Raw genomic sequence first — 64821 nt, forward strand, 5'->3', positions numbered from 1 at the left:
GAACTTTGCAAAGCTGCAGAGGAAAATGGCAGGGGTTCACATTTTTTTAAACGCATGCTGGAAGCCTCCTTCTCTGCCCACGTCATGGTCCTCCATGACATCAAGAATATTATGAACTGCCTTCTCTCTCCAGCAGAATACATGTTGTGGGAGAGGCAGTGGAAGAAACATTTAAAGCAGTTATCAGATGTTTATGCAAGAGATGCTAACAGACCTAATTTTACTTTAGAGCAATTAGCAGGAGAAGGAGATTTCCAAAAGCCCCGAGATCAGGCCCGAGACCTGCCTGAAGCAGCTTTACAGGATATAGCTAATGCTGCTAAGATATCTCTTTTTACCACCCCTGATGATAAAGTGCCAACACATTGCTTCACCAATATTAAGCAAGGGGCAACTGAGTCTTTTATTAAGTATATTGATAAGTTAAAAGTGGCCATTGAAAAGCAGATAGAGACCCCACAGGCACAAAAGGAATTATTAGTAAAAATAGCAATGGCCAATGCTAATCAGGAGTGCAGAGCAGTTTTGCAAGCCCTCCCTCTGGACCCCGAACCAACCATAGATCAGATGGTTGAAGCTTGCACCAAACACTCCTCTGCCTCAAGTGAGAATACAGTGGCACTTGCAGTGGCTAAAGGAGTGGCAGAGGGGATATCTGGAGCTTTTGCTGCAGACCCCAATAGAAATTGTTGTTTTAATTGTGGTGAGCCTGGACATTTTTTCAAAGACTGTCCAGAGAGACATTCTATACAACCTCCAGCCCACCAACGGTTCCCCAGACAGAACTGGCATTCGGGAAACTTCAAGCAGAGCGCGGAACGGCCCCGCGCTTCGACATCAAATCAAATGCTGCACCGCTCCACCCCTCCTGCCAAACCCACCATCCTGCCTCCACAGGGACCCCAATATTAAGCCCAGCAGGTGGAGTGCTTCAGATGGGAACCCAGTGTCAACTGGTAACTAGACTCTCTTTACATATGAAGGGTGACTGTATTTACAAAGTCCCCACAGGGAAACGTGGACCACCAGGTGGTCCCTCTAACATCTTAATACTTGGGGATCCTACCAACTGTCCAGAACAAATTCATACTGTTCCTGAGGTCCAGACTATATACCCTGGAGATGAAATTTCCAATCTCTCTGACCTGCATAGACCCTCCTTATTATTTAAAGGAACAGACTCCTGTGGTACAGGCCTTCTTACTTCCTAGTGACTGCCCAGATCATGTTCCCCTCAACCCCACTGCTATGTGGACACAGGTTGTGGGCTCCTGCAAACCCATCGTGGACTGTAGCCTGTTTTGTTATGGGGAAAGGATTCAGCGCCCAGGAATGATAGACACTGGAGCAGATGTTACCATCATCGCCTGCTCCGAGTGGCCAGACAATTGGGAATTACAACCTGTAACAGGCATGATTTCAGGAATTGGAGGGATGACAGCTTCCATGAGGAGCAAACGGAATATTGTCATCGAAGGACCTGAGGGACAAATGGCAACCATCAGGCCATTTTTGGTGAGAGCACCAATCACCCTCTAGGGACGGGATCTCCTGTCCCAACGGGGGGCTTCTCTGCGGATTCCCAGCAGGGATTTTTAGTCGGGGTCACTGAGAAGCGCGCCACACCTACCATCCCCCAACTCACCTGGAAACAGCACCATCCAGTGTGGGTTGATCGGTGGCCCCTATCTGAGACCAAACTGCGCGCACTGGAAGCCCTTGTGGAAGAGCAGCTTGCCAAGGGCCACATCACTGAGTCCAATAGCCCTTGGAACTCCCCTGTCTTTGTCCTGTGCAAACCAGGCAAAGACAGGTGGAGACTCCTTCAGGATCTCCGGAAGATCAACGATGTCATTGAGGAAATGGGACCCCTTCAGCCTGGCATGCCCTCCCCTTCAATGCTCCCCCGGGATTGGAAGCTGGCTGTCATTGACATAAAGGACTGTTTTTTCAACATACCACTCCATCCTCGGGATGCTCCCAGATTTGCATTCTTGGTTCCCTCTCCAAACAGACAAGCACCTTTAAAAAGATACCATTGGCTGGTCCTTCCTCAGGGGATGAAAAATTCTCCTACCATCTGCCAATGGTACGTGGCCCACATCCTGTCACCTGTGAGGACCTTGTTCCCAGATGCCGTCATCCTCCACTACATGGATGACATCCTGGTTTGTGCTGCTGACGATGACTATCTGCACTGGACTTTACAAAAAACTATCCAGATAATTGAGGACACTGGATTTGAGATCTGTGAGGACAAGATCCAGCACACCTGCCCTTGGACCTACCTGGGACTCCAGATCCGCGAGCGGACCATTGTGCCCCAACAGCTGACCATCAAAGACGACCCCAAGACCCTGCGGGACCTACATCAGCTCTGCGGGTCCATCAACTGGATACGCCCTCTGCTTGGGGTAACAACAGAAGTCCTTGCACCCCTCTTCAACCTGCTCCGTGGCAGTGAGGCCCTCGACTCACCACGCTCCCTCACGCTGGAGGCCCAGGAATCCATCACCAAGGTCCAGGAGGCCCTGTCTTCATGACAAGCCCACCGGTATGAGCCCAGCCTGCCCTTCCAGCTGGTTATCCTGGGTAAGGCCCCGCGCTTACACACGCTCATTTTTCAATGGGACACTGCATTGAAGGATCCTCTCCTTATCATCGAGTGGATCTTTACACATAACCAGCCCACTAAGACTATTACCACCCCACAGGAAATCATGGCTGAACTCATTAAAAGAGCTAGAGTCCGTCTCCACACTCTTGCAGCCTGTGAGTTCACCTGCATCTTCCTCCCATTGGCAACTGGAAGTTTGGAGCCTTTGCTCCAAACCAATGAGAGCCTTCAGTTTGCTCTCGATAGCTATTCAGGCCAAATTTCTATACACCCACCTGGTCACAGACTTTTCAAAACCACATTTAATTTGGTCCCCAAATCATTACAGAGCAAAACACTGCTCCAGGCCCTGACGGTTTTCACAGATGGCTCAGGGAAATCCCACAAGTCAGTCATGACTTGGAAGGACCCCAGGACACAGAAATGGGAGTCCGATGTCCAAGTGGTCAAGGGATCACCACAGATTGCTGAGTTAGCAGCCGTTGTCAGAGCTTTTGAGAAATTCCAAGAACCTTTCAATCTGGTGACTGATTCGGCTTATGTGGCTGGAATAGATATGAGAGCAGAACATGCATTTCTAAAGGAGGTCTCTAACCCAAATTCATACCAATTGCTTTCTGAATTAGTATATCTTATCTCTCACAGAAAGCAACCTTACTATGTCATGCATGTGAGGGCGCACACAGACCTCCCAGGTGCCATTGCTGAAGGAAACACGAGGGCAGATGCCTTAGCCATGCCTGCTGGGGCAGCCAATGTCCCTGACATTTTCGCACAAGCGAAATTGTCCCACCAGTTCTTCCACCAAAACGTGCCTGCACTGATGAGAATGTTCAGACTACCCAGAGACCAAGCTAGAGCAATAGTTGCCACCTGTCCTAATTGCCAATCGTTCCAAATACCAGTCGTTAACTCTGGGGTTAACCCCCGAGGACTGAACAGCTGCCAGATATGGCAAACCGATGTCACTCACGTCCCGTCTTTCGGGAGAGTCAAATATGTACATGTCTCCGTAGACACCTTCTCTGGTGCAGTGTTTGCCTCAGCCCATGCAGGAGAAAATGCCAAGCACACCATCCGACATTTTCTCCTTGTTTTTGCTACCCTGGGAGTCCCAGAACAAATTAAAACAGACAATGGACCTGCTTACACCTCTCACAAATTAAGAGACTTTTTCAATGAGTGGGGGGTGAAACACACCACGGGCATTCCTCATTCCCCCACAGGGCAATCAATAGTAGAGAGAACCCACCAAAACCTGAAAAGAGTCCTTGATCACCAGCGGGGAGGAACAGAAATCATTCCCCCCATTGAGAGGCTCTGTAAGGCTCTATATGTCATGAACTTTCTAAATTGCTCGCCTACAGAGCCTGACCCCCCTGTAATACAGCACTTCTGTAACTCAACTCATGCCAAACTCACAGAGAAGCCGCCAGTGCTGATCAAGGATCCTGAATCACAACTGACATCGGGACCTTTCCCACCGATTACCTGGGGGAGAGGATACGCGTGTGTATCCACACCATCAGGACCTAAGTGGCTCCCAGGGAAAAATGTGAAACCTTATTTAGGCCCTACAAACCCTGCACCAGATTCAGAACTTTCAAAGTCTCCTGAGACCCACACAGGTCCAAAAAAACAGCAATCCACTGCAGCCTGGAAACGGAGACGTTGTCGGAGTCCACCGAACCGACCTGCCACCAGACCAACAACCAGACAGAGTTTGGCAACCGTCCTGCTACCAGGGCCACAACGAGACGACTGCCAACGTCACGCCTGACACCATGACAGTACACGAGTCTTCTTAACTCACTCCCCCTTCCCCTTCTTGCCCTCGTTGCCTAGCCCAAATTGTTAGTTTGCACCAAAGTGCACCTCTGTGCTGCTGCTGGTGTCGGGTCATGTGTCCCCAACACACAGAATAACCTTGCTTATAATTGTTTGGGGTTTTTTTTGTTTTTGTTTTTTTTAAAGAGGGGGGAGACAGGAGAGGAAAGGGAGAAAGAAAATAGCTCCCCCCCCTCCAAAAATCAGAGCTAATCTTTTATGTCCTGTTGTAGAAAATGGAGAGCAAAACCATCCTTGAGTTCCTGATGTTCCTGATTATCTGGATGCTCCTGAAAACATCAGCTGTGAATGCCTGGCTAGTAGCACAGCCCCAGGAGAACGTGTGGATCACCCTCGCAAAGACACTCCAACAAGACCACATGTGCTTGTCCATGGGCAGCGCCACCAACCCTCTGTCATCCTGCCTGGTAGGGATTCCTTTAAAGCCCCATGAATATCCTTTCACAGGGAAAGAATCCAACCCAGTAGACACTTGGGATGAGTGGACAAAGATCTTGCCCCATGCACCAGAGGAACCCCAGGAATTAGAGCTTTTGGGATCCTCCAAAGCTACCTATTGCATAAATTTTAATTATCACCCAGTAGCCAATGCATGGCCTGCCTCGAAATACCAAAAGGCAATTAAATCAAGGAAAAATGTGACTCCCAACAGTAAAATTTACAGTCAGTCCAACTGGTGCAATTACACCGGCAGCACACGATCCACCTCCTCTCACTATCCCAGAGTGCTGCCCCGGGTAGTGTTCTTGATCTGTGGGGATAGAGTGTGGGCAGGAATCCCTTCCCGACTCCGGGGAGGTCCTTGTATGCTTGGACAGCTTACCATCCTCACTCCAAATTCAACTCTAATACATGATTGGCTGAAAAAGAATGAATTAGCCCGCCAAAAGAAAGATCTCGCCCAATTAGATGAAAATTGCAATAGCCAAATTAAAGATCGGTCCTACACAAAGAGTGTGGGGATGTCAGCATTTTTGCCGTGGGCGGCTGCTGCTAAAGCCCTTGGTGAGCCTTCTCACCTGGAGTGTTGGCTTGGTAAGCAGGCCAACCGGACCTCGTCTGTCCTGAGTGACCTCCTGACAGATGAAGAGACTGTTAGGCATGCCACACTACAAAACCGAGCTGCCATAGACTTTCTACTCCTGGCCCATGGACACGGCTGCGAGGAATCAGATGGTCTGTGCTGCTTTAACCTCTCCAGCCCCAGTGAAGGCATCCACGCCTGCATCCAGAGACTCCAACATGCAGTCCAAAAACTCCAGACTGAAAAAGAGCCCCAGTGGCTTGAAGACCTTTTTGTGAGCCGGGGACTCGAGAGATGGGTTGCCTCCGTCCTCAAGAACATTTTTTGGGTTTTCTTGATTGTTATTATCTTCCTAAGTATGTTTTCATGTTTTAAGAAGCTATCAGCTAACTCTCTAGGGGATGCCTTTTTAATAAGAAGGGGGAGTTGTGGGTACGGAGGAGCCCGCTGGGCCCGAGATCCTGGCTCTCCCCTGGAGAGGAGATACTTCGCTGTGAGAGAGACACAATGTGTCGCTCCCAGGGGTCTTTGAGTTAGATATGTTAAACTGTTGTGTTTCATTGGTGTTCTCCCCTGCTGTCCCACCCCGATACAGGTATCTCGGGCTTCCCCCCGCCCCTCTCCTTCCCCATAAATATCCCGGGTTTTCCCCTGTTTGGGAGATTCACTGTTACTGGCACCCTTCACTGAAGCTCTGCCTAAATAAAGGTTGTGCCTCAGTGGAACGCTGGACCAGCTATCTCGTCCCTGCTTCTTGTGTCGCCTGCCTGCCGCCGCCGCTGAGCTGAGCCGAGCTGAGCTGAAATCACTCTACTATTACTGAGTTGAGCTGGAATCACTTCACTGCTCGAAGCTGCTCACACACGCTTTGGCCCAGCCTTTCTTAAGGCTGCCTCTGGAGAAGTCACGGTGCTCCGGGCTTTCTGCCGCCGCGGCACCCTTCTTGAGTTAAACTGCAGGGATGAACATGTGTGGAAAACACCCAAGTCCTCTCTACCTGGGAGCAAAATGTGGCAAAGCCATGTTTGTCAGTCTTAGCAGCAGCTGGTATGCAAACCAGCTTTGTCTACATGTTTCCCCTATAGATGTCTCACTGTGTTTCATGACCCTTCTTCATCCTCTTCCAAACCCTGACAGTATCTCTGAAGCAACATGCTTCATGTCATTTTAAGGACTGGATATTGGAAGCCGGACCTAAGTAGTTCGGCTAATTTCCTTCTCTTTCCTGGTTGTGAAATCTAGGAACAGTGGAGTCCTTTTGTAAAATTATCAAAAAGCATTCAAATGCCACCTGCATGTGCCACACACAGTTCAAATTCCAAATTAGAAAAGAAAACGGAAGCCTTGTGCTGTGGCCTCTTCCTCCACACCGTGGTCTCCCTCCTGCCTGACAATTCCACAGTCACAGCCAAGGCAATGGCTGTGAGACACAACCTGAAGCAGCAAAGACAGCTGTATCTGGCCTCATCTCAATGTGCAGGCTGCCCAGGTTCAGAGCCATCAGAAGAGCATGAAGGGGCCATATTTTTCCTGGGAGAGGAATCAGCCCACTGAATCAGCCCACTTTGTACCTAATAAGTGAGGCTGGAGAATCAGTTTTCCGGCTGCTCTAATTGGAAAAGACAGAGGAGCTTTTGGACACTTAAAGCTCTTCTCAGGTCTGAGACACAAGGAGATAATATCAGATGAAGAATGGGATGGAGTGTTGATGTTTCACTTCTTTACATTCATCAGACAGACAGTCTGAGAGGAGAAGGTAATAAGGTTATTAGTCTGCTTCACACAGCCACAGCCACAGCCTCAGCTGTGCCCAGAAGGAAAACATCATGGCAAAGGGAATTCCCTTTTCACACCAGCATCCTGTAGTGTCACCTTTGAAACAAGGCAGGAACACGTCAAACTGTTCCTGAACCACCTCCCAGCTGAGCTAAAAAGTCTCTTGGACTAGATCTACATTGCTCTGCTAGAGCAGCATCCATAACCAGCAACAAAAAAGATGCGCCTCCATTCCTCCAGCACAGCCTGTAGATAGGACCCCATCCAAACTTCAAACTGTGTTTAACCTGTATGCACAGGTTCACCTGGTCTCCTAGGAGTTCCAATAATTGAACACACTTTGACTGGGCTAAAAAATATACTGCCAACCTGAAACAAATGCTGAGAGGCTGGCTGGAATGGGCTCTCAGCAAGGGAGCTGTAAGTGTCTCATCCAAGTGTGGGTTCAATTCCTGTTCCCATTGTCAGAACTGTTCAGGCCCAAGGGAGAGCAACATTGCCCAGCACAGCCCACAGTTGGTGGCCTGAGCCCAGCTCCCCACAAGGGACAGGAAGACAATTGAAGCTTTGTGTTTTGGAAACAGTCTTTGGGGTTCACCCAGGACTGGTTTATCTCAGCAGGGAAAGGGAAAACACTCAGTTCTCAGCACTGATTTCAGGAAGATGCCTATCTAGGATGCCCCAGCCTGCAGTCTTGCTTGTTGAAGGGAGAAGGCTGGGGACATTCCTCCATGGGTTGCTTTGATGCTTCCACTTCAGGAGCCTCCAAAAACAGAAGGGGTTGCAAAGCATCTCTAAAATAGGGACAGTATTGCATTGGCAGGAAAAGGAAATAAGTGGGAGCCTGAGCCTCAGGGAAACACAGCCATCTCTTGCTAGCAATTTCACAAGTGTCTTCATGCTGTGTAGAAACCATCCCTGCAGCAATTGACAGGGAAGAACTTCAATCAGAAATACATCTCCTGTAAGGACTGCTTTGGGAGCAAAACAGAGAAAGCAACCTGCAATCTACTTTGTATTGCTGAGCAATAATGGGACCAGGTGAGACGGAAAGCAGATAGAAAGAAAGTGAATAAGGCTCCAATCACTAGGGAGAGTGGAAGCAATCAGAACAGTGACTGCCACAATACAGGATGATGCTGTTTCAACCAACTCTGCAGTAATCAGAGCCCCAACTCTCTCTTGCTTCCAAATCTGCCTCAAGACATTCAAACAGTAGGCAAACTCCTGACCACAGACTAGATTTAAAACCATGCGGTCTGTAGCTTATCTCAACAACTAAAAGACCAGGAGCTGGTCTGAGTGCATGACTCCACTCAGTTCTTCCTTCAGGTGGCTTGTTCAGAGCTGTTTTCACTCTCCCTGCAGTACACCCAGTATACTCACAACCTGATGGATAAGGTGATGTCTGACCATTGCTATGTGTAGTGCCTAAACCAGAGACACAGCAAGCTGGTCAGGCTGTTGCTGCCAGCTGATGAGGGAGAAATGAAGGGAACATCTGCAGGGAAGAAGAGAAACAATTGGGTCACCATGCACATACCACCTCCTCACCAGGTGGAAACAGCAAACCCTCATATCCCCAGGCTGGCTCTTTCTGGGCTGGCCTTGACTCCTGCCTTCCTGACAGGATTTGGCTGGCTCTGCCTTGTCACCTCCACCAGCTGTTTACACTACAGGGAAGCCTGGAGCTGCCTTTCAGCAGGTCAGCCAGGGGCAGCATCACCCAGGCAGCTCCACCCAGGCACGTTCCAAAGCTGCCTGGCAGACAGACTCTTGCCCTGGAATGAAGCCCAAAGGACACAGCAGCCAATACAGGGCAGCAAAGCCTGATATTCTCAGGCTGTCAAAGTAGAGGAAGCACTTTTTTGATAATCTCTGCACTATATGGAAATCTTCTGAAACTGATTTTATTCCCCAGATCCCTGGACCAGTAGGTTTAAGGTTCAAAGGGACAACCTGGAGGGAATACAAACCATGGCTAGGTTGAAGAAAGGCTGGAACATATCAACTGAAGTAACACAGGAATGGTTTCTTAGTGCCCAGAAGGATTTCTGACCAAAACAGAAGAAACACAGGGCAACTGATGAGCCTGGAGTATCCCATGAAGAGAGGAACAGCAACCTGATCTCCTCACTATGTGCTTCTCATTATTCTTCCCCATCAGGCACAGCACTTGCCATGGGGTCCTCCTGAAGCCAGGGCACTGGCCAGACTGGACTTCCCATCTGCCGCAGAACCTCTGTTCTTCCTAAAGAACTTTGGGAGGCCACAGACACCTCTGTGAAGGGAGCAAAAGGCACAGCAATATTTCAGAAAGTTTTACATAGCTGTGAAACCATTTCCCAGGAAGCTGTATTTGTGCCACCTTTTTATATTTCAAGCCTGCTCCTGTTCTCTTTTTTTTTTTTTTTTTCCCTCAGTAGCAGCAGCAGCGTACTTAGCCTGGTAAATAATGCATACTTCTCTCGCTGTTATGCAGACAGACAAAGGCAGGTAGTGTATCAAAGAATAAAACTGTACAGTGAATTGCAGTGTAATAGCTGTAATTTAGTGCCCTGTGGGCGATCTGGAGATTCAGAAAGTATCAGAGACCCATGCTCAGTGCTGACTGACAAGGTGACTGGAGATACAGCACAGTTTGACCTTTGGATTATTTCCAACCTAAGCAGAGCCATAAAAAATTCAGGAGACCATACTGTCTCCCAGCAAAATGGTTTCTGGGGTAGATAAATAGATGGATTTTGTGTAAACACACGCACAGTATATTTATGTGGGTGCATAGAGACAATTAAAGAAACACCGATCAAGACCCAGATTTACATAACAGAAATAACTTACATAACAGAAATGGCTGGGGAAGCTGGGGGTGTAACAGGGTTGGTTTTTATTGTCTGCTTGCAAGAACAAGAAGTCTTCATTAGGGTGCCAGCTGGATCCCAGCTCAGGAAATCTCAATTGATTTCACACGCAGGCTAGCAGCTAATGATGTGTGTGTGTGTGTGTGTGTCTGTCTGTCTGACTTCATTCCTTCAGTCATCTCAGATTTGGGGGCATTCAGATTTCTTGCAAGTTTCCCATTTCTGGAGCATTTGTCTCCACCAATCACCCAGTAAGTCATTTGAGAAAGCAGAAATGATAGCATGAGAAATAATGCTATTTTCAGACTCCCTACTAGCCTTTTGATCAGAGGCAGTAAGCCACACGTTCCCTTGGATCTCAGCAAAGACCTGGAAGGATCTAATCACTCTCATCCTACCTAAACAAGACAAGAGCATGCAGGGATGCACAGGGCTGTCACCTCCCATTTGTAGACATCTTCATGTAGGAGCAAACTCCTTTCCTTCCTCAGGGAGCCCAAAGAACCCCTTGCCCCTACAAGCCTCTCTCCCATTACCTCAGGGAAAAAGAAAAGCAAAGGGTCAACCCATGTTCTCCTAGGAGAACAGGGGCCTGATGACCACCAGGACAAACAAGAGGGGCTTTGAAGCAGGAGGGTGCCTAGGAAGGACAGTGCTTATCATAAATAATAGGCACTTTCTTTTCAAAAAACATCTCACTGTTCAGAAAATCACAGGACACATTAGAGGACAAGTCCCTCACTGTCCCTGCAGATGAGAATGGACTCAGACTGCACAGCAAGGTACATGAACCAGGGAATACATTTACATGGCTGTCCTCTCTCATAACAACTGACAGCTCTGTTAGGATTGGCCACGGCACTCAGCAGCCTCTGCCACATGACAGGCCTGCAGAAGAGATGATGTGGAAAGAGGTACAGATCTGGTTTCTCCTGCCTCTGTCAGCAAGACTACAGAATCCTTGAACACTTCACTAACAGCACCTGGAATCTTGTAGGGCAAGCTCCCCAGGGAATCTATATAGAGAATATGGTGCTTTTGACCAACAGCAGTTGTGATTTAGCTTCCTCATGCCTTTTAAAGCACTGTCATCTGAAACTGGAGCTCTTAATGCCCCTGGGACAAGGAGATGGGGGAATGGCATACATAAATTGAGTAAAAAAGTCAAGATGGGAACAGAAGATAATTTGCCACCCACCCATTATCTCCTAACAGACAGGGAAGGAAGTAGAGCAGGTGAGAATGGGATGACAAGGGCAGGAATGGAGACACTGTGCACCAGATGACTGAGCTAGAAACCAGACACCTAGCACAGGACCACAAATGCAGTGTATGAGCTCTGCACCACCAGGCTAATCTTGCCACCCTACAGCCTACTTACCAAGTAAGGACTTTCTAGTTCCCTGGAGCCTATTCAAGGGTATAAAACTCCAAGGAAGGGCTCAGGTTCTGAACATAGCTGGGGGACTCCACGTTAAAAACATTGCTATAAAGGCAAATCACCCAATTTTGAACTGGCAGGGGAGCCCAGGGGGTTCTCCTCAAGAGACTCTTCAAGATCCGTTAAGCACATCAGAAGCAAACTTGTCTGGGGACACTGCGATGGCCATGTTTTCCCTCCCTCAATACTTGGCAAATGTTAAAAGCAGGGCAAGCTGTTCTAGTCAGCCATGCCCTGATTCAGAAATACACAGCTCCCCATGACTTTCCAAGCAATCAGTAGGACACTGTACTGCCTCTGCATCATGCTCCCTGTCTCTGTGATGAATGCACTTCTGCTGGCTGCAGAATGAACTCAGGCACAGGGTTGTGACCCCAATAACACAGCACTTCACAAAGCTGCTTAGGTCTCTCTCTCTCTTTCTTCTCAGATATTTATAAGGGACCGATCCCCACAATATATCTGGCCACTTCACACGCAAACAGATATTTTTTTCTTGTAACTGCACTCTTATCCTTGCTCAATAGATAGAAACTATGCCCACACAATTTCTTAGATCCTCAAGATGATGCAGTGTGGTTTAGGGAGGACAGCAGTACTTTCATAAAGCACAGAACAAAAATAACTAGGACAGGCCCAAAACAATGCCTCCAAACTGGTACCTAGCATAAGAACACTTGGGCTGACATGTACTGGGGGAATGGGCAGAGACTAGAGCAGAAGGGAATCTCCAATTTCAGTAATCCATTTGGTCAAATCTGTACCTCTGTTTCCAAGTCTGCAGGGTGGGACACATCCACTGGACCTGTGGAACTGTCTTATATTACATCTCTAAAAGCCATTGCTCCAGTTCTCCTGTTTCCTTCACATTAGCACAGCACGATTTGGAGTTCAGCTTAATTCAGCATGAAAGCAAGCTCTGTGAAAAGCAGGAATACATCTGTTCCCACCACAATAACTGCACTGCATGGACAGATGTGATCTTGCATGAGGCACACAACTCCTCAGAGCCCCTTATATTTTACTGAGGTGTAGAAGACACAGGCTTTCATCCAAACAGAATCTATTGATGAGGACAGGCATTAGCCTGAACTACAGAATCCCTTCTTGGTCCAATTCTACATTTCACCGATGCCAGTTTTGTCTCCGGTAGGTTGTTTTGATTAATTTCATTTAATTAAATCTATCATTTCAAGCTGTTCCCAGAATCTGTGTAAAGCCCATCAAGGTGGAAGCAGAGAACATGATACACACAAACTGAAGATGCAGTCCATTGGATTCTCAGTATTTATCTTCCCAGAGGAAAAAAAACAGCCCACACTACAGGAACATCTTTCAGACATCTGAAATCTGACAGTGCTTTTTATTCCTCTTCTGCTCCCTGGTGGCATTTAATTCTACTGTCTTTGCTGGTAGGGGCAGGCATGTCTGCACTGGAATTTTTGTCCCCCGGTCATCATTGCAAAAAGACAATTTCATGCCTGTTTACAGAGCTTGGGGAAAAGGTAGGGAATTTATATGTTGATCCTACAAGAAGGAAGGGGGGAATAATTAAGCTCCATAGCCCAGTTCTAGCTCATGTCACCTCACAGCTTGTTGTCTGCCTCATCTGCACTTAGTTTTTTTTTCCCCCAGGAGGTCAACAGACAACTTCTGCCCCAGAGAAATATTCTACTTATTCCAATGTGTTAGGAGTCATCATGTCCCAGGGATTCCCCATTCCTGGCTGCCTTCAGCATCAAGACGGTTCCCTCCATCTCTTCACTGGTGCAAGTATATGGCTAGAGGCCAGCTCATTCTGCCTGCTCTTACCTCTGCTTTTCCCTGCAGAGAGGTTTCTCCATTGATACAACACAGTGATTTCCTTCCTTCTGTGCTCCCAGCTGTGGCCAGCTGCATGTGGTACAGCAGGGCTGGCAGGGGAGAGGAGACATAACATTGGGCTAGAGCTGGACACTCAACTATGTTGGGGGACACCTGTTCTCAGAAGGTTCCTGGAAGGTCCTCTCCTGCCTCATGGTCCATTGAGACATTGCCTAACAAGCTGGGGAAGGATGGGCTTGGGACACAAAGGGCTGCTCCCCATGGTATAGCCAAGCATAAGAAGTCAGGCCCCTGATTCAGTCCTAGCTCAACTACTTCATTGCTGTGAAGACTGGGTCAGATACTGCCTCACATCAATAAAGTGAGATATCTGGCCTCAGCTTTCTCTCAGACTTGTCAGAGGACTGATTAATTTGTCCTTACAAAGCGCAGTGAATCTTGCAGATGGAGAATGCAAAAAGAGGTAGGAAGGTAATAAATCAGGAGGGCCCAGGAACATTGTCCTAGATACATCCTGTAAACTAGCAGCAATGGCTCACATCTATATTATAAAACTCTCTTCACCTTTGAAACTGTGACATCATTGACCAGCCTATTGGGAATGGTCCTTTGCCTATAACTCCCAAATCATTCCTAGAAATTGTCTGGGACAGTTCTAGTGGGACCAAATAAAATCATGCCAGGGGTGTGCTGACACTTAAATCTGATTATTAAGTTTGTATTCTTGGAACATTTCCTGATGTTGCTTAATTTACTAGTGAAGACTTAATTAGTAGTGAAGACTTAATGTCTGTTCTATTAAATTACCCTCAAAGTCAGCACTGCCCTGATAAAAATCAGTAAGTGTCCCTAAACCTTCCTGAAAACTTTGATTCCTCAGTCATTACCTTCCCATCTCCTCAATAAATGCAGAGAAAATTATTAAATAATCAATTTGTTATCACTTAAAGATAATCTGGTAATACAAAAAAGCCAGTAGAGAAAAAGCCAAGAACAAATCACGTCAACTACTTAGTTTTCTTTGTCACAGTAACTGAAATAGTAGAGAGAACAAGCCCAGCAGTGCAGGCTATCCTGATAGTAAGGCTTTTTGAAACAATATTTGTCACAGGTATGCACTCTGAAACTAGTTATCAGTAGGTTGTCATCAGATCAAGAGGACTTACAAAGAATAGATCTCTCAACTGGTTTCCCCAGTGACTTGGATCATCAAATAAAGTATGTTTATAAAATGCATAGTTGGCCTCAAGTCTGGAAGATCATGTATGACAGAAGGCACAAGAGGGAAAAAAGGATTTTGGAAAATTGGAGAAATAGCTCACATTCAGCCAGCTAAAATTTCATAAAACTAGTGCAAAATACTGAACTGAGAAGGGGAAGAAATTAAAGGCACCAATAAAGAAATGGGTAACACCTACCTAGACTTCAGCACTAATGAAACATGGAGGAGTTACAGGGCTGTGAACCAAATATGAACTGCCATTGTGAAAGTATTGCATTAAAAGACAATTTTCATTCTTGGCTGCATTGGTAGGGCACACTGCCTATATGACAAAGGGGTTAATTTTTTGCTTTCTCAATACACCCAAATTAGATAGGATTAGTCTGGTTTGGACTGGAGAAAGGTAACAAACAGTGTAAGAGCTGCAAAATGCATAGGATTGAAAGAAGAGGACTGAGTCTAACAGGAAGAAAACAGAAGAGGGCATATGATAATGAACCTTAAATACATAAGGCTGTTAGAAGATGCTGTCCCCCGGTCATCGTTGCAAAATGGGGGACATTTTGATATGGGGGACAGCTCCCCATATGTGCTGCTAAGAGGTCAGCATGGAACAAGCTTAATTAGGTTACAAAGAGGCAAACCTTCCCTGCTACCAGTCAATGAGCAGTGTAACAGGAGCTGAGGAGGTGGCAGCATTCCTGCTGTGTTAAGCACAGGTACTGAAAACACCTGCTTGGGTGGCATCAGTATATGTGATCCTGCCTCTGGGCACGTAGGTGCAGTGTCTCCTGAATGTTCCTTTAAGGCTAACAGTTGTGTATTTTTAGTTTCTAACACCACTTTGTGACTCATTTTGGATGCAAGGATGCAGTAGAGACAGCATAATGAGAGACACTGAGCAGGGTCTCACCAGGACCATATCCGATCTCATTACTGGATATGTTATCCTGCACCTTTCTCTTACAGGCTGTCTGTTAGACATTCCAGAGCCTACTAAAAACTATTTCAATTCTTTTCCTCCTACCTTTCTGGCAGGAGGTGTGTTCCATAATGTGATTGCTCTCAAAGCTAAAAACTTTTGATTTCCAGCTTAGAAAATGTTGCATTGTTAGAATGCATGTTGACAGTAGCAGCTACTTGATATGGAGTAGTTCAAATTCATACTCATGAGTACAAAAAATTCATACTCATGTCCATGAATATTCTAAAACATGTAAGCTGATGTCATCGCATGTGGAAAACTTCCAGATCTGTTCTTCAGGTTTCAAGAATACCACGAATTAGCAGAGGAAAAAGAAGTTTTTCTTTCTTGCTTTAGCATGTAGATGACATGAATGATGTTACATAGGAAATGAAGACATAACAGGGATGGATGAAGAAAAGATGTCAGCTGAGGGCAGAACCGGAGACACAAGATCAGGTAACAGGAATGATGAGGTTATCAGCTTGATGGATTCAGGAGTGCCAGGAGGAGTAATACACGAATTGAAAACTGCCTCTTGCAATGGTGGGAATGGTGGCTTGCTTGTGAGGGAGGAATCAGTTCCCCTTTTCTATCTTCCCAAAAGATGTGACAACAAAGGTAAAAGTTATCTGCCCATAAAATGGTGTATGTTTGTCTCTCTGTGGAGAAGTGTACGTGAGAATTGACAGTCCTCCCCAAGTCAATACTCATCTTTGTGAAGGAGAAAATGCTTTCTGTTGAACTAAAGGCTATTTCAGCCCATTGTAAACCATAACAGATGGGTTTCTTCAAACCTCTATGCATTTTTAGATTGTATTTACACTCACTAATCAAGTCTTCTGTCTAAGAGGGGAAAAAAGAACATTCTCCCACTTTATCATTTTTTCCCTCCCCCTGATGCTGTGCTTCCCCAGGGCTGCTGGCTGGGTCCTATTCAGCTTCTTAACTGCCTTCTGTCTAGCTGCTTATGCTTGGAAAGCAGTTATCTCAGTGTCTCAGCTTGGAGGTGGGAGTTCTGGCTCCTTTGGGTTCAGAAGTATAGACTCTGTTGCACAGAGTCAAGTACCACATTGGGAAGCAGAAAACAGTACAGCTGTCCCTAATTTTTCTCCAGATATAAAAGGAGAGTGATGCTGTTACCAACACATGCCATCTCACACAGTAAAAATGAAGGAAGCGGGGGGGTGTGTTTGAAAGAAAAATGGAACACACTAATGAGGTATCAGTATTATCATGGCTTATGTGACATGCATCTGCACACCCACCATTCTAGCCAAATTTCAGTCAGCAGAGAGTATTTAGTCAAAATGAAAATTCAGTCTGTATGTCTAATAAATGTTGCTGCTGCACAGCCTTTTTTGCCAGCAAATAGCGCTGCTGCTCTCCATCATGTAGGAGCCATGTCCTACCCTGAAGATAGATGCATTTCAGTGGTGGTGCTTTTTTTTTCTTTTTTTTTTCTTTTTTCTTTTTTTGCTTTTTTTTTTTAATACAATATAGCAGTGTTTAATAAAATGTTTTCTTAGTCAGAACAGGTGTTGTCATGCATATATAACATCATGATTAGCATCTTGCACTGAACTGGCTGGCATGCACAAACTGCTATCTCCAGGAAGATCACAGAGCCCGCTTTTCCTCAGCTGCTTTAGCACAACACTAGCGTTTGAGTAGGAAGCCCCAAGGACAATCTGAATAAGACAATCACAGAATCTATCATGTTGGAAAAGACCTCTGAGTCCAACCTGTGATGAAATACCACCACGTCAACTAGACCATGACACTGCGTTCCACATCATCTTTTCCTAAACACCTCCAGAGATGGTGACTTCACTACCTCCCTGGGCAGCTTGTTCCAATGTTTGACAACACATTCAGTGAAAAAATTCCTGCTGATGTCCAAAAAAATTAACATTTATCACAAAGCAGCCGTTCTGGGTTTGTCTTGTGTTTCCGAGGTTGGCTTCTTCCCGAGTGATCCCCGACCCCCAGCGCAACAAGACCTGGTCTGGAGTGGCCAGGAATGCGCTGGCTCCACTTGCGGGAAGACCGACTGATCATTTCGGATCTGCCCAGACAGCACCCGACGGAGCCGGGGTCTCTGAGCGGCGGAGAGGCAGGACCAGGCATGACCAAGAAGTTCCACCTCAGCTTTCCAGCCTGCTGATCCTCCCCCAGCGATGCCTCATCCGCTACCACTAGAGAGGGCAGAACAGGATGCAGGCAGCACTGGAACAACGCGAGAGGCACCGCTCTAACTGCCGCTCGCCCTCGGCTGTGTCGGAACCACACCGAGAGGGCCCATAGAGCCCGATCTAAGGCCAGACCCAAGGCGGCCCTCAGCGGCCCCATGGGCGCGGGCACACAGCGCCGCCCGCCCCTCCCCCGCCCAACATGGCCCCCGCCCAACATGGCCCCCGCCCAGCCCAGCGCGGCCCCGCACCGAGGCGGTGGCGCACGGTGCGTCCCTGCGCATGCGCGGCCGGGCGGGGCCGGACCATGGGCAGGCAGCGAGCGGGGCCGAGCGTGGCCCGGGAGGTGAGGGGGGCGCGGTGGTTGCTGTGGCCGGGGTGGCGGGCGGGCGGCTTGGAGCCATGTCCTTACTCCCTGCCTTGAGCGACGGCGTGTGGTGTCCTTGCTCCTGCCGAGCGCTTGAGCCAATGCCGTGAGGGGCGGTGGGTGTGTGTGTGCGTGCCCGTGGGGGTGCTGTGGCGGGCCGTGACCACCAGCCCTATTGTGTGCGTGCGACGCCGGAAATCAGCAGTGTGCTTCTGCTTCTTGGGAGGAGCCCAGTGGTAAACCGGCATGTGAGGGGCCTGTAAATCACTAGAGGAGAAAGGGGAAAGCCTGGGGTTTAAGAATACCTCACTTCCAAAGCTGCCTTTTTATTGTGGCTGGGTGTTTTATATCTCTCCCCCTCACTGGAGATTCCACCTGCGCCATGTGCTTGAGGATGACTGTTCTTGAGGCTGGAGCAGATGACCGACCCACTATGGTCCCTTCAAACCTTACCCATTGTGTGATTCTGTGATCTCGTGGGTGGCAGGAGGGCTGCTGGTGAGCTCTGTTGAAGCTTTGTATTTCTGTTAAAGAACCGAGTTAAGGTCTCTCTGAAGCATGTCTTTCTGGCATCTGCACTGAACAGTGCTATGTGGACTCAAGTCTTTTCAAGTCTGTGGGTTTGGATACTGTGGGGACAGCAAATCCTGAACGTTCCTCACTGAATGGCTGAAATGGGGCAGAATTCATTCAGTAAATCTCACTGGTCACTTCTCTGCCCTGAAGTCCTTTCAGGTGAGAACATGCACAACAGACCAAGGTAACGAGAATGGAAAGGCCTGGGAGATGGCAGGGCATGTCATATGTGTGTCATCAGCTAGTAACATAAAATTGAGAGTCACAGAATCCTTAGGGCTGGAAGGGACCTCTGGATATCATCTTGCTATAAAGGAAATTAGAATTCTGACAACTAGGTCCTTTGAGTTAATAACAGTTTAATTAAAATGAATACAATTTAGTAAATTAAATAGTAATTTGGTATAAAAGTATACAGTATAGTAAAAATAATACAATTTAGAAAAAAATTACAATTTATATATATAATTTGCCGCTAATTAAGTATGATTAAAGTATAAGCAACACCGACCAGGGTACGGGGAGGGCTTGTTACCCTACCTCATGTACAAAACCGACCGGGGTACAGAGGCTTCCCACCCTACCTCATGTACAAAACAAAGCACTTCAAGCTAAACTTATATACTGTATGCTTATACATATTCATAAATGTTTCCCATAAGTTTCCTCCTATTTAAAATTTTTCTGACTTTACGTCACTTTTCTTCATGGCACATGCCTCACTTGTTAGAGGGTCTTCAGTCTTCTTTTGGTGGTCTTTTGGCAAAGGCTTCTCCTCTTCCCCGTTGTCCTTTGGATAACCTTACAGGTTTGCTTGTGTGTACTAAGCATTGTGTTATGTAAGTGTACTAATTAGTCTTATATTTACTGCTCTTTAGGCCCAATGCCTAAAGTTGTTCTAATTTTGTCCATCTCAAGGCCGTTTTTGTCTTGTCACCTATCTTCCAAACTACATCCTGTACCTCAATTTTAACATGTAACATCTGTAAAGGGGTGCATCTGCCTTGTAACACTGATTCTTTTGATTGCTTCTAATAATGACTTTAATAACAGTTACAATTTAGTTAGCACAAATCAATTCCATTTATTACGATCTCATTCAACCCCCTTGCCAGGGCAGGGTCACCTAGAGCAGATCACACAGGAACATGACCAGGTAGATTTTGAATATTTCCGGAGAGGGAAACCCCACAACCCGCCTGTTCCAGTGTTCTGCCACCTCCAGTATAAAAAAGTTTTTCCTCACATTGAGGTGGAACTTCTGTGTTTGGCACTGCTCCTCATCCTGTTACTGGGCACCACTTAAAAGAGTTTTGCACCAACCTCTTCACACCCAGCTCTAGATATTTATATGTATTGATGAGATTCCCTCTCAACCTGCTGTGTGGAATGGGAGTTTGATTTATGGTTTTCTGGTGTGTTTCATTGGTTAGGTTTTCATTAGAGAAACACAGTTCTGGGCAGTCTAAACCACGTGTAACCACCAGAGGGAGTCCAGAGGGGTATGCTGACTGTCCACGCTTCCTATGATGAACCTACCAGAGAGAACTGAACAGTGATGGGGTTTTTTTTTTGGTTGTTTTGTTTTGTTGTTGTTTTGTTGGTTGTAGTTTGTGGTTGTAGTTTGAGAGGTGGCAGACAGTAAGAGTTGAGATGGTAGGGCCTACTTTACAAAAAGAGAGGTGGCAAAATGGCTCAGCCTGTTAGGGACCTGCTGCTTACAGAATGAGAAGGGACTGATTTTACCTGCCACAGAAAATTCTTGCAAAGTGTTTGAGGACTTGTAGTAGCTTTAGATTAGGTTTTGGGGTTTTTTTAGAAGTTTTCTTGATAGAACATACTAGTTTTTGAAAGGATTGTAGAATTACTAGTTTTTGTGCGTTACAGGTGAAAATCTCTGTGCAAAGACACTACTACAAGATTAAATTCTTTCCATTTGCAGTGATGAGAACACTCCTGAAGAGAGGTTAGGGAGGAAGAAAAAAACATCCCTTTATGCCAGAGGAAGAGAGGGCTGTGTTTCAGTTTGCATGACAACTAAGATACTTGATTCATAATTTAAAATTATTCTGTTCCGTATTACCTTCTGAGCTGTTATGATTGTAGAGAAAACTTTTCAAATGAGTCTTAATATGACATGATGCATGACTGGCTTTGAAAGGCCTCATCTAGGCAGTCATGCTTGTTTAACTGAAGTCATGATGCTAAATGAATGCAATTTTTGATATGGACACTTATCAGATTTGCTTGCACTTTCAAATTGCAGATGTAATTGATATGATCTGTTTTAAATAGATATAAATGGGTCTCCATAATGTTGTGCTGGTTTAAATTCATGCCACTTTTTTCATATACCTCTAGTCTTTTGACAGGCAGCCCTGTTGACAATGCTGAGCTGCATAGGACTTGCTTGAGGAAACTCATCAGGAAAATGAAACTGGCAAGACCAGTCCATTTGGTAACAAAATACTGAAAATAGAATTAACTGAAGAGAGTGACATGGATGACCAAAGATGTGTAGAACTTCTATGCAAGAACCTACCAAGCATTCCAGGTCCTTTTAAGCTGGCAAACATGACTGCAAGGGACCCAATATAGTTCTATATCCTCTGCATGCTATTTGTAGCTTTAAACAAAGAATAACCATACACTGTCAATAGAAAGTTAGGGCTATCGAAAGCAGCAGCTGACCAGCTCAGAACAAACAGGAGGTTCTTCCGGTAACCTGCAGTGAAACTTCTTGCAAAGGATATTGTAACCATTAAGAATATACTTGCGGCTCAGACAACAACTGAAAAACCCAAATCAGATAAGCAGAAAAGTGCTTAAATTAAAGGCAGTGCATGGGCAGCAAAATGTCAGGTGTGTTTCTAGAAAGCATTGTTACATGTGTTGCTGTTTCTGACAGGGCAATGGCTGAGCAGTGTGTATAGAAGAGCATAAAGAATAGGGAAAAGACAGACACAGTTTATACTTAGTTAAGCTGTTCTTGCAGAAGTTTTCGAAAATCTGGCTCACATATTCTGTGGTCACATCTGTGTATGGGCCTGCAAAGCCACTGGTCTGGACTGAGGCAGGATGTGCTGACTAGTGAAGTGGTCCCTGCAAGGCTGAAGGAGGAGGTGTAGGTAGGATTCAGCCTTTCCTCCTTTAGCAACACGCAGGGTTGTTCTTTAGGAGTCATCTTAGACTTTGCTGGTGGATCATCCTCTGCTGTGAATAGCTTGTCTGGTAAATATTTCCAAGCATGCTGTGGGTGGAATGTCTGTGAAATGATTTTCTAGTGTGCAAAATGATTCCAAGAACATGGAGAAAATGGAAGTGTGTCCATGAACAGCAAGCTAGCACTTGAATTTAAACAAAATTTGTCTCTGCTGGACTGATTTTAATAATCCAGCCAAATTTGTGGATGCAGGAGCCATTAATTCTTCTCTGAAAGAACGGCTCAAAAGTGCTGGCAGGTGACAAGGCACGTAAAGACTGCTCGGGGGGGGTTTTCGGCTTTGCCCCCACCTCTTCAGTTGGCTTTGATCTGTTTTATGAGGGTCAGAAGATGAAAACCTCATTACCTAATGCTGTTGGATGTCAGCGTATGTGTGATATGGCTCTTTGCCAGTATCTTAATTAGGGAATTCATAAAAGCAGAGGGTGGTTGCTGGTTCTTGAAGAGCACTTTTAGTGTTTCTGCAGAAAAGAAAGATTTCATTAATTCACTGCAAAATGTATTAAATGGGATCCAGCTCAATTCTATAAGCAAAGCTGCTTCTTTTTCACTTTTCTGTTAGCCTTTATGTGAGCCATTTCAGGCTCCCTGCCCAAGATGGTCCCAACAAATGGAATTTGTAATAAGGATGTACGTCAGTTTGGATTGAAGTCCATTCCAGGTCTCTCTGGTTTAAAAGGGTTTCCAGATCATGAGCAAGTCTTGCCAGAATTCAGCAAAAATAGCTGAATGCCTTGTCATATCTGTGGAGCAAAGGAAGCACGTGATCTTACATCCCTGTATGCATCCAAAGCTACTGGGACTTGACTTTCTGGAGTGTCTTCTGAGGAGCTTCAGAAGGGCAGCTGTGTGTGCCCAGATCTGTGGCCTGGATGTGAAGCACATGTTTCACTCCCCCTTTTTAACTGGAACTACTTAAAGATGTTGCTGTGAATAAAGTCCTGTGACTCTGCTACCATCTGTGTGAACCTGAGGGGCTGTCATGTGAGCTTTCTGCTTCCTGCATTTCAACTCTGTCCCACAAGGGTGCTCTTCAAGGAAAGGAGAGCTAAAAGGAGGAAGGGTTCATCTATGCAACTTAGGAGGTACTGTGCTGAGATTTCCACTGAAGAGATAAGGCAGTGTGAAGTTCAGGGGTTGTTCAGCAAAGCAGGCTTGGCTCTTTGTTTTCCTGTGGGCTTCCAGCGTGCCCAGGTATGTACCCCAACTAACATCATATATTATTTAGTAGGAGGGAAAGCTTTCCATCCACAGCAACCTCAGGTGGGCACCTGCTTCTAGGATTGGTCTCCTGGAGAACTAGCTGCAGCAGGGAATTTTGGCAAAGCCCTGGAGATTTTCTTGTGCTACAATTTTATAGACTATGGCCCCCCCTAGGAGTTTTTTCAGCAACCCAGAGAGTAATCAGTAGTTCCCAGGCATTACTCTTGTTTTCCCCTGTGTTTATTTCCTGTTTCTGTCTTTGTTTTGTCCTGCAGTGAAGAGTCACCTGGATGGCTGAGTTGCTGAGAGATTCCTGGCTTGCAGGAGCAGATCCTAAATGCCAAGCAAGGCAATGGCATTGACATATCAAGATAGTGCTCTGCCCATAGTTTGGGTTGGTGTCTGAGGCTTCTTAATCTAATGAGCTGCCTTCAGGAGGCAATTATATTGTCTTAATTTATAAGTGGGGAAGCTGAGGCACAGTGAATGTGTAACATCTGTGAATCCTCACTCTTGTCCTTCCTTATAACCCCACAAAATCCAGGCTAGCCAGAAGAAAAGAAGTAGTGAGATTCTGAAAAGAAAAGTATTTTTCATTCAGCAATGAATTCAGCATGTTCTTCCTGTTCCTCCTTTCCTCCTTCCTTGCTTTTTTTTTTTTTCCTGGTTATTTTTTATCCCTTGTGCCCCCAGGTCAGCACAGCTGATGGTGCAGTTCTGGGGCATGTGGTTTATTAGCAAATTATTGCTCTCCAGCAGGGGACCCTAACTTGGGTTTTGATTTAAGAGCAGTAAAACCAGTTGAAACTTTAAAGTATTATGTGGAATCTGGAGATTTTTAGTCAGCAGAAAGTAAAAGCACTGACAAAGCTGGGCAGAATATACTCTCTTGAAATCTCTTGAAATGAGGGAAGTATGGGTAGAGAACATACTAGTGAGAGCAACTGCCAGCTGAGAAGGAGGAGCAGGCATGGAGGAGAGAATTGGAGTGCAGTAGCACGGATAATTTAGTGGTGGGGTTGGCAGCTGACTAACTAAAGCTCTCATTAATTCATTAAGGTATTATTTAACATTATTTTTAAATGTATTTCCAGAGAAGCCATGGTTCACTGTAATAATTTAACAGGCTAAAGAGGAGCCAGGTAACACATGCTGAAGCATCTTGTGTGTGCACCTAAGGGTTTCCAACAGCTAAGGGAGCAGAAACAGCCATTTGCAAATGGTAGGAACTGGTGAGGGAGATGGTAATTCTTAAATTTGACTGGACCAACACCCCACCTCTGCTATACCACAGCCTGCTATTAACTTGCTGATAAGTGTGGTCAGAGCTGGCCTGAGTGAAGTCCTTTCTTGACCCTGAAGCAGACTGGGGCAATGCATCATGCTGACTGAGTTGTAGTGGATGACATAGTGATGAACAGCTGGTTAACAGCTGGAGGAGGACAGTTTTCCTCATCCAGGCAAACCCAAGCATTGACAAACACAGAAGTACTATTCCCTGAGCTTTGGGATCAGGTGATATGCCTTGGTGCTTCCCTTGGGCTCAGGAAGCTGTGCACGTCCCTCTGGGGAGTTTGGCATCTTGAGCACTGGCAGAATTGCCTAATAACCCACGACTTTGAAATTGCTAGCTGATAAATCAAAGATTTATTTGAGCCTTGTTATATGTGTCCCTCTCCTCAGCTCTGCTGTGCTCGTTCCAGACTATTTAACTGACTGGTTAAACTTCTTTTCATGGTCTGGTTTATGTCAAGCTTCTTCTCTCCCATCCCTCTTAGTTATAATGCCTGCCTGCCTTTCCTGAGCAGAAGGTGTGAGTTTGTTAATGAACTCATTAACAGAAGCTGATCAGAACAGAGCTGATCCCAAAGCAGCAATAATTAATCACTACCTTTGATTTTGTTTCCCTTATTATGCTTTATGAGTGTGTTTGTGCTCTGGGCTTCCTCTGAGGCTGGTGTCCAGGCAGCTCATTCCACCTTTACCCGGGACTGTGCTGCCTCTTAGCATGAGGTGTGTGAAGGCTCCCACAGGGAGGCCATGCTGCCAGCCTTAGCCTTTCCTGGAGAGCTAGGCACAGCAGAAGTGTTGCAATAAGTAACTCAAAAGAGGTGTCATTGCCACCTTAGTGCACCGAGGCTGTTTTCTTTTAGGCTAGGTTGTTGTGTTCATATTGTCTGATTAATCTCAGTGTTTCCCTGCTGGAAGCAAGCTTGAAAGACAAAAGTTTTTCTTGAGATGTCTACACTGTGGTTGCCAGGCAGAAGAGAGGAATGATTCCCAGAACCGTTGTCCATGGTAGGATTCCCTCCTGGGCAGTCTGCAAACAAGGAAATCAACCCTCCTGTGCTTAGCTGTGGCACTCCCCTCCACAGGAAGACATAGGAGTGGCTGTCAGGATACTTGAGGAAGACACAAGGAGACCACCAGTGTTTTTGTGCAGGGAAACATGTTGCTGCCAACACTTGCTATGGGTTGAAGGAGGCAGTGGCGAATGCTGACTTGAGCATACTGTGCAGTCTCCTGTTGCTGTTGTAGATACAGTTGGGTAAAATAGACTGGAGGTATGCCTTTTTTCCCTCTTCATCCAATCAGACAGCTGAGGGTGCTTTGTAGATTTCTGCATCTATTCACAGTGCTAAATCAAGACCCTGTCCCTCAGGCTTGGTTTAGGCCAGTGTCTCTCTTTTTATCCTCTAATTGCATAAAGATACCTTAGATCAGACCTTTGCTTGTGGACCCACATGCAAAGAAACTAGAACAGGGTGGAACAGGATCAGATCCTAGCAAAGGTTGCTGGCCAGCCACACAATAGGCAGTATCAATTGGCTGTATCTAGGATGATGATGTTAGTTGTCTGGGCTAGAGTACTGGCTGAGCTGCCACCATCTGAATGGGAATGAGTCCTTGTAAGCTGGGAGAAGAAATTATGGTGACTGGTGTGGTGTTTTTCAGATTGATGGATTGGAGGAGAAGCTAGCACGCTGCAGACAGAGCATGGAAGAGGTGGCTCTTAAACTGCGCAGGGAGAAGCTCAGCCCCGAAGGAAGGTATTGCTGACCATCTCCTTACACAGCTGTGTATATGCACTTCAGCTTAGCTGTCATCCTGCTGTTGGACCAAGCAAGGGCTCTTGAAGGGCTGGAAATGTGTGATTTCCCCATGACAAGACTTTCTTCCCATAGCTTGGAGCTTTCTTGGGGAACTTGTATCTGTGAGAAGTGCAGTGATTATATATATCTGGAGAGCTGTATCTTATTAACAGCCTGACTCTAATCTATGCCACAACCAGACAAGTAGCGCCTGAAACTTGCCAGTTTATTTGCAGACCTTGCTCCTGGCCTGTTATGAACCTGCTCTGAGTCTGGCAAAGGTTTTCTGCACACTGCTGCTAAAGCCCTGCTGAAGCCACCTTCAGCTGAAGGTTCAATCAGGGAGTTGTGCAGTGACTGCTATTGGGGGCCAAACCAGGCTGGGATCCAGCTGCAAAAGGCACTGAAGGAAAATACCTGTGTCTGTGTTGCTAATGTGTCTGGATGTAGTTGCATTGACACTCTAGCTTTTCTTGGGAAAGCTAAGAGGGACAATTCCCCTGAAATCTGTGGCTGTTGTAGAGGCAGCAACTGTTGGCTTCTAGAGCTGGGACTCAAGCAAGGACTTTGGCCTGGATTTTGTAGCAGACACAGGCAGAACCTGCTATTTCTTATGAGCATGAAGCAAGAGATCTTAGATCTCCCAGCTGATTCTCAAATCTCTCTGCTTGAGGACATTTTTTCAGTCACTAGTATCCTACTGTTTTGCTCCTAACAAAAAAAGGCTGGAAAGCTCAATCATAGGCCCAGGGAGTGTTCCTGATGGTCCTGATGTTTGTTCTACAATACTGTCTGGTAGAACCCCATTAGAAATCATCATAGCAACAGCAATGTCTCCCTCCCCTGATACTTATCAGGCTCAGTTTAACTTCTTTGTTAAACTCTCCTTTGCACTCCCCCTTCTTCCTTTAATATCCCCATCCATATTTAGGCAGGGTCCTGTCTCTTCCTGTCCCTTATTTCTTTAGCTCCTCATCTCACCAATCCTTTTCTGACCCAAATTCTCCTTGAATACTGTCTGTATTCTTTATCTGGTACTTAGGTGGCCAACAACCAAACCTACAGTTGTGTTAACTTGAGAGGATGGGTTATATGATGGTTTCTGTCTGAAATATAGGACCTAGAGCAAAGAATTATGAATTAGGGTCCTTGGGGCCTTCTATGAATTTTACAGCTTTTATGGAAATAGAAACAGAACTTCCATTGTCCTATTCCAGACCCTTTGAACAACCCTGGAGGGAAGGTGCCGTGATCAAAATTATTGATTCAGTGCATAGCACACAAAGAGGAGCTCTGCTTTTCTACTTTGAAGTTCATTTGTCATGGTTTCTTCATGTCTCATTCTCAAAAATTCTTCCCTTGACTCTTTTCACAATTCTGCAAATTCCTAAGTAGCAGCTCAGTCATGTTGGTAAATCTGTTTTCTCACTTCCTCCTCCACCTTGCCTTTCCCCAGTTTTCTTTAAGAGCCCTTTCTTCTCCTGCTGCTCCTGACATAACCTGCTTTCTTGCACTCCCTTACACTTAATTATCTGTACACATACATTTGGATCTTTTTCCTCCTACAGGCTGTAGGAGTTCTTGCTGTGCACCAAGGGGAACAACAAACTCTGTTACACTTGCTGCCTTCTCTGAACCAGGACATAATTTGTTAGTGCATGTTTATTTATGTGCATAGTCTGAAAGGACTGACCGTGTCCTTACTGCCATACTGGGAACACTGCTGCTTTCAGGAATTTTATTTTGGGTTTATATTTTAAGCTGTATATTAATTAATCATGTTATGCAGTTTAAGACAAGGGCTGGGTTGGCCTGACTTAGTCTTTACTGTTATTAGTCTTTATATTATGATCTATAACTATTACTGTTATAGATCTTCAGTCTAATGACAGGTAGTTTAAGTTGTTAGTACTGGGCTTGGATTCAGCTTGTTTTCTTGAGTTCACCAATTTCTGTAAATTGGATACCTCTGACAAAGGGATCCCAGCTTCAAATGGTGAGAAGAATTACTTTCTAGCACTAAGCTTGATGTGGTGGAGGGGCAGGATCCTCCAGAGAGCATGTAAGGACCCTTCCCCATCCCATACCAGTGTCAGAACTTCCTGCCTTACCTAGGGAGAACTAGAGTAGGGGACTGACCCAAGAGCCCTTTCTAGGTGTTTGCCTACACTACACTGAAAGGAGAGATAAGAAGTCATTTGGGGGAAGGAAAAAATAACCTAAAATGCTGCATCTCTTTCCTTGCACAACTGGGTGTTTCTGAACTGTCGCGCTTCCAACAGGAAGGAGGGGCTTATCCTCTTGGCAGATATCCCCAGCAGTGGGGACAGTCTCTCTTCCATCATGTAAGCAAAGAAATAGGCTGTGTTGTGCCTCGCAGGTAATGAACTCCTCTTCTCATTACAGAAAGTCCCTGGAGAGAGAGCAAAACTTACTAATGACCAAAGCTGACGACTATGGTAAGAGCTTCATTAAAAATGGTCCCTCTGGGCAGGATGGGATCAGTGCTGCAGCTTGGCTTTTTCTTCAAGCTCCTGCCACCTCTGACTTCTGCCTTTGAATTTAGCTTCATCCAAAGGGAGATAGACTAATGGAAATGTAGTCAGCATATTATAATAAGAGTCTGCATCCTCTTGCTTGAGCTGTACTTCCATAGGGAAAAACATAAGGATCAGCTAACAAAGGAGAGAAAATGTCCCCTCCACATACCCCAAATTACCAGTCTTCAGATAATCTTAGCTAACAGATTGGCTTGAGTAGCTTTTAACATCCCACCCCCCAATCATTTTTTTGTTTTCCTAGAAGCAGCAAGAAGGCAAGTGCTATCAGAGGTGAAGCAAATTATACCTTCCTTGGGGAAGGTTCTTACTGCATCAATTTATGAGGCCACTCAGCACAAGAGCATAGCAAATCACACTGATGTGCTTCTTGCCCTTCTAGAGACAGGGTCTTTCCTTGGTGCAAGTCCTGCTGGAGACAGTGAGGATGAAAGTCTCTCTGAGATACCACACCTGACAGCTCTTCCATTCCACTAGAGGTGCTGCTTTGCACATCTTCAGGCTCCTGGTATTGATCAGTGTGTTACCTGCTTGGCAGTACTCTGCAGCTGTGCAAGCAGCAGAGCTCATGGAAGGGAAAGAGGCACAAGTATTGTTTTAGGTCTAGAGTGTTGAAAGCTGGGGTGTGGCCAGCAAATGTTAGATGACTGTTTCCAGAAGACTAACAGTTACTTTAAACAGACTGAAAGCTGTTCCCTAAGGGCCTACCACTAGAGACAGCAGAAGACTGAAAATTGCTGCCACCCTTTTACCAGCCAGCAGTCAGCCATCCCTGCTGGCATCAGCAGAGGAGTCTGACAGCAGCTCAAACAGCAGCAACAGCCTCACCTAACAGTGATATCACTGCTATGGCCTCTGATTAAATCTTTCCTTATTCCAGTTGATGCACTTGAGGCCATGGACTGCAACTGCTGACAATGGCATTGTCAGCATCAGTTTAAGCTGGCAGTGCTGTGCATGAGATCATGTGACCCTGTCACCTCTTCTGTGGCCTTGCAGATTCAAGCAGATTGCTCTGTGGTTTGCATGTGAATGCTTGTATTAGGTGAAGAATGGTGCAGAAAGAACAGCTAAAAGTCTCTTTTGATTACCAACACCACTTGGGGAACTGCTGGAGGCTGCTTGTTCAAACTGTAGAGGCAGTAACCTGTGAAGTCTCTGCAGATGAACTCAGCAACAAAAGCAGTGTCTCTGGAGACAGTCCACACCCAACCTTGCCTGCCAAACAGTGCTGTTTGGCCATGCAGTGTCCAAGGCTGGAGGCCTCACTTCTTGCCTGTACCAGCCAGCAAAGTTTTGTGGAACAGAACTAGCAGGAGTGGGGTTCTCATCTTTGGTAAAGAGAACCAAACAGAAACGGAGATCAGCAAGACTCCATACTTGAAGTAGGCAGTGTCTTCCTTTCCCTGCATCTGTGGTTCTTTGGTTGCTTTCCTTCACCCTGGTTTACCTATCTCCAAAGAGCTTCAGACTCCAACAGAATAAGAGTGTCCAGGCTCAGACCTTTTCCACACTGATCCTTCTGAGCTGTAAGGAAACACAGATTCTGCAACTCAAAGGTGGCCACAGTTGTATTTAAGTTTTAGCACTAGAAAGAAGCTACCAGGGCTGTTACATTTAGAAGATAGTAGAAATAGCTCTCTGCCCTCCTGTCTCCTTCATTCTCTTAGGGAACAAGCAGTTATTCTAATGACACAGTCCATCCTTAGTAGAGGCCTATAGCAGTGTCATTTGCTAACAGGAACTGGTCTGGCAGTGAAGTATTCCCAAGCACAGCTACCACAAGTGTCAGGATGAGAGCAAATGAAAAGGTTCCTGCTAGTTTGGCCAGTTACTTCCCATTCAGCACATCCTAGAATTGGCGGCTTTGTATACTGCTCCCAAAATTTTTGCCTGTGGCCAAGGTAGCTTTGTGCTTGTACGAGAGTTTTGAAAGGAGGTGTAGCTGCAACATGAAGAACCTTCACAGTCTTTTGTTTGTTTCCTAGAGAAAGAACTGAGTGTGCTTCATAAGAAAAATCGCAAGAATGCTGCCCTTGCTGTGGCCATGGCATTGCTGATTGCTCTTATTTACGCCTGCTGGACGATGTGATTGCACTCAAGAATTCCCCCTGGTGAACAAATGACTCCTGCAAGGAGCTCTTCCTCTACTCAGCATTGTGCCTCCCCCAAGGGTGAGGATCAGCTTTTCAAATCACTGTTCTTGTTTATTGTCTCCAAGCCTTGTTGCAGGGAAGATTTTTCTCTGCAAATTGAGGAGGACAGGAAACAAACCAGAAATCACAGCACACTTGCTCTTGGAAATCAGGTCAAGCAGAGCTCAGGGTGGTGCCATCTTAGCCAAAACACAGTCAGGACCATCGAGCCTGATCCAGGAAGGCAATACATTCTCCCTTTTGAAGAGGACCTTTGTGATTGCAGACAGGTGCTTTCTGCTCAGCCCCGGTGGAATATACACCTTGGCTCCTGTGACACAGTCATAAACTGAGGGGACCAAGCTATTGATTCAAAGGGTAATCTGTAGGTACCGTGATTTTATATGTTCCCAGAGCTGAGCTAAAGATACTTCGTCCTCCACGCTGACTTCCAGGACCAAAGGAAGCCTACCTCCACAAAATCAGATGGGATGTCAGTACCTCTGCAAGTGGGTAGCGTCCACATTGAGAGTGGGGTGCTTGGGCTGTGAGATGATCTGCCTACCTCTCCAGTGCATCAGAGCTTAATAACCATTTTGTGCCTTTGAGAATCAGCATTTGCAGAAGACAATTTACTATCAACCCCCAGAAATGTAAGTGCTTCTGTAGAGCTTTAAATAAAATAATTTGACCTTTTAATTACCTGTTTTGTTTATTTGGTTGGGGTTTTTTTCCCCCTGTTCTGTCCTGTTTCTCAGCCCCTGCTTTATTCTCATCCTACCATCTCCCCATTGCCACACATTGCACCATGGTAAGCCTAGACTAGGTTAGGCACTTAACCCCCTGGTCAGTGAGCTCTCAACAGTGGGTTACTGATCTGTTTGTGGCCTGGAATGTACTTTGAGTGGAACAGGAGCCTACCCATCCATCAGGAGGGCCAGAAACTGTCCCCTGTAATGCCCTCTTGTTCCACTGCTCTAAACTTGCCACAAAAACCTTTAAAAGGGACTGCCTTGAAAATTTAACTCTGATGGTACTTCTCTGCTGCCACACTGACAGATACTGCTGGCCCAAATTTTGTGGGAAGCAAAGGAAAGAAGCACTGCTGTGAACTAAAGGGGCTGTATTGGTTATAGAACATGAAAGCATAGAAGTCAACACAAAATAATACAAAGCCTAATAACAATACATTGTGCAATTAACATACATATACACTCCCTTCAGCAAGACCTTCCTCACCCACCGTTCCCAACAAAATCCCTCAGTAGGGAAGCAAGTAGCTTGGTGGCTCATGCTTGCAGTCTTGAAGGGAGATTTAGAATCAAGGTTGAGTGCATCAAAAATAAAAATAAAAGCAAATTAAAATGAGGAACTAGAGACAACTGAGTAAACAAAGTATCCATTCATGAAAGCTAGCCTGCAGACTGACCAGGTTTTTTTGTACCCTCCAAGGTCTACACTGATCCTACTTCCTAGTCACTCTTCTAGCCCACAGTAGTCAAAGCTCTGAGCTGAGGACATAACACTCTGCAAAGGAGCCTGGCAGAGGGAGCAGCATGCTTTACTGGCACTGAAACAGCCTCAATGCAATCCACAGAGGTCCTTAGAACTCAAACTGATGGTTGGTTTAAAAAGCCAACTGTATACAGGCCTGGACACCAGGGGTTGAGGTACTTTATTGCCCCCTGGGAGAGATTCCCCCCCATTCCTCATGGAAGTGCCTTTGCCAAGACAAAGCTACCAATGACACACCTCTTTTTAGGGGGAAAGAGCCACCGTTTCTTTCGTACATGTCTTACCAAAGTTTGAGAGTGGAGAGTCTACAGATCAGCCAAGAGGATTGCAGTCCTTCAACTGCTTTGACAGACCTGTGTCTAAGTCAAAATTTCTGTTTTGCTGCACAGGCTTGTTCAAATCATTCATATGGATGTGGAGAAAAAGACACAGTCTAAACAACTGCTATAGATTCTAGAACTATAGCTTTCCTTAAGGCACAGTTCAGACAAACCCCTAAATCACTTTTCTCCCTACTTCCAATCTGTGTTTAAAAACAAGCCAAGAACAAAACACAAACAAACAAAAAAAACTAACAAAAAAACCCCAAAAACCCAAAATCAAAAAAGGGGACTATCTTGCTGCTTGTCCAAAAGCATTCAACTACGTGTTACCTTCTGACTTATGTGGAAGACTTGGCAAAGTACCATGGAAGTCAGAAGTAAAGGTAAAAGATGCAACAGAAGCCAACTTTGAGCCTGGCACAGGAGCGCATGGAGAAGTCTTGACACAAATGCCAAACTGAAAGCTTCTCAGCTCTGTGCCTTCACTTCAGATGCAGTTCCAGAGCCAAATGAGATACAGAGGATTTCAAAGCCACTCTGGTATTTTAAAGGGAAAGTCTAGTAACCTTTCCATTGCCACAGGGGACAAGGATTGCTTCTGATTAACCTGCATGGGTAAAGTCAAGATATCTTTCTATTAAAGTCCTAGGTCTTTTTAAAGTTAGAAATTCCCATCATTTCTTCCAGACACTTCAGCATCTTAGCTTTTCTGTGTCTTCCCTCCTACATCTATTTTCCTCCCTGAAGGTTTAGGTAATAATATTAAGTACCAAGAATCAAAACACCTTGGTCTCAGAAGTACCATGAAGCACATACACCAGCCATGGTACGTTTTCACAAATTAGTCCCAGACTGCTGGCTTGGCATCAGTCACTAACCTGGAGAGGGGAAATCCCTATCAAAGCAGCTTGCAGAGGTGTAAGCATATCAGATCTGTGCCACACCTGCATTGGCCTTTGTTCAACAGGGAACCATAGATAAGAATTGCCAGTGGCTAGCTGAGTGCCTTGATAAACAGAAGTGTTAGAGACACCAACAAGAATATATAACTTTTGCCCACAACTCACCAAAGACTTAACACTCGCCACTGTAGTCAAAGCCTTTGACAAGGCCAAGGAGACAGCTGCCAGGAGCAATGCAGGGCTGCTTCAATGTGCAATTGCCCAGCTCTCCCATCAAAACATCTCTACTCCTTCCCACATTGCAAGAGAAGCAGAAGCCTGAGGAGTTCTGGCATACACAGAGCTCCACAAACCCTGCTGAATGTTTGAACAGGAGCAAAGAAAGCTGTCAGCCCTTTGGCCTCATGCATGCAGTACATTAGGACAAAAGGACATTAGGCCTCCGCTCCAGGAGTCACCTTGGGTACTCTGGCACCAGGTGCTACCTGGGCTGTACGCTTATATACACTACCAGGGTAAAGCCTCATCCTGTGCCTTCTGCATACCACCCTCTGGTTCCTTCATCTCCAGGAAATCAACTCTGGAGAATACCAGGATAGAAGATGTGGAGCCTTCCCAGTACCATCAATCCCTGAAGAGTCCAAGCTGGGCTCAGCCCCTCCCTGCACCCTCAAGAGAGCAGGGTTAGGGGTAGTGTGCTTGGATGAAAGACAGGACAGTCTCCTTTGATAGCTTCTCTGGATCTTGTCTTTTTTGAGAGTCGTGCACTTTGACACCTTCCCCCCATTCCCAGAAGAGGCGGCTGTAATGGCAGACACTGTGGGCAGAGAGGAGAGCAAGATTAGTTTGGCAGGGAAGGGAGAATACTTCCATCCCAGTGTGAGACAGCTGCTCTTGCTGTGGGATTCACACAGAAATACTCAGAACGGGTGCCTTAGAAAAGACCAGTGCATTCATTTGTTCACCTTACAAACTCTTAGAGCCCTCAAAGTACAGCAACAGCCAAGTCAAAGAGATTTCCATGGAAACAAACTTGTTAATTCTAGCTTCACTCAAATTCAGTTCAGTATTTGCTGGAAGGAATCAGGTCACTAGGGAAAAACCCTACCTCCCCACAAGCTTCTCAGAGGATGAAATTGTCATTGCAGGCAATGGAAACACCTTAATGACGAATTTAGGAAGTTGCTGCCAGAAGTAGCAACCTAATCTCTCACCATCTACTATAATCAGTAACAGCTGTTCTATGGAGCTTTGCAAACAAACAGCACTTCCCACTGCACAAAAGCAGCTAGGATCATTCCCTCTTTCCCCTCATGTGAAATAACTGAGCCCTGCTTGGCTGCTGAGAGTTCTGGTCCTACAATGCCATCTCCCATTCCATTTCCATCCATCAAGCACAGCCCTCCCTCATTGCATCAACAGAGTCCCTGCCATAATGAAATCAGAGCTGCTAATTACTGCCAACACAGCAGCCTTTAGTTTTGTACAATTACTGATGCTTAATATTCATAGCTTATTTAGTGCTTCTGTTCTAACAAAGCAGTACTAGCACAGTGACAAGAGCACATGTCAGTGGCTAATTACAGACATATTAGTACACACTAACTACAATACATCCCTTCTGGAGTCCCACACAACCACTCCCTCCACCTCTTCAGTCATTCCTGTAGGTTCATGCTGGCCTATTTTAGAGTACATAGGCAGAACTAAACCCATCCTGACACACGGAGGGGGAAAAGCATCACGTGCCTCTCCTTTTAAGCCTGTTCTGCCATTCACCACATGAAGAAAGGATTAAGAATTCTTGGAAGTGCTGCTCTAAGACAGGTAAGGAGGTTCAAAGTGAGAACATCAGTAGTGCTATTTCATATCAAGTTCTCACTCAGAGGCACAGTCCTGGGTAATAGTGGTAGTGCAGAACATCTCTGCCCCGTACCCTTGAGGCATCAGACTCAGGATTTGGTGTACTTGAGTAATGCCCTCAGCTTAGTACTGACAGCAATGACAGGTTTGTCTTTACAAACTGTGGGTCTGCTGATAAGATGGAACTATCACTGAGAGGTAACAGAAACAATGGGATGGATACCACTGAAGGATGAAAGGAACACTGATGAAACACCATGAATTCTACAAGAGTTAAGAATTAAGAGGGGGGTTATGCACTGGGGGAGATCTCAGCTATCAAGCATTCTGGGAAGTCTGTACCTCTCAAGTAGGATAAAAAGGAGGCTGCGCCCTCCAAAAATTTGAGACCCCAATGGAATGCCCCATGGCCTCTCCCTTTATTCGAACAATGTAAAAGGACTCCTCTCTGTCTCCTTTTTGGACATAAACCTCTGGTGTCTGTGGATTAATTTTCCTGTAGTCAGTAGATACAGATGGTTTTCAGCAGCCACAATGTTAGTGACTGTCCAGTGACAAGCCACTCCATCCTTTTCCAAGGAGCCACTGTTTTTCTCTCTCACACTCTTTAAAAAAAGCTCCCATCTTCCTACAGATTATTCCAGAGCCTGGGCTAAATGAATTTTGAATTCGCTTTTAAATCAGCAACTTCCAACCAAACACGTTAAATACAGAGATGCAACAAACTACAGTTGCTGGGCTCAATTTCTACTTCCCCGCCTGTAGGAGGTTCAGTAACATGTAGTCTGCTGCAGACAGCAGAACAAAGTTGTGAGATATTTGTTATTCATAGCCATTAATTGCAAAATCCGTGATTCCACACCAGCAGTTTCCTGAAAGCCTGAGAAGATTGCCGGCTCCTGCAGCACGCCCTGCTGGTGACCAGCTGCACTTGCACTGCAAACCACTGCAAGGGTACAGCACTGTTGAGCTCCCTTCCAAACACCCAGGCACACACACACCTGCAGACATCTGTCCATAGCCTCCCCTCTAGCTCATACTCACTGAAAGGGTGCAATGGCTTCAGGAAGGAGGTTGTATGTTGATACGTTGGTCATTTTGTTGAAGAAGAATTTCTTCTTGAAGTTTTTGCTGTATGCCATTGTCCAGGGATCTAGCAAAAGGGTTACAGGGATCAGGTAGAAAATAAAAAGGAGGAAATAATCACAGAAGAAATACACATACAGTGCAAGTAGAGAGGAGGAATCTATAAGAATAATTGTGATCCTCCCTCCCTCCCTCTTCACTGAGAACAATCCCTTCTCCCTGCATTTAGAACTTTACATTTGAAACGGTATTTCCATGTCCTATTATTCTGGAAAACATCTTGATGATAAATTATTATCTCATGAAAAAAGAAGGTAATCAGTCATGTAAATAAATGAAATTACCCACATGATAGCTAATCAACCCACAACAGAAAAACCTATACATTAAAACACATTAAACCTTATCCAAATCCAAGCTACCCTCATTACATGCAAACACTTAATCTCTAGACATTGGAATATTGCCACTAATTTTTCACCAAGTTATAAGATGAGCAAGCCTGGTCAATACTTTTTACTAGGAGAGACCAAGAAAAGTTGAGAGGGAGTGGGGACTCTCTCTTCCTACCATTCATAGTCCGTACAATGTAGAGTCCTGTGGGCACAAAATGCCGGTCATCTCGGCCAGTGTAGGACAGCCGGGGCATTCCCCCTGAACTCTTGATGAGTTTCATCTCTAACCTAAATTTTGAGAGAATCACAGAATGACTAGGTTGCAAGAGACCTTCAAGATCATCAAGTCCAACCCATGCCCTAACACCTCAACTAAACCATGGCACTGAGTGCCACATCCAGTCTTTTTTTAAACACATCCAGGGATGGTGACTCCACCACCTCCCCAGGCAGACCATTCCAGTATTTTATCACTTTTTCCATGAAGAACTTTTTCCTAATGTCCAACCTAAATTTTCCTTGGTACAGCTTAAGGATGTGTCCTCTCATTCTGTCAGTTGCTGTCTGGTGAAGGAGACCGACACCCACCTGACTACAGCCACCTTTCAGGAAGTTGTAGAGAGTGATAAGGTCACCTCTGAGTTTCCTTTTCTCCAGACTAAACAACCCCAGCTCCCTCAGCTATTCCTCACAGGGCTTGTGTTCCAAGCCACTCACCACCCTTGTTGCTCTCCTCTGGACATGCTCAAACGTCTCAGTGTCCTTCCTAAACTAAGGGGCCCAGAACTGGACACAGTTCTGTGTCTGAGGGGCCCAGACACTGCCACAGTTGCGGCCTCACCAGTGCCAGGTACAGGGGAAGAATGACCTTCCTGCTCCTGCTGGCCACACTATTCCTGACACAGCCCAGGATGCCGTTGGCCTTCTTAGCCACCAGGGAACACTGCTGGCTCACGTTCAGCTGGCTGTCAACCAGTACCCCCAGGTCCCTTTTCATCTGGGCACTGTCCAGCCACACCATCCTCAGCCTATAATGTTGCAAGTGATAGTTGAAGTTGAGAAGGTAGTGGTAGAGTGTTTCTTCCTTTACTGTGCTTGTACCCATATCATACCACCTGCATCCCTTCTCCAGAGTGTCACAGTGAGAACTGACAGCACTGCACAGGACTGCATCAAATAATCTCATCCTGAAGAGTTGGGGTTTTTGCCTTCCCACACAGAATAAGAGAAACCAGTCTGACTTGTCTAGATCAGGCTGAAAATTGAGTGTTGTGGTAAAAAAACTGTGATGAGCTACCATAATAAATCCAAATTTCAGGTGTGAATTCTTGTCCTTTCAAGCCACTAAGAAGCAACTAATATTTCTGCAACCAAACTCAAACCCTGCTGCTACTCCAGCTATTATGAAGTGCATTGGCCACATCTGTGGCATTAGAATGCAGCAGAATGATGCTCTGAGTGAGTAGCATCTCAGGAACAGCAGCCACCACGAGGTCTAACAGCTCTTTCTCCATAACTCCACTAGCACAGATCAGAACATCCCTCCCGCTCCTGCGCACCAGTAACTGATAATCTCAGTGGGCCCTGACTTTTTATTTGCACCAATCACTTACCTCACAAAAATCTTGTCCATTTCTTCCAATCTGTACACTTCCTTCACTCTGGGAAAAAAAGAAAAAAGCATTATTTCAAAAAAGTTTAAACTGTTCTCTTCTTTTCTGCCCAGCTACAGGGAGCAGCCAAATGGTTGATTTTATACAGCATGAGGTAGTCAGGCTCAGCTGAGGTTCATCCTTCTCCTCTATCTTATGCTAAAGTGACTAGTTTTTCTTGGCTTGAGAAAACCCGACACATGCATGCTCATGGCTGGATTGCTGTAAGCAGCAGATAAATATCCTTGCTGCTAAGGAACCTGTGCATTTTTACCTCAGGTTGACTATACAGGAAAGTGAAAACAGTAAAAGTCAGGTGCTTTTGTTTTCCCATCAGATAAATTGACCAAGGTCAGTCCCAGGCAAGTTCTGGCCTCAGCACGCTGGCCTCACAGTAAAATTAAACAACCGGCTCTTCACCATTATTATCCTCAGATATAAAACAAACTTGTTAGTTATCCTGAGATAAACAGAGCTTTCTTTAAAATCAGTAAAGATTATTTTGAGTCCTTATTCTGTCATTACATCAAACTGGTTTTGTTGTTTTGAGACACAGAAAATCAGTAAGTTAAAAAAGCACTGTCTCTGATTGGACACCCCAACACCTCATTTCCCACATACTGCTACAAGTATCAGGCCTCAAAGAGCACAACACCAACATTTTAACACCTTTCCACAAAAGCAGCAAATGATCCCTCTACAATCCATTTTCTCAGCTCTCCTTCTCACTTCACCTGCAGCCTTCCCCAGCATTTTGGGCTCCTCCAATTATTACAACTGTTTGTCATTAGGCATAGATTCCACTCATTACCTTTCATTAAGCCATCAAGGAGAAGATCCTCCTTCCCTTCCTCCAGATTCTTTCATGATATTGCTGCACTTCAGCTTGTGAACGAGAAGCTGTTTTGTCCATAATACGTATCTGATGCCTTCATAGTGGTAGCTCTTATGCTATGCTGCAGTAGAATTAATGAAATGGAAGGCCAGGAGACAACCAAAGCTGAAGCCCCTTGTCAGGAATTTTCCTGGGGGTTGTAACTAAAGCCTTGTCCTCATAGATGCTGGTCAGTCCTGCATTTACTAACAGTCAGCATCACTGTACCACTGCTGACCCTTCAGGGCAGATAAGGACAGAATTCTTTGCAATGATTAAGTTCACTGGGTACTAGACCTACAGTCACACATTTGGAATCAACACCAGCCAATCCACCTATGATGAAAATGTGACTGTTTGATATGTGAAAGGAGGGCTCAACTTCTCCATTAACAATATTTACCTTAAATATATAAACAGCTTTTAGCCTCTTTCCAAAGAACATAACAGAACCATGAATTTCAGCCTGAAACCTTTCAGGTTTCAACATAATGACAGCAAAACAAGTGAGGCTGAGGGAAAGAGGCACCACTCACCGGATGGGGTTCATATCTGGCCGGCTTGGTTTAGAAACAGCTTTGACAAACTTCTCTGCCAGCCGAATCCTGAATGAACATAGAAACAGAGCCTAGCAATTTAATGAGGCCTTTGACACAGCAGGTAGGTAACAGCTTCAACAGAGTAGGTGATTAGACAACTCAGGACATGCACACTTCCTCCACTGCTAGCCAAATGGGTCTAGCAAGACTTCTTTTCACCCCACCCTCTGAATTCAAAGCCCAGTGATACTGCCTGCTATCCATTAGGAACGAGTGTCCATAGTTACTCTATAAGTCCACATGCTGTTGAACACTTATGTATTTATCAGGCTAGGAGGGACTCTGTGTCCCTGAGGAAGGAAACAGAGGGGCTTGTTCCTTCTCTCTCAGCTCATTTATACTCCCACAATGGTCAGTTTACCCCTGGATCACCCTACACTAAGAAAGAAGCTACAGCTACCCTCATACACAGAGAAGATACAGTTGGAAAAGCCTATATGTACTTCAGAGCAGCTTTATTCACAGTTCATCTTTATAGTAATGTTTCAGCTGAATGCTTTTTTGTCTAAACAGATTCCCAGTCACTCCTACACAAGTACAGAAAAAAGCTTCTCCAGACCCCTACATACCTCTGGTTGAAATGCTGCATTCGAACATCATTGCCATTCAGCACCAAGACATCAAGGATGTGGATGGCACTGATTTTTCGCTGGGCTTTCCCCTAAGGAGGGCAATACAGAGATTTATTATTCAGACTGTTAATATTTCAGCTTTAATTTATAGCCTGTTTTTTGACAGGACATATCTTCTAGCAAGAAGGCACCTTTCCAGATATTAGAAACACACGAATTCCCTGCTGCCCATTATACAAGAACATGGCATCCTCCAAGAACTGGTGCATTTCAAATACCCACTTCTGTCTTAGGGGTGGGAGAGAGGGTGGGACCACGGCTGCCATCACCAGCTATCTGTACCTTATCGGGTATCACAAAGCCCAGCACACTACAGTATCCTTGTCTAAGGTGCTAGAGGACAGGGAAACTCCCAGGCAGCTGGGATTTTTCACCTTACACTGTAAATACACCATGAGGATCTTCTCCCCATAGCCTGCAGTCACTACCGAGCAGTTATGTACCCCGAGAGCCACAGACACATGAAGTCATGGTGGCAATGTCATATGCAGCTCTACTTAGAAAAGCAACACATCAGGTCCAGAGTGTTTTCAAAACAATGTTGAAAGTTCATATTTCTAGCACTGGACAGAAAGAAGGAACTTAATCCAAAATAGTTACTCTAAAGATCATATACAAGAAAAAACCCTTGGACCTGACACAGATGGAACATTTTTTCTGCAGTATCTTACAGAGATTAGGTGAAACTGCTCTTCATATTTGCAGCAACATGGTAAGATAAGAGAGTAGGCTCCTACCTCTCCTTTCAGCTCATGAACAATCTCCACAGAGAGAAGAGTATCTCGTGGCAGCTCAGTTTTCAAATCCAGCTTTGTCCAGCGGTCTGACTGGCGACCACCCCAAGTGTAGATCTGTGATTTCTGTACGTAAAGACAGAATCAGATTCATCCAAGACCTTCTGAGGGCAGGGGTAGAAAAGAGACCTCTAATTGTAGAGCAACCCTCCAAGAATCTTTTTGTCCTAGGCTGTCACAGGCAGTTTCTTTGTCATAAGTTTTAAGGAAGAACATTAACCTCTACAGCAAAGGAACAAAAACACCTATTCTAATCTACCAGTGACTTTTTACACCCACACAAAGAACCAGAAATAGAACACCTTTAAAAGGGCAGTGAAGATAATTAGAGACACTAGCAGGAGTGCAGGTCTCTGTGTAGGCTGAGGTTACAGAAGCAGGGTTAATTAGTGTGAAAGGCAGTGACATCAGGAGAATGAAACATAAATAACTAGCAGTCTCCAGTACTGCTGATGAGGATTCTTTTGGGCCGTCAGGGACAGGAAAGGATGGGATGAAACTGCAAGGCAGAATAGTAGCATTAAAATGAATCAGAAAAACTTCTGGACTGTTCTTAGCACTTACCCCTAATCCCAAGAGAAACTTCTGTTCACTTCCAGACACCATACACCGGTAATCTAACACTTGGCGAATTTTCTCCAGTGTGCTGGAATTCAGAGGAGTGGGTTTGTAACTGAAGATATCAATGTCTGTGCCCTAAAGAGGAAAGTATGGGAAAGGCAAGATAGACACAATACACCAACAGGCAGGTAAACACAACTTCTACATGAAACAATAACCCAGGATTAGCTTCTTCATCTCCTAATTCCAATAAGAAAAAGTTATATTTGTTTGGAAGGACTCTAGTCAATGTCTCACCTGAATCAGCTCAAAGAACTTGGACTTGGGATCTGAAGATGAAGGAGCAATACGAGCCTGATCAGGAATCTGAAAACAAATCCATGTTATTCTTTGGCACATTCAGAGGATCATTTCTGGTTTCAAGATATGACAGAACATCCTGCCCCTAAAACTCCTACTCTTGGGATTTGAGATGAAGAAGAGATGTCATGTGGCAAATAAAGTATCTCACATGTTTTGCAAATTTAATGTAGGCATACCACACCTCACAGAAACCAACTGCACCTCCACAAAGATTTAGTCTAAACCTTTGATATCATGTATGTTTTGATGAAATACCCTTTCATCAAAGACATACCATCAGCCTGTGAAGCTAACTGCCATATCTATGGCCCCACTGCAGTCAAAAGCTTAGGAAACAGAAACTGCAGACAAAAACAAGACCTTTTAGAGAGCTCTGCTGCTTGGGATCCAGGTGCTGAGTTCACTCTGTGTACAATAAAATATTCTCAACTGCACAGAAGCCTGCTCAGTTAAACCGTATCAGAGACATCCTGTTTGATTACTTAAGAGCTTGAAGCAGTTTCTGACTTTCCCACAAGACAAGATATTAAACCGCTGTCTAGAAAGTCCTATCTTTACTGCAGTTCCACTCTTGTGTCACTGCAACAAGGACACCTTCACAATTTGCCTGCTTGACACCTTACTTACCCCCCATAGCTGGAGACACTCCTTCCGGATTTCAGCCTGCCGTGGCTCAACCAGTGTCCTAAAGACAGAACACTAAGACAGTGAAACCTCCTTGATCTTACAGCATTATATATCCCAGCCTTATAAAATTTGGAACTTTCAGCATTTGGCTTGGGAACAACAAACATGAACTGCTCCACAAAGGGTTGTATGAAAGAGGATGCTGCCTTCCCTCCCCACCCTCCAGTTCCTGTATTTAGATTTGTTTCATGGTCTGTACTACTGACTATCAGCTATCTCTTCATTCCATGAAAGTACCACTGGGTATAAATATTTTCAGTAAGTTATGTATTCATACAAACTTATGCTAATCTTCAAGAATTGGGTACACAGCCCTATTTAAGAATAATAGTGAAGTCCTGCTGAAGGCCATACAAAAAACAGTGTCAAGCTAGAATCAGCTCTAAGACAATTTCTAACTACCATATTCACTCAACTTTCTACCACATATTACACATATTCACATAGGTGAATGACACCTGAACAGAAAAGCTGTGGCAGGGAAACAATGCAATGGCTTTAGTTTTATGCAAGAAATTAATGTCAAGCTTTAGGTAATTCTAGGTCTATAACATAGATGTTTTGAATTGCCCCTGGAAAAATGAACAACTATGAACCACACTCAACTTGGATGGTTACTGTTGAATTGAACACGCCAGCTGCAAGTTACTTTTCTGTTTACATTCCCGCTAAGAAGTGGGCTCATTTATGGTAACTGGAAATCGTTCAATGCATGGAAGCCTTCTCAACAAGGGTGATAATAGACCATCAATTTTCAGGACGTCTCCAGCCACCCTCACATCTCTGCAAATAATTCAGGCAGAGACACAAACTGAGCTACCTAAAAGCACTTTTCACTTTCCTGCTTCCAAAGGCCAAGACAAATACTAACTCAAATCAACAACTTATTAAACAAGGGAAAAGCAATTCATTAATAGTAGGTTAATTCAGTCTTCACTAAAAGCCAGAAGAATATACTCACGTGTCTTGAACAAAGGCACGAATTTTGGCTAGTGCCTTTATCTGAACTCTGCAGTGGCTAAAATAGAAGAAAAGTTTTAGTCAGGGAGCAAATTAAATCACCACCAACATTCTTCTACCGTTCAAAACAAGAAAGATTGGCAGGAAAATAGGGGGAAGCTAGTCTGATTCACAGAGCAATGAGGGATCTTAGCCAACATGATTCAAACTGACAGGAAGATCACTGGAACAAATAAGGCACTTTTCTACACAGTACTCAGAGGCAAAACGGTCACTAACAGTAATACAGCATTTCTGTCTGCACAGAGTCCCCCTGCTCTGCTCAGCCACTTAAGAGAGCAAAAGCAGAGCAGTATGGCAGCATCAATAAGTACCTCCATGAGTGCAGGAAGTTACACCTGAAAGCCATGCTAAATTAATCTGCCTACAGCCAACAGCCCTCATCACCCATAGTAACTCACTTTTCATTGGATTGGACAATGTAATTGTAGAAATCCTGGTTGTCTTTGATCACATTCAGTGGGACGATAAGATTCACATCCAAGTCAGAATTACGCAGCTGGTTGAGTCTGATGTTCACTGTGAAGAGGTAACCTCGCACATCTTCAATCCCTGACTTCAGGCCTTTGCATACCACATACCTGCAGAGCAAGGCAGAGAGATCAGGTAGGCTCAGTCCTTTCACACACAACTTTCCAGCCACACTCCCATTATAAGGATAGTTTCCTAAATCTCAGGAACTCTTTCATCCTGGATATCCTTAAGAAGATGCAAACTCACTTATCATTGAGTCATCATACGTTTTCTCAGCTCTGGAAAGACAGGTAAATGCAATCCTATGTAAACCTCCCACAGATCTCCCTCAAGTAGCAAGTCAATTCTGCTAAACTTGACAGGTACAATGAAAACTCAGGTAATATCACAGAATCATAAAATGGCTTGGGTTGAAGATCATCCAGTACCTTCAAGTACTGGAAGGCCCCAGTTAGATCACCCATAAACGTTCTCTTTTCCAGGCTGAAGAATCCAAATTCTCAGCCTTTCCTCATAGGAAATGTGCTCCATCATTAAAATCATGTTGGTGTTCCTCCTCTGGACTTGCTCCAACAGGTCCATGTCCTTGTGCTTGGGACCCCAGAGCTGGATGCAGCACTGCAGGTAGGGTCTCACCAGATCAGAGTAGCAGGGCACAGTCCCCTCCCCTCATCCTGCTGGCCACGTTGCTTTGCATGCAGCACAGGATGCAATTGGCTTTCTGGGCTCTGAGCACACAGTGCCAGCTCATGTCCAACCTCTCATATATCCTCTGGCTTCACTGAAACCATAGTTGTTCCATGCAAAACAAGATTTGTTACATATCCAGTTCCAGTTTCCTTCCCATAAGTATAATTTTGCAAATACCATCTTTACCTTGTCCATAATTTGCCAAACATCTAAAATGTTTCCTCTTCCAAGACAGCTGCTAATTGAGGCAGGTCACAAAGCTTCCATTAGGCTTACCCAAATCCATCTATCACTGTATTTGGAGGATTATTTTCTTTAGTAGACCCTCATACTCAAGCATCTCACCTCTCCGAGTTAGCAGGGCGGCTTGTCACAGGTTTAAAGATGCAAACTCTCTCAAAGCAGCAATATAGCAGATAAACAAGACCCACACTGAATGGTGTAAACAGGTCAAAGGTTTTGCAGACAAAATGTCCTCCTGGAAAAAAAAGAGTAAGTACACTGATGCCAGCAGATTATAAGAAAACAAGAAGGTACTGAGCACTGCAATCTTTCCACAGAACTAGTAACAGGGTTTTCGTGCAATTAAACAGCATCCAGAACACAGTATGAAGTGGGCCAGCAAGGCAGCAAGAAACATCTTCCCTAACTCTCTGAAGCAAAGAGAGAAAAGCATTTCCTTGCCAAGATTCTAGTCTCTATGTAGGCTATCTCACAAGCAAACCTTTTATTTCCACCCCATCCTTCCCTTCCATGCCCAGACTGTGCCCTATGGCATGGCAGCATGCTATCCCAAATCCTCCAGGGAAGAGGAGCCTTGATATATGCAACGAGGAACCTCAGACTAGAGAAGACTAATAGCTGTTACCTAAACAGAACAACTTGCCATCCAGAGAGAAAAGAGTCTTTGTTGCCCCTTCAAACAAGATTTCAGATTTCCCCAAGCAAAAAACTGGTGTTTTTACAGAACTATCATCTACCCATGTAGGAAAGACTTAAAGAAGGCTGCCCCTTTTATATCACATTTGAGACTACTCCTTAGTAGATCATTGCCTCAGGTTCTCCTAAACATAGGGCACAAGATAAAAACAATAATTTTGTTACCATTTGTCTTCTATATCAGTGCCAATGGCTAACTAAACTCAGTGGAAGACAGAAGCCATCAGAATCAACACAGTGTAAGGTCCATCATTTAGCAATAATGAGGTCCAGCTAAGACAGGGTAAGGCATCATGTGTTCTTACCACACAGATGGCAGATTTAGAGGAGAAAAGCCTTCAGAAGCTAGAGGAAAGGAAGAACTGGATAAACACCACTCTGTTCCAATCAGCTGGGATATTGAGGAAGATGGTCTAGCTAGTGCCATAAAACTCAGACTGTCCAGTTATCACACTGCATGACCTTACCCCAAGACAGCTACATAACCTAACAAATTAAGTGCTTTAAATTAATGCATTTTAGCTCATGCTTTTAGTTAAAAGCAAAATAGACACAGATTAGCTTACTTTTCTGACCAGATCTCTTAGCTTTGTGACAACCATCCCAGGACTTAGGCGTTCAGATTCAATTCTGTTCAACTCACGGCAGAGCAGACTTCAAGGAACCAATAAAAACTACACAGAACATTCCTCAGTGCCACCCACACCTTAGAGAAGGAGGAAGATTAATGGACAAAATGTACCTGTTCGCACAATGGACAGTGCTGTAAGGAATTGGCAAAGCATGAGTTGTTTGCTTAGGATTTCTTGCAGATTCTCCTGACCCTCCACTGAGAAACCCTGCAAAGTGCATAGCATATGACTAGTATCTCCACAAATCTGTTGGTCAAGCAAAGGATTCTGAGTAACTAAATCATGGAATCATGATAATTTCTGTTTCTTTAAGATAAAGAAATCAACACCAGGAATTTTAATGGCAAGGCTTGTAGAATTTCACATTGTAGTTACAGATACATGTCAAACACCCTATTGTATGCAGACAAGGTGTCAGTTTTGTCAGTATTTTTTTAGTGCAGGAAGAAAAAGAAATTAACCAACCCCATCAGCCATTAAGAAATGCACTCCCTTGTGATCAGTATTGTCCAACACAAAATTCTGAAAAGCAGTAATATTCTCTGATCGAGTGATGTCTCCGTCTCCATCAATCCCACCCTCTCCTAAGGAAAAAAAGGAGACAATCAATAACACATTTGCAAGTACAAACAAAAAATCAGTATGTACAGATGATTTATTGTATTCAATCAACATTTAGTCAGAAATTACAAAGACCTTGATAGGCAAATAAACATTAACAAACTCCTTTGTTCACCACCAAAGATGCTTTTTAATTCAGAAAAATTATTCAGATTGAGTGATTGGGCTGAAACAAAACCATGCAATAACCATGCTCAAATGGCGATGTACATTAGCCTCAGCAAAAGACAAATGAAGTCTAAGTGACAACATAATATTCTCATCCAAGAAGGAATGGCACACAGCTGAACCTGCTGAAAATGTAAAATTCAACCTCACTGCACAACTCACCTGTTAAAAACATGTTATTACAGACAGGGCAAAATTCTTTATATTGTACATTTGTAACCTTCTACTAAGAATTCAAAGAAACATAATAGTATATTTTCAAACACGGTGTAATTTGGGCTTTAAAAAAGCAACCCCCCAAAAATATTGTGAAGAAATTTATAAAGAGTGTAGGGAAAGAGACAGAGTAGGTTTGTGCACAAATACTCTTACAGTTGTTTTTTTTTTATGGCTCTTGTAAAAGAGAGCTACATTTTCCCCCAGCTGGTGTTTTAGAAAGCTGACCGAAGGTGTATTCTACACCTCACTAGCTATGCCTTAAGGAAGCCTGAACTTCTGTATGGTATTAGTCCCTGTCAATCTTCTACTACAGATTCTATTACCTCAACTGGAGGACTAGAAAGCAGAAGAGATCAGGATGCATGACATGGTTTTGATAACTGAACTCCTCACCAACCATCCTGTCAACAAGTGAAGTGATACTGGAATTTGTTACCATTCCTCACAACAGAAGTATCATGGCAGGCTACTTCCTTCCCATCAGTGGAAGAGAGTCTATGCACACCTCACTAGATTTTATAGCATAACAGAAAGGGATCAAGAAAATTAATCAAAATGAGTGGGGTATTAATCTCCTCCTCTCTGTAATACCAGTTTGCCGTGAACTATGAAGATCCAAACACTGTAACCAGTAGAGCAATGTGTTTATCTACCTTGCTGCCCTTGCCATGAACCTTCACTTTAACTAAGATCTAATCCTTAAGTGCTACTAACCATTCTCTAAGAGCTCATAGTCAGGTGTCAAGAGTGGCAGTCAACAAGAGTCAGTGGTGGAGATAAGAAAAAACACACAAGGCACAACAACAGAAATGCAAATCCTCTGCTCTATAAGACAGTCACCTTCCAGTTTCTTTTATATAGTCTGAAATATGAAACACAAATACTAGCAGTCCTCGGATTTCCCCTCCTAGTCCTAAAGGCAAGGCAGATAAAGGGCTCAAACACATCATCAAGATTAACAAGTTACAATGCATAAAATGAGACACAGCAATTGTCTGTGTACACCTGTTTAGTCTGTCTCAAAGCAAGGTAAAACATGTTAACAAACCTCCTTGGATTAAGCAGCTCATTTAGTCACAATGATTCAGATACAGCCTCCAGCCCAAATCTGTTTTATTTCGCTTTAAGAGCCCACAATCACTTATCAGAGCACGGCTAGGAAGGTCTGATACAGAAACATGCTGACAGTCAGGCAAATGAGGCTTCTATCTCTAGCTCTGCTAATAGACACATGGGGAGGCTGGAGCACCTCTCCCATGAGGATAGATTGAGAACACTGAGGCTGTTTAGCCTAAAGAAAAGAAGACTCTAGGGAGCCTAGGCACTCTTCAAAGTGGGCTACAGGAAAGATGGGAAGGGACTTTTTATCAGGGAGTATAGTGATAGAATAATGCATAATGGCTTTAAACTGAAAGAGGGTATGTTTAAAATAGACATTAACAAGAAATTCTTTACTGAGAGTGATGACTCATTGGGATGCATTGCCCAGACAAGTTGTGGATGCCCAGTCTCTGTTCACGGCCAGCCTGGAAGGGGCTTTGAGCAATCTGGTCTCATGGAAGGTGTCCCTGTTCACAGCAGGGGGTTGGCGCTAGATGATGTTTAAAGTGCCTTCCAAACCACACAATTCTGTAAGTCATCTCATTCACAGTGTTTCATGCTGAGATCAGTGATGTGAGAAAAACATTGCCAAGCAATCTTTAAGCACTGTATAATGTTCAGATAAGTACTCAAGTATCAACTGCTACAATGAAATATGTTCCCAGGCCAGAATGGTAATAAATGCAAATGACTTGAAAAAATGAAAATAACTTACCAGAAAAATGATTTTATATGCAAGCTCACCAATATCAACCCTTTTCTCCAATGACAGCCCCCTTCTGCCTTGCAAAATAGTTCCCTAGGCTTTTCCTAGATCCCCCTGCTCGTATCAATACCAGCCCTGCCACTAATACAAAGACTGTAGCATAAGCAAAAATATGCTACATGGGTACACTACATACCATAATAAGGTTCAAAGAGCTCACTGGAACCAGAATAGAAGTCCTCCAGTTTAAAATCATTCGGTCCTTTCAAGGTCATGCCAAATCCTTTTGCATGCCACTTCCGCCTCCACAAGACATATTCAGAGAAGCCTCCGGGACCAGCACACACATCAGCAAAGTAGAGCAGTTCTGCATCATACTCTTTTATCAAAGGCACCTGCAAAAGGAAACTGAGGGAGTTCTACTGACCTGTAACGGCTCCCATTTGTCAAACCACATGCACCATAAACTACACCGCTCAGAGGAAACTTTCAAGGACCTGTTTTCTCAGCTAGTATCCTAAAAATTCTCCTTTCTTCCCACCTTCCACATTCTCTGAGAAAGTACTGCTGCTGGAAAGTTAGAGGCACTCACCCCTTGGTAGTCCTTAGGGTTTGTAAACATGTAGTCAAAGACATGGTCCATATTTGCCATCTTCATTGCAGCCCTGTGAACACACAAATGGGGCATTGTGAAGTTTCATCCTTGGCTCCCACAGCTGAAAATGGACATACATGGGAAAGGGGCTACACTACCAAACATTCTACAAACCTGTTGAGAAAGAAAGCTCCGCGGATCATCTCATAGGGGTTAGACCTTGTTCGGGCTCTACGCATTTCTTCTCCATCCAGTTCATCAAATACACTCTGCACAAACAGAAGCAAAGTTCAGCTGGACCTGGCACAGGCTGAAGGAATAGGTAGGCATCATTTCCCATCTCCTTGCTTCTCTCTCCTTAGACAGCAAAATCCATGCAGGATTTGGTTCACCAATAAAAGTTTTTCTGTCTCATAATGATATTTGCTCTTCTTCTAAACCATCTCAGCTCTTAAGCAAATTTAATAATAATGACAAATTCTGTACTGACAGTTCCAGAGCCTCAAAAGCAGTCCTACCCTACAGTATTTCTTTCACATATATACACACACACACACACACTACTGCAGTATACAAGGGCATGATAAGATCTAGGAGGGAAGACTGAACAGACAAGAAAAGAAAGGGAGCTCATTTCCTTTGCTTGTTCAAGCTTTTAGCCTTTCAGTCAGACTAAAGGTGGGGTGACTGCTTTCTATCATCTCCCCACTGGTTTTGGCTGGGGTAGGGTTAGTTTGTTTCATAGTAGCTAGTTCTGAGATACATTCTGGATTCATGATGGAAACAGTGTTGATAACATAGAGCTGTTTTCGTTACTTCTGAGCAGTGTTTGAACAGCATGAGGTCCTTTTCTGCTTCTCATACCACCCTGCCAGCAAGTAGGCTGGGAATGCACTCTTGCAGAGTTTGGAGGGGGCACAGCGGGACAAATGACCCCAGCTGTCCAAACCGATTTCCATACCATACCCCATCATGCTCAGCATATAAAGCTGGGGGAAGAAGGAGGAAGCCAAGGACATTCAGAGTTATGGTTTTTGTCTTCCCAAGTAACCCTTGCATGTGATGGAGCCCTGCTCTCCTGGAGATAGATGGCTGAACACCTGCTTGCCCATGGCAAGTAGTGAATGAATTCCTTGTTTTGCTTTCCTTCCATTTTTTAAGGCTTTTTTTAAGTAAGGCTTTTGCTTTACTTATTAAATTGCCTTTATCTCAACCTACAACTTTTCTTCACTTTTACCATGGTCTCCCCAGTCCACTCCTTGAGGGAGTGGGCAAGCAGCTGCAAAGAGCTTAGTTGCCAGGTGGAGTTAAACCAAGACAATCTCTTAGAAGGCTGAGGTTCAAAACAGGCTGCTGAACAGATAGTAAAAAACAGGATGCTAGGTCATCCCAGTGACATCGAGGTGACAAAGGACATTCTGAGCTCTTGTCAATTACCTAACTACTCAAGCCTCTATAATTATTTATTTCACTTGCTTCCCCAAAATTTTAGTTCCTCTCTAAAAAGGGGACTCACCTTGCACTGCAGGACATTACGCAAAAGCTCTTCATTACAGAACTCTGTTTCATCTTCAATCATCAACTTCCTCTGCAACAGGACAAGAGCACAGAGAGCAATTAGCAAGCATGATATTGTCATTTCAGAATGCAGCCAATAATGAACCAATAACAGATGAAGGCTGCCAATCACATACTAGGCTGTTTCAGCAAAAGCATGGCAATTAAGCTGAGGAATTTTCTCCCCTGTTAGGCATCTTGAGACCACATATGAAATACTGTATCCAGTTTGGCACTCTCTAGTACAGGAACACACATACTTACAACAAAAGCAGCAAAAGGGCCACCAAAATGACAAAGGGTGAAAAAGCACCTGATGTATGAGAAAAAGCTGAGAACAGTCAGAAGACAAAAAGGGAGATCCTGTGGCTGTACCTAACAATGGGACAAGTCCCTAACAGGAGACAGAAAAGACTGAGCTAGGCTCCTGGAGATGTACAGTGACGTGACAAGAAACAATGGACTAAAGCTACATAGAAAATGCCAATTAGCCATAAGTAAATTTTCTTTTGTCAACTGGGTTGTCAAACACTGAAAAGATGTCCAAACAGGCTGTAAAATTTCCATATTTGAAAATACTCAAAACTCCATTAAACAAGGCCTGGAGCAACCTGATCAGATCTAGCTGGGTCTGCTTTAAGCAGGAAGCTAAACTAGCAACCTCAAGAGGCTGCTCACAGTCTATGCTATTCTACAGCTATTTGACATGGCAACTGTCCCAGGCTGAGTACTTCTGTTTTGTCTTAGGCTGATAAGTACAAAGATATAAAAAATTACCTTCCCCACAGTCATCCACTCCTTCAGCTCCTGGGCATCTGGGATCTCCGTGGTAAACTCAGGGCACCAGTCCACCTTCTCATAGGCACTAGGCTGCAAACAGAAGTCATGGGAAGAGCCAAATAAAAACTAATTGCTTCCCAGAAGTTTGACTCCCAATGCTAGCATAAGGGGTTATGCCATGACTTTAGTGCCAAGTGTAGAGTTTTTTCTTCCTGTACTAAAACACATCTTAAAACACAACCCCAAATACCTCCACCACAAGAAACACCTTCACCACATTCCCCTTTACTAGATTCTGATAATCAAAGCAAAACAGAAGTCTAGTACTCAAAGTACAGTTTAGAGGCACTGAAAAAGAGACAGCTGCCAAGAAAAACCACACTTGTTTTTCACATTCTTTCTCCCAGTTTTTGCTGAACACAACAAGAGAAATGGGACTTAAAACAGAAAGTACTTACCTCTGGCTCATCCTGCCAATCAATATTGAGCTCCCCTTCAAATCCTTTGAGGGTCAGGCCAAAGCCTCTCCTTCCTTTTTGATTTGAGGCCTCAACAATATCCTTCCTGCCTTGGCCGTATTTTCCCAGACCTTCTCCTTCCCGGAAGCCCATCTTGGCCTATAAAGGGAGCACAGGGAGCACTCTGAGGCAAGTGGACTTGAGTTTATGTACTACTGCTAAGGTCAAACAGTAGCGGGTAAAATGGCAGATCACCCTTAAATCAGTGAGCATTTATAATCTCAATTGTAGCTTTCAGGACTTTCAAGTGAGTTCACTGAGGCAGGACACAAAAAAACTAGATCTGAAGAATGATGTTTGAGATGACAACAAATTACAAAAGGTTCAGTAATACAGGAACAGCCTGCCCGGAGAGAAAAGTAGTGAGGAGCCTGGAGCCATTCATCACAGGGTTCAGTAAGCATAGATGGTTCATTGCGGATGCTAACTCTGAAACAGAGAGCTTGTGAAACTGCAGGCCATATAGCTTCTCAGTCTTGCCTGAGAAGCTAGCCCGGGAATTCATAAGGAGGATTCAAAACAATCCTCAAAGACAGAAAACAGCCTTGCAGGTGTTGTTGTCTGTCCCTTGCTTTCTTTGCAGGAGAAAGTCAGGGGGTAGTGTGCACCACTGACCAATGATGGTAATGTAGTAGTTTACTAACCAATAAGAGTTTCCTTTCTGTACTTTCCACGTATCAGTCTATAAAACAAACCTGAAGTAATAAACTACGAGACATTCTCCTAGTCTATGTCGCTCTTCTCACCGTTCCTAATAGAGCGACAGTTCATAAAAAAAAAAGAGTTGGTGTAGGAAATAATTCATGTTGTGATGATATTCTTTGTTGTGAACATGCATTCACATGCATTTCAAGTATCAGTTAAAACTTCACATAAAACTCAGAGGAGGAATGCAAGACACTGGTCCTGAAACACATACACAACCCTTAGGTTAAAAGAACTATGTTCATTATCTTCTAGTTTTTCAGTTTTCTCTCAGTAAATTTTAGCAGAAAGAGAACAATAACAAAAAGCAGGAATGCAGTCAATTTCATGTGTGTACAAGACAGTAAGGAAATAAAAGACAGAGAACCCTGCTACAAAGAGGATCAGAATAAAAGTATTTTTAATAATAAACTGGTCTTTCCACTTCATCAGTTCTTAATATTTTGGTCCAAAACTATTTTGACCTACCATAAGCTTTTGGGAGACACTGTTATACATTGAGTAACGAGATGAAGTACCCTCCACAAGAGAGTCTTGTTTGAACTCATTGCTGAAGACTGGTCTTTTTTCATCACTCTCACTGTCAGACCCACTGGTGCTACTGCAAGACTCTGAAACCAAATGAAAAAGTGAGAATGAAAATAAAAATAGAAGAAAGACATCTCAGTAATCACATTAGAACACATTAAATTCATTAAATCCTCTGAACACACACACAGAGGACACTTCAACATCTCAGATGTGTTACAGGAAGCATGCAGGTGTAATGTAACTAAGTGTTGGTTGCACAGGGCATGTTATCTTCCCTGTTGCCTCAGGGACACATACAGCCTCTCTGATCCCATGGATTCCAGGCCCTACAAAGGGCTGGGCAAACCCTTGCCAGCAGAGCACCACAGCATGACCACAATAGTACTGTGGTGTTCCTGACCTTTGCAATGATCCTGAGGAACTGAGAAGGTCCACAGGGATTCTCTCCTGAGAACAGTGACAATTACACCTTGATGAATGTATGAATTTTCTTCCATATCGTACCTAACTACAAGTGTAAATCCATCCCTGACTTAGCCAAAAACTGACATCAAGCACACAGGCATCTACCAAATAGCCAATACTGCAGAAAGGAGAGAAAGTTAAATTTATTTTACTTCAGTTTTATTCCCACTATCCAGTTAAAAAGCAAGGATCCTCAAGTTTACTACAGCAAATGAGTGTTTTTCACCTCTAGCATTCACTGATGCATACAAACTCAAGTGAAAGATAAGGTCAGAAGACACCAATCTTTTTAAAAATACCTTGAGAGAGGTTTGAGGAAGAACTTAATCAAGTCAGTGGTTCATTTAAGGTAGTAAGTATCAACACATACAGCAAGCACTCAAAATAAACCTTTCTCACCAGAACCTAGTGCACCAGAACCTTCATGGGCACCAAATAATGAAGCTCTGTCTATGCCTAGTTCCACCTTGGGATCTACTAGTTGGTAAGAACCTAGGCCTGTATGAGCTGTATAGTCCTCACTGCTGCTCTCCAGCTGGGAGATGCCCAAACCTACTCACTCCAGGCATGATGTAACTGGGATCTGGGCAGGAATCATGGTAGTCTCACTTTTCTCAGCCTGCTCTGTATCAGCTGGGTGCCAAGGGAGGCCCTGCAACCCAATGACTCCTTCTGTTTTTCCTGGGGTAATATCACTATAAGGATGAAGCAGTGGCACAAGTTTCTTACTACAGCTAATTCATACAACCTACAGAAGAAGCAGTCCACAGCAAGCACAGCCATGCTCTCTGTTGGCCCTCTGTCTCCTGAGCTTCTCTGTTTGCTGAGTGCTAGAAATCATTTTGTGCTGCTTTGTACAACTAGGGGAAGTTGAACTACAAAAGTTGCCCTGACATGAAACAGAAGATTGCTCGCAGAGTTGATCTTTTTCTGTTTATCTCTTAAGAAGGAATAATTTAGCTCCACAGAAGTGTTAAAAAAACCCCAAAAGATATTATAATACTTAAAAAGAAGGACTGAACTTTTCTTACATTTGTCTAATTTAAGAAAAAACACAGACTATTTCTCTCTCAACTCACAGATCTCTGTATTTTCCTGTTCTGGGAAACTGAGCATCAGTGAAGTAACAGGAAACAACTGAAAAATCAGCAAAAAAAGGCCATTACAAGAAAGTGAAGTAAAAATGAAAGTCACCACAGTAAAATATACAACTGTAGTTAAAACCCTTTCCATGTGTCCTCAGTGTTTGTTGCTGAGCAATCAGCTTTTAAGATTCAGGACTTGTGTCCCCACATAACTACTACACTAGAGTTCTACAGTATCAACATTTGAGGCTTCCAGCTCCAGACAAGAAAGACTGATTCAACCTGTGTTGCAACATTCTATACCCATCTTGATTTTCAATTATCTATCACACAAGATATATTTGTCTCTTTCACAGAGCTTTCAGATAAGAACACACAAAGGATTTTTGCTTTAGGGTCAGCTACTGCTTTCTGCTTCTTTGTTACACAGCTTCAGTTAACTTTGCTAACTGCTTTTGAGCTGTGTCTTTTCTAGAGACTCATGAAGTGCCTTAAACACAATTACCCACTGCATACATTTCAATGGAGTCCCTTTACAACTCTTCTAGTTTTTAAGATTTGCTAAGCCATGCTCAGCTGAGATTAAATCTCACACCACTTCTTTCTCCAACCTCCCTTCTTTCATTAGAAACCACAATGAGTGTAATAAGACTACTACACAATTATCTCTACCCAAAATATTGTCTTTGAACTATATAAATTTGTTACTTAAACACTAAGGCTCACAGCCTATTTTGACTCATATGAATTCAATAATCAAAAGGGGGGAAAAATGAAAAAAACATCAGTTTGAATTTTTTAGCTCAGCCCTGAGTGCACAGAGCATTCCCTACCCCAGCTCTCATATTCTGCACCTCTGGCCTCCTCACTCACCTTGGGCCTTGTCAGACAGATATACACAGCCAGGTATACCCTGCAACTACAGCTATTCCCAAACCAGCCCACTCATCTTCCACACACACACCCTTCCATTTTCACAAGGGAAGGCTTCTTTATGTATTCAGGCACTTGAACACTTCATGACCAGGAGAAATCCTAAGACTGATGTAGCAGGCATGACAGTCAGGCAACCTGAGAGAGTTTAAAGCGTCCCACATGAGCAATACCAATTATGTAGGTCATGTGCTTCGTCTGCGGTATATCCCAACTCCAGCCTAGAAAGCACACTCCAAGAAAAAGTAGGCAATTATTCAACTCTGAAATAGATCTACTTTCTGAAAAGAAACACCTGTGAGCTCTCACAACTCTGCTCTCCCCTGGAAAAATCACACTGAGCCAGCATAAGAGACAGTCCTGCAAAGTAGAGATCCCAACCAACTGGCCCCTTTGTATTCATCTCAATTTCTCCCATCTGCAGAAATGTGATAAGACTACTGATTTTTTTCTTCCTTTTTAAACAAAAATATGATTATGATGCTTTTCTATGGCATAACACCCACAACACCTCAGTACTGAGAGCTTCCAAACCAGAAATAACTGCTGAGACTGAAAAAATCAATATGACAAGAATGTTTAGAGCTTTGGATCATGCACATGTCAACTACCTCAAATTAAATTTTCTACATCTGAATTCATACAATTCCCAGATGAAAAGGTTTACCTAACATTTTAAAAAACCTTAAATGAATTCACACCAATCCAAGGTTGTGAAAAGAAATAATGTAGCTTTTTTCCCTAATGAGAGAGCATACCCTTGAAATTCAGGCTATGAATTAGGACTTAGGAGATGTGGTTCAATTCCTGGTAATTATTTTATATCCCCTGCAGCAGCACATTCCAGATCTCCAACCTTACCTTGAGTAGTATGATTACTAAATTGATTTTCATCATCTGAAGTAGAACTCAGGGTTAATCCCAAGTCCTCCAGCCTCTTCTTCTGCTTATTTTGGGGGCTGCTAAATTCGGGTTCTGTCCTTCTCTTCATGTTTTCCCAAAATGCTAAAAGAAGAAGATCACACTTGGCAAACATTAAGCAAGTTAACCTTCTGTAATGCACATCAGCATGGTGGCATAGATCATGTTAAGCTGTTAACTCATGTTAAGTATTAGGCTTCTCAACTTAAATGTCTTTAGGTAACAGTCTTAGCTTCTTTTGAACCGCCTTTTTAAACACCTAGTCTAACTAATCAAACAGGAAACTGATATGGAAATTTCCCTATAACTGATGAATTTCAAATCACTTCTACAACCTACTTATCCCCAAATGCAAGTAGATTAAGTCAACCCAGATATAGACACTTAGATAATTTAAATATATGACAGTTCATTACTACTACTGAGTCAAAGGTTCATTTTATCCAACCAGACTGAAAAAATGTCAGCTCAATCTAATGGAGAATATGCAAGGTAGAACCAATTTCTCATGAAACTCCAAATGACTCTGACCTCACTTCTGCAAATCTTAATTCATAAAGGAGCTTTTATGCATGACTTTTGTAACAGAATTTTATTAAATATGTGTGTGCGGTTGTATTTTTCACCAGGAATCACTGGCAAGATATCCTTGCCACAGCTTCTGCATGTGGCTGATAATTTTGCATAAACCCAGAGAAAGGCCTACTGCCTAAGACAGAGTTAATAAAAGCCAGCTTGGAAGGCTTGCAGAAGACAAGAAGCAAGGAAAGGGAAAGCAGGTAAAAATGTAAAGGGAAAAATGCTTAACACACCAGTTAAAACCTCCCTGCTACTAGAAAGAAGAAAAAAAAAAGAAACTGAACCCTGATTAGTGCTTATTATTCCATATAGGATTGTTGGATTATAAAAGATGTCCCAGGTCACCAATTCAAACCTTTGGTTACCAAACTTATTTTCACAAACACATACAAGGCAGCTTAAGGCCAAATCCTTTCTTTATGCCCACAACTCTGACTGCAAAATGATCCCACAAGCTCACTGCACTATGGCTAAGAAATCTTCTCCCTTCCACCAGAAATTCTATTACAGACAACTCACCTTTATCTGCTCTTGCTTCAGTTGGGGGTTTTGGGAGTTTTTTTTCCCCTTGTTTATCTCTAACAAACCAGCCATTTTCTATTTTTTCTGAGAGAGCTTAATGAGGGACCAACACACTCTCAGCTCACCCCTACCAGCTCCCTATTGAGACATACACCATCCAAACCCCCCTAAGGGTGCCTCAGCGCTCCTGCCTTCCCAACAAATTTCAAACTATGCAAAATTAGGTGCAAGTTAGGGACATCCAATCCCTCAGGAGCCCCTCAGCTGTGAGGGAAAGCCCTTCCACATCTCCACAGCCCCCTTGCACCGAACCACCGGTCTCTCACAGAATCGTTCCAATCTCAAGTTAAAAAAGACCTCTGAAGTTATCAGGTCCAACCCGTGACTGAACACCACCATGGGCACTAGACCGTGGCACTGAGTGCCATGTCCAGTCTTTCCTTGGACACCTCCAGGGATGGTGACTCCACCATCTCTCCGGGTAGCACATTCCAATGTCGAAATACCCTTTCTGTAGAGGAATTTCTCCAGCTGTCCAGCCTACACCTCCCCGGGCGCAGCCTGAGGCTGTGTCCTCTTGTCCTGGTTGCCCGGGAGAAGGGGCCGATCCCCTCCTGGCTACACCTTCCCTTCAGGTGGTTGTAGAGAACGATATGATCTCCCCTGAGCCTCATCTTCTCCAGGCTAAACACCCGCAGCCCCCTCAGCCGATCCTCACAGAACTTACCCTCCAGATCCTTGACCAGCTTCGCTGCCCTTCTCTGCCTCTCACACCTGTCGCACCACCCGCCGCACAGTCCTCGGTCCCAGAGGCCGAGCCGAGACCCCCCCCGCAGGCGGAGGGCGGGCGGCGGGCAGACGGCGGGAGCAGCCGGCGGCCGCACCCCACCCTGACCCACACACGACCGGGGTCGCCGGACAGCGCCGTGCTGGAGCGGGTAGCACTCACGGCGTAAGCGGGGCAGGCGGGTGGCCGCGTCCGGCTCCGAAGGGCTCCGGCTCCGAAGGGCTCGGGCTCCCAGGGCGCGGCGAGGGCAAGACGCGAGCCCACGGCCGCCGCTTTCGTTTCCCCGCTCCGACGCACCGGCGTCACCGCCCCCGGCCCGCCCCTCGCGCGGGGCCTCCCTGGCCGCCGGCGCGCGGCTGTGACGCACAGAGCACGCGCACCCCACGGGCCGGTTCCAGCAGGCGGGTCCTGGGCACCCCCGGCCCCGGCTGAAAACACCAGAATTCTGCGTAAAGCGCTACACAGACTTCATAGTTTGTTTCTATACGGATATAAAAATATTTATCGATCGTGTAGCGTAGCGGAAGGTGGAAGTGTTTAGACTGAACAAGAGGAGGCTCAGGGGAGACCTTATCACTCTCTACAACTCCCGACAGGAGGCTGTAGCCAGGCAGGGATCGACCCCTTCTCCCTGGCAACCAGTGCCAGGACAAGAGGACACAGCCTCAGATTGCGCAAGGGGAGGTTCAGGTTGGATAGCTGGAGAAATTCCTCTACAGAAAGGCGGGGGGAGGGGGGGGGTTGAGAATTTTTTCCCCTGAAAAAGGTCTGCCATTCATGTCCAGGGGCAAGCGTCACTACAGGACACGAAATGATTCACACAAACACCTCTCAGTATCAGAACAGAAAAAACAGTGCCTTTTTTCTCTGACTCCAGTATTTATAGATTCTCGACACTGACCAGGGATTGGATAATTAAGTTACCACCTTCCCAAGCACACCAGTCATGAGAAACATCCATCAAAAGACGTTTCTTAGAAGGAATGTGACAAACAACTTAAAGGACTTTCATGGGAAAGTAAAACTATGAAAACATTATCAGAAAGCTTAATTTTCAGGGTGACAGGCCCATTCTTGCATGAGATTGTCAGATTGGTTTTGGACTCCACAGATCTCTATGAGTTAAACATCTCTCTGTGATGGTCCCCTGTCACACTGTATTAGGAACAGCAAAATGACAACTCTCTAGCCTTAGTTGCAAAAGAGAGCACTTTTTATTTTTCCAGATCTTGCAGATCTTCTTTTATAGACAGTTCTGAGAAGGTCCAGAAAGGTAAAGCTTTCATTGGTCATGAAACTAACACATCACCAGCACTGATCTGGAACAACATTGTTAGGAACAACACCCCTTGACTGTTTCTTACAAGTAAACAACAAGGTAACAAACAACACCTGCAAAGGTTGTTTTCCTTCTCTAAGGACTGTCTGGAATCCTCATCATTTTTCAGGCCATACTTTCTCAGTATGCTCAGTATTGCCAGTGTGAGAAAGTTAAGTGACTTAGTTTCACACAGACACTGTGCTGACTGCCTGATTTCTCACATTCAGCATCCATAGTCCCCTTTCACTAGCACTCCTTCCCAACTCTTCCCCTGATGCTGACAGTGGATTGCTCTGAAAGTGATTATCACACTACCTGACAGCTGTCTTCCACAGGAAAACAGCAAGTCTTGAACCTGCCCTGCATCATCTCTTTTGGGAACCAAATCAGCTGGAATAGATCATACCTTGGACCGGGTTTCTGACACAGAGAGAATAAACTTGAGGCCCTGTGTGAAAAACGAGGTTCACATAATTTTTATAGAATTTAAAAGTTTAATAAAAAAAACAATTAGGAGAAAAAAATAAAGTATGCAGATACGGCCGGGTGTCTCTGCATTCAGCCAAGAGAGCACACCTTACTAACAAAGGATTGTCCCTTAAAAACAGAACCCTACTACATATCTATAAATTCTCATACATATTCATACATTCTTCTTAGGATCTTTGGTGTTCTTCTGTTTAGTTTTCTCTTGCCTCCTTCTCAATAGATCAATCCTCTTGGCGCCATTGAGATTTACATTCTCTGATACCAGGAATGCAATAAATTCCTCCCCCCAGAGTTCTGGTCACTGCTGTCTTCATCTGGATAAGACAGTTTACAAATGCAGGAGTTCTCTAGCTATTTTTTTCCTCAGTCTTTGGGTTATACAAACAAAAGCAGTTTTTATTTTAATACTATGCCATAGCCTAACATATATATATTATACTACTATTTCTAAATTTCATCAATAACAGAAATAAAGAAAACTATATTAATACAACAAAATTTCTCATTCTTATACATATAACATTCATTTTAATATTTGCGAAAAGCCAACAATATAAAATGTATCTATAACACCTGGGAGACAGGATACTGAAAGGATGGAAACTAGGATGCTACTGGGATCATTCCATAATAGGTCATGTCCCTGGTTCGCATTTGCAGTTGGACCCCTGCCCTTAGGTACCCCTATGAACTGTTAAGCTCACCACGTCCCTGGGTCTTTGGAGCTTTACCCCAGAACATGCAGTTCCTGTGGTTTGTTATTTTACCACCATTAAAGCATTTCATGCAACTCCATCATTCCCGTCCTTCCATTTTGCCATGCCTACCCAGCTGGACCGGACCTGGAGTCACAGCGAGCCAACTGTGACAAGTGGCACCTGAACAGGGACTCCCATACTGGAGACATCTAGGGATCAGTTCGGCTGGGTCTTGGCCAAACCAGCAGGATCTCTTCTCTCCTCTGTGGAATATTTTGTCAGGCCTGACACTTCGGCAACAGACAGCCATTGGAGGACAACCAGCTGTCTCGGAGGACACCTGCTAGGAACACAGATGAGCAGAGAGAGGAAAAGCTTTTCCCATTGCTCCTACCCCAAGAGGGGGGTATATCCCACCCCATCCAAGTTTTGCTGCTTTGCAGGATGGGATTAAGACTCTTCTCTTTAGAGAGGGTGTATATGGATGATTTAAAGATCTTTTAGCAGATCATGGGAAGGAGGTTAAAATACGCAAGCTGAAAATTCAACTGAAATGGGTCTTGTGGGATTTCCCAGCCACTTTAAACCCAAGTGGAGCTGCTCCATACATTGCCCCAGGACACAGCTTGGACTGTGATATCTTTTCCTCAGAATATTGGGACCCCATAAGGCTAAGATTATATGACTTAACAACGAGGGGGGACCCTCAAGCTTGTGAGAAATGAACTTGTAAAAATTCGTAGAAATCTAAATAAATGTATGTAGCAATAATAATATAAAAATATAAAGTACAGTGTGGCCCACAAGTCCTTCCCAGATCTAGTCGCGAATTCCCACTCAGAAGATAACGACCCTGGCCGGCGCCCATCAACGGAAAAGAATAGACAGGACATGGACCATCAGACTGACAGGGACAGGCTCGGCGCCCATCAACGGAAAAGAATGGACAAGACATGAATCATCAGGCTAACAGGGACAGGCTCCGACGAGATACTCATCACCGGACCTGAACACCCCGCCTTGCAGGCCACCGTTGGGGGAAGCAATCAGGTAGACAAAGGGAAAAGGTCCAGCCGAGATATCCATCAGCTCCAACCCGGATCCAACCATCCCATCCAGATGGCCTGAACCACAATGAAATCAAGAAACACCCAGAACTTCTTTACATATGAGGAGACTCTGTCCGGACGTCTATTTGACTCTATTCTCCAACGCCAGGAAATCAATTCATACAACAATCAAGGACCCTTGGTGAATAGTGCCTGCCTGGAATTTGGCCTCAAGGCACAAAATCCCTATAAAAACCCCGGACAGTCTACCCTCCTTCGTGGATTTGGGAACACCTATACCTTTGGGTATAGACCCCTGTCCACCCAGCGCTGCGCTGTTTGTTTTATTGTGGTTTTTCCTCATTGTTTATTTTTTTATAGAAATTGTTTTATAATAAATTGTTTTTTATTTAACCCAAATCTGCCTTTGCATTTATAACAGATTGGTGCCGTGACTCGGATCGGAGAAACTGCGGGGAATCTCGCTGCCCAGGACGGGTACCCCCGCTGATTTTGGCGGCCTGGTGAGTTGAGAACCCCCGTAGTTCATTCCGAAATCCGAACCAAATTTAGGCGGAGGTAAAAACCACAATAAAAAGGAAAAGGATCCGGATCGGAGAGCTCGGGAAGGCACGGAGCCTTCGGGAAGCCGCGGCTTGCTTTGCTCGTAAAACGTCTAGTGTGCACAAAGACACCCACGCAGGAAAATAGCTGTAAGTACTGCTGGTTGAGTGGGCGATCGGGCGAGTGTGTGAGACGTGATCTGATCACGAAGCGAGTGCGGACTTCAAGGCCGCGTTTCCATCCTCCCGCGAGGGAATTGGCCGGCCGCGAAGGAAGCGATCCAGAGTGAAAGTTTTTTTTTCTCTCGACACACACTCGTAAAACCTGAGGCCAAAGGGTGTCTCGGGAACTGATCGCAAGGTACTAAGAGGGGAAGGATACGTCTTGTCGAGCTCGAGAATTGGTAAACCCTCTTAGTAAACGGACCCAGGGAGAGGTCCAGGAAAGAATCAAAAAGTACCGATTACAAGAGACCTCAGCTCAGCTCGCTGAAAGGTGAGTATCGGCAAATTTTGATTCCTAAGTACACAACGCAGAAACAGATATCGACTCCCGGAGAAGTCGAAGAAAGGTAAGAATATATTTGCGAAGTATGGGGCAGAAAAAGAGTAAGCTTCAAAGAAGAAGCACAGGGAAAAATTCCTCCGATCAGGGGGAGGAATCACCAGACATCCCGCTGGAAAGTCCCTTGGGGTGGATGCTAAAACACTGGGAAGATTGTCCCCAGAGGAAGGGGAAATCAAAGGCAAAATTGATACATTATTGTATGGAGGTTTGGGGAGGACAGGAGTTGAGAAGGCACCTCACTTGGCCAGTGTTAGGCACATTTGAAAAATGGACATGTAATAAGTTATTCTCCTATGTGGAGAACAAGGTCCCCTCAGATCCTGAGGAGAGGGAATATGCTAAGCTCTGGGTAAACGTCAGAGTAGGGCTATTTCCCAATGAAACAAAAAGAAAAACGGGAGTCGAGAGCTGAGTCC

General features: G+C 44.5%; 2 protein-coding genes across 5 annotated transcripts; one reads left to right on the forward strand and one right to left on the reverse strand.

Moving 5' to 3' along the window:
- Positions 1–17994: 17994 nt before the first annotated feature.
- CCDC167 (coiled-coil domain containing 167) lies at positions 17995–31622 on the forward strand. Of its 4 annotated transcripts, none has more exons than XR_015772277.1 (5): positions 19158–23532; positions 26094–26188; positions 28637–28689; positions 30777–31213; positions 31338–31622. XR_015772277.1 is itself a non-coding variant. In XM_005530613.3 (4 exons), the coding sequence occupies exons 1-4, from the start codon at positions 18077–18079 to the stop codon at positions 30878–30880; spliced, it is 291 nt and encodes a 96-aa protein (XP_005530670.1). In that variant the 5' UTR covers positions 17995–18076; the 3' UTR covers positions 30881–31622. The 4 variants fall into 4 exon arrangements, 2 of the variants coding, with proteins under 2 accessions (XP_005530670.1, XP_087909695.1); XR_015772278.1 differs by having other exon boundaries at positions 30777–30962; XM_005530613.3 differs by lacking the exon at positions 19158–23532 and adding an exon at positions 17995–18115 and having other exon boundaries at positions 30777–31622.
- Positions 31623–32029: 407 nt separating this feature from the next.
- On the reverse strand, positions 32030–60013 carry CMTR1 (cap methyltransferase 1). Its single transcript, XM_005530612.3, has 24 exons — positions 59658–60013; positions 57770–57913; positions 54363–54505; positions 53130–53288; positions 52669–52761; positions 51851–51922; positions 50509–50603; positions 50332–50404; positions 49936–50134; positions 47390–47508; positions 47035–47131; positions 45699–45831; positions 44591–44770; positions 44131–44187; positions 43110–43167; positions 42417–42485; positions 42123–42254; positions 41502–41624; positions 40702–40793; positions 40070–40138; positions 38621–38668; positions 37183–37295; positions 36571–36679; positions 32030–34480 (listed from the first exon to the last, which is right to left on the reverse strand). Exons 2-24 carry the CDS (start codon positions 57897–57899, stop codon positions 34348–34350), a joined length of 2496 nt encoding a protein of 831 aa, XP_005530669.1. The 5' UTR covers positions 57900–57913; positions 59658–60013; the 3' UTR covers positions 32030–34347.
- Positions 60014–64821: the final 4808 nt, after the last annotated feature.

Source organism: Pseudopodoces humilis, chromosome 3, assembly GCF_049639895.1.
Source record: "Pseudopodoces humilis isolate 2021_Gansu_Grassland_sample_001 chromosome 3, ASM4963989v1, whole genome shotgun sequence".
Taxonomy (NCBI): domain Eukaryota; kingdom Metazoa; phylum Chordata; class Aves; order Passeriformes; family Paridae; genus Pseudopodoces; species Pseudopodoces humilis.

Excerpts from the sequence above, each read along its gene's own strand:
- CCDC167 (XM_088053569.1), top strand. The coding sequence starts at position 23,476 with ATGCCAAGCAAGGCAATGGCATTGACATATCAAGATAGTGCTCTGCCC. Across the intron at positions 26,189-28,636 it reads AAGCTCAGCCCCGAAGGAAG|AAAGTCCCTGGAGAGAGAGC; the intron begins GTATTGCTGACC and ends TTCTCATTACAG. Across the intron at positions 28,690-30,776 it reads GACCAAAGCTGACGACTATG|AGAAAGAACTGAGTGTGCTT; the intron begins GTAAGAGCTTCA and ends TTTGTTTCCTAG.
- CMTR1 (XM_005530612.3), bottom strand. The coding sequence starts at position 57,899 with ATGAAGAGAAGGACAGAACCCGAATTTAGCAGCCCCCAAAATAAGCAG. Across the intron at positions 52,762-53,129 it reads ATTGGCAGGATGAGCCAGAG|CCTAGTGCCTATGAGAAGGT; the intron begins GTAAGTACTTTC and ends TTCTGTTTGCAG. Across the intron at positions 43,168-44,130 it reads CGTGCCTTTGTTCAAGACAC|GACACTGGTTGAGCCACGGC; the intron begins GTGAGTATATTC and ends TTCTGTCTTTAG.